Below are 68,174 nucleotides of genomic sequence, written 5' to 3'. Positions count from 1 at the left end.
GCCCATGGCTCACGTGATCCCAGGGGACGCATCGCACTAACTACGCCCCTGGGACACGCAAGCACAGCGCGCCGGCCTCTGGGCCAGGCCCCGGAGAGGAATTCCACGCAGGCCCAGAGCTCAACTGCCGGCGCGCTAGGTAAGTGTTGGTCGGGGGCTTGCACCCGCGGGAAGCCCCCGACCCGAACTTCTGGGCCATTAGGGCAGGCGAGGTAGGTTTTAAAGAGCATCTTAAAGGAGGAAAGAGAGGAAGAGATGGGGAGAGGTTTAGGGAGGGAATTCCAGAGCTTAGGGCAGCTGAAGGGATGCCGAGGCTGTAAACACTCAGCTAAATCAAGCGCTCCACTTCCTTCTTGGAGCGCAACAGGCAGCAGGCGGGGCGGTAGGTGAGCAGCGCTGTACACTGGGCCGTGCAGCGCTGCCGTCTTGGAAGGCTCCTTCCCTCCCTTAAAGGGAAGGGCCATTGCTGCAGGCTCTGCAAGGGGAAAACTTACCTGGTCCCCGACAGCAGCCGTGATCCAGCCCGATCGGCCCGATGCACTGCAGCAGAGCGCCGGGCTGATCGAGCGCTGGGGAAAAAAAAAAGCAAAAAAAAAACCAGAGAATGAGCATTTGAGTATTTTTTCCCCTACCTCGGCCACCTCGCCTTTAAGTTTCGCCCCCAAAGCGCCCGGCCTCCTGAACAACGCCTCCTGCAGCTGCTGGTGTTTTTGCCCGGCGATGCTGCTGGGGGCGAAACCGAAGTTCGGGTCCGGGGGCGCTACTGGAGCGATGCGCACGGCGATGACGTCACGATCTCCGGGCGGAGGAGATCGGGGCGCAACACCGTACCGCCGCCGCAAACCTCCTGCCGAATTTAGCGGGAGGCGATATTCTCGCTGCGCCCGGGCGGTAAATGGTTAGCGCCCCATTATCGCCCCCCGCCCCCCCCCCCCCCCCCCGGAGATGCTAACCAGACGAATTTCTAGCCCTGAAAGTCCAGGTACACCACATCCACTGCAAATCGCCCATCCACCTTTCACAAAAGCTTATATTTTCTTCATTAAAATATATTTGCTTATCTCCTTAGTAAAATGCTGTGCAGTGTCTACATGTAAAAGAGGTGAACTAGTGCAAAGCACAGAGCCCTGGTTTCCAAAGTCAAATATTTAACAGGAAAAGATGGTTTCTGTTCACAACTTTCAATGAGCGGGTTCATTTAAGTTAAACATTACACTCACTTAACCTTCAGCTCACACATCTGTATATGTTTCAGGGTTTTGGCTACTTGGCATACTCTTCCCTTCCATGCCATGCCCCAAGTGGAAACCTCCATGGAAACCGGCTCCTCTCGTTGCTTTGATCGATGGCAGATCATACTGCAGGGTCCTACTGGTCAACAGAAGCCCAGTCGTAACATCACTGAAGCAATTGCTGTTCCACAGAGTTTCCAGTGACAACAGGGTCGATAAACAAAGGGCACAGATGGAAAGAGAACCAGATGAAGAGATTCTTTTTTTACGCAGCGAGTTGTTACGATCTGGAACGTGCTACCTGAAAAGGTGGTGGAAGCAGATTCAATAATAACTTTCAAAAGGGAATTGGATAAATACTTGAAGGGGAAAAATTTACAAGGTTATGGGGAAAGGGCAGGTGAGTGGGACTAATTGGATAGCTGTTGCAAAGAACTGGCACGGGCTGAATGGCCTCCTTCTGTATCGTTCGATAATTCTATAACAATTTGTAAACGTTGGACCACTTTTACTTATTTTGTTTTGTTTCTATGTATTTTTAAGCAGCATAATAACCAGGGTACAACCAAAGACAACAGTGACAAGGACAGAGGTCTGATGAATTTGACCCTCGTGCTTAATGAGAGTGTAGAAAGGCTCTAAAAAAGATTTCTTGGGCTTCCCAATAGTCTAATTAATACATGCTCAACAGCCATAGTTCAGCGAAGTTAACTGTCTCTGGAACTGCTATGGAAAATTGATATAAAGTTCCAGGTCTGAGAGAGAATTTCACAGGCAGGAGAAGCCATGCCTCAAGCTGTGCCATTAGTATTTAGTGCAGACTGTTGCTATCAGTAGTTGTGGTAGTAATATTGCCGTTGAGTCAGAAGGTTATGGGTTCAAGCCCCACTCCAGGACCTGATGATACAATCTAGCTGACTGTCACCTTTCAGGATTTTTTTGGGACTATTTCCTACAGAAAAGATTGAAATAAAAAGAGTTACTTTTCATGTTTTTAAAGCAAAATGTATTATCACAACTTTTAAGAAATGCACCTAGATGAAAGGTGGTTAATATACTAAATGGAAGGTGTGTCCCCGAGAGACTCAATATTAAGGAATTTGTTGGCTTTCTAAGTAATGAAAATAAAAACACACCTCACACCCATTGTCTACTTTTGAAGAGATTGAAGGAGTACATGTGCAAAAGACACAAATATTCAGGTCATAAGGGAGCATTATTGTTACACCCCCAGGTTGTGCTATTGCACAAGTAGATATGGGGCTGAGTGAGTCAACTCCCATTAAAAGTATTACAGGAGTGACTGACATCATTAAACCTGAGAAGCTATGCATGGCAGACCTGAATTCCTGAGGGGGTGAATCAGCCCGGGTTCCTGATTCTGATCCCTGTCCAGTGATCCCTGCGTTAGTGAGGGGCTGACTCAGCCTGGGTTCCTGCTCCTGATCCCTGTCCAGTGACCCCTGGGTTAGGGATGGGGTGAATCAGCCCAGGTTCCTTATTTAAGGAAGGACATGCTTGCATTGGAGGCAGTTCAGAGAAGGTTCACTAGGTTGATTCCTGAGTTGAAAGGGTTGTCTTATGAGGAAAGGTTGAGCAGGTTGGGCCTATACTCATTGGAGTTTAGAAGAATGAGAGGTGATCTTATTGAAACATATAAGATTCTGAGGGGGGTTGGCAGGGTGGATGCTGAGAGGATGTTTTCCCTCGTGGGGGAATCTAGAACTAGGGGGCATAGTTTCAGAATTAGGAGTCGCCCATTTAAAACGGAAATGAGGAGGAATTTCTTCTCAGAGGGTCATGAATCTTTGGAATTCTCTACCCCAGAGATCTATGGAGGCTGAGTCATTGAATATATTCAAGGTGCAGATAGACAGATTTTTGAAAAACAGGGTAATCAAGGGTTATCGGGAGCGGGCAGGAAAGTGGAGTTGAGGCCAAGAACAGATCAGCCATGATCTTATTGAACGGCGGAGCAGGCTCGAGGGGCTGAATGGCCTACTCCTGCTCCTATTTCTTATGTTCTTATGTTCTAACGCTGGCACTCTGGTGCAGTATTGAGAGAGTTTTTACAGGTGCAAAAATGGCCAGCGTCTACCTGTACGTGTATGAACTTGCTGTGCACAACCTATCTGCTGTATTGTTCACACTAATATCAGTCGCTCTGTTTCAAAGTAATTAATTTTTCGTCAAGATGTTTCAGAGAGGCATGATTAGGTGCAAGTCCTTTTTTCCGTGATCAATGTGGCAATAGCTGTATGTTTTTAAGGACATTAACCACTCTAAAGTGTTATCTGCAAAAGAATCCTTTGATGCTTCAACTTTTTGTTTTGTAATCTCTGTGGAGGTGTGATATTCCTACATTTCCTCCCTGGTTGCTCTGGTCTCCCAACCCTACAAGCTATCCGTGGCCTGAGGGGGCAGGCAGGAGACCTTCTCACGGGCCTTCACCAATGCCAAGCACAGTGATCTGTGCAAATCTAATTTGTCTTCATCTTAGTGCAAAAACACTCAGCGCCAATTTGGCTTATGTATGTAAAGACATGGGGGGGCGCCTCCCGTAATAACGGGGCGCAAAGCAACTAACGCCTGGGCGCGGCGCCGCTAATGCCACTTGCGAAATTCAGCGGGAGGTTAGCGGTGGCGGTAACCGTTTGCGCACCGCTCAAACCCCGGCCACGATCTTTGGTAGCACCCCCTGACTTACCGCTGGCCGGGGCGACGCAAATTAAAGGGGAAGTGCCGGGGCGGCCATTTTTGTTGCTGGCCGCCTGCCAGCACCTGCCCCCATTGCTGTCCCCAGCCTTCTGTGTAGCCCTCCCACGAAGTACCTGGCACTCCAATCCCTGGTGGCTCAGCTGGGCCCCAGATCGCGCTGCGTTTGGCCCCTCCCTTTTAATAAGGGAAGACCTGATGTACTGCGGTGCAACGTGATAGCCACTCGCAGCGCTCCAAGCGGGAGGCGGGGCGCTTCCAGTAGCGGGGGTAAAAGTAGTGCCCTGGCGAAATTAGCGCCCCAAAGGGGGCTTGACCCAATTTTTCCCCCAAGCAGTCCTCTCCTGTCCTATGACTCAACTGCCACCAGGGTCAGTGGCTACAAGTGCCTCATCCAAACAATTTCTTGGGCTTCTTCTCCATTACGTAGAAGACTTCTATGTTGAATCCACGGACAATTTTTTGTTTTGTTTTGTTTACTTTCTGTCTCTGTTGATTTTTTCTGAATATTTTTATTTAAACGGTGACATAATTGAGCAACTGACCTCAACAAATTATTTACTCTGAGAGTGTGAGGGAGTTGAACTAATGTCAGCAAAGATATAATTATTGATCCAGGATGCGTCAGTGATGAAGTCATTTGAACTGTGTACATTAACACAGCTGCCTCATGCTATTGGGCAGGCATTACGTGTCAGCCGTGCCTCTGTGGGCAGCACTCTCGCCTCTGAGTCAGACAGTTGTGGATTCAAGTCCCACTCCAGAGACTTGAGCACAGCAATCTACGCTGACACTCCAGTGCAGTGCTGAGGGAGTGCTGCACTGTCGGAGGTGCCGTCGTTCGGATGAGACGTTAAAGTGAGGCCCCGTCTGCTCTCGCAAGTGGACATAAAAGTTCCTATGGCACTATTTCGAAGAAGAGCAGGGGATTCTCCCCGGTGTCCTGGTCAATATTTATCCCTCAATCAATACCAATAAAACAGATTATCTGTTCGTTATCACATTGCTGTTTGTGGGAACTTGCTGTGCACAAATTGGCTGCCACGTTTCCTACATTACAACAGTGACTACACTTCAAAAATACTTAATCGGCTGTAAAGCGCATTGGGATGTCCAGTGGTCTTGAAAGGCGCTATATAAATTCAGGTCTTTCTTTATTATTGGCACAATCATTGATTCTCACAGTCTCTGAATATGTAGCAAGCATTATAGGACTTCTATGCGTTTGTAAATTCTCATGATTACATATATTTTACTACTTTTGCTAAGAATAAACTATTTGGATTGATTGATGACCGTGTGGGGGACTACGGTCTCCCGCGTAAAGAAATAGGCAACACAGCGAGCTAAAAGAAATAGGTCTTTACTACAACTCTCACAATACAGTACTGAATTCGTAAAGCCCGCGAACCTGTGATGACTCACGGATTGGTCACCTGCTGAAACCTGATTGGTTTTCCTTCTCTCAGCAGCAGGCAAGTCTGAACGTGCCCTATTCCTCTCAGCCTGCAACTGTCTTGTGGGGGGAGGGGAATACAGCAGTTAAAAGGGGATTATACAGGTTTATCTACATACACACAGTGTTTCCCCAATGTGGCAACACGCCCCCCCCAGAATCCTCGTTAACTGTAAAAGTCAGTCTCTGCGGAGGTTTGACCAAGCGGCCGTAGCAGCTGTATTAGCCATCTGGCGTGTGAGGAGGGCTGTCTGGGAGGTCGGCCGGTTGGTTCGTCGGCTGGTCTGCCGGTGGGCTGGCTGGACGGGCTGCTGGCGAAGGTGGGGCGGCGGCCGGGAAGTAAGGTTCTGGCGTGTCTTGGTCCTCTTGTGGGGCCGCCGCCAACGCGGGAGGTCTGCCCCGCCGTGGGGGAAGAGCCGGCCGAAACGGGAAGCTGAGGTCCAGGTGCGCCGGTTTGAGGCGGTCTACTGAAATAAGGTTCGGCTTCCCGCCGACGTCGATAAGAAAAGCTTTGTCCCCCGTCTCCAATACTGGAAAGGGGCCGGTGTATGGTGCCTGCAGCGGGCCTCTGTGCGCGTCCCGGCGCACGAAGGCGAACTCCGCATGTCGTAAGTCTCGAGGCACGTAGGACGGCTGCGGGCCGTGTTGCGAAGTGGGCACTGGACGGAATTGCTGGGCCGCGTCCTGGTGCAGGGAAAGCTGTCTGGCGGCCGACCACGGCTCCGTTGTCAGGAGGAGGAAGTCGCCTGGTACTCTGAGCGGTTGGCCGTAGACCATCTCGGCCGCGGAGGCGCGGAGGTCCTCTTTGGGCGCGGTGCGCAATCCCAGGAGGACCCAGGGTAGTTTGTCAATCCAGCTGGTGTCGGCCAGGCTGGCATGGAGGGAGGCTTTCAAGGAACGATGAAAGCGCTCGCAGAGCCCGTTGGCCTGCGGGTGGTAGGCTGTTGTCCTGTGCAACTTGGTGCCGAGGCCGGCGGTGATGGCATTCCACAAGTGGGAGGTGAACTGGGGGCCTCTGTCCGAGGATATGTCGGTCGGCGCGGCGAACCGGGCCACCCATGTCGAGACGAATGCTCGCGCAACGTCGGTCGTGGTGGTGGAGGCGAGGGGAATCGCCTCGGGCCATCTGGTGGTGCGGTCGACGATCGTGAGCAGGTGTGTGAAACCGTGCGATGGCGGCAAGGGGCCTACCAGATCGACGTGGACGTGGTCGAAACGCCTCTCGGGCACCGGGAAACACTCCAATGGTGCCTTGGTGTGCTGCTGGACCTTAGCGCGCTGACACGCCACGCATGTGTTGGTCCAGTCTCTCACATCCTTGTGGAGTCCAGGCCAGACGAACTTGGCGGACATGAGTTTCTGAGACGCACTCATCCCTGGATGTGAGAGGCCGTGGAAGATGTCGAAAACTCGCTTGCGCCAGGCGGATGGGACGACCGGCCTAGGCGAGGGGACTGAGACGTCGCACAGGAGGGTTGTGCCTGCTACGTGGAAGTGGATGTCGGCCAGAGTGAGGCTGGTGGTTGACGTCCTGAGGGCCTGGATCTCCGCGTCGGCGGCCTGGTCTCTCGCCATGCTGGTGTAGTCGACGCCCAGGTGCACTGCGTGGAGCGAAGGTCTTGAGAGGCAGTCGGCCACCAAATTGTCCTTGCCGGCGACGTGGCGGATGTCCGTGGTGAACTTCGAGATGAAGTTGAGTTGGCGCTGTTGGCGCGCGGACCACGGTTCGGTTACTTTGGCCATGGCGAAAGTGAGCGGCTTGTGGTCCACAAATGCAGTGAACGGCCGGCCTTCCAGAAGGAAACGGAAGTGCCGGATTGCCAGGAACAGGGCCAGGAGCTCTTTGTCGAACGTGCTGTAGGCCTGCTCGTTCTTGCGCAGCTGTCGGCTGAAAAATGCCAGTGGCTGCCACGCGCCTTCGACCCACTGTTGCTGGACGGCGCCAACGGCGTAATCCGAGGCATCCGTGGTGAGGGCGGTCTTGCCGCCCGGGATGGGGTGGGCCAGTAGTGTGGCGTTGGCCAAGGCGCTTTTGGTCTGGTGGAAGGCTGTCGCCATCTCGCTGGACCAGGTGAGTTGATCTTTGCCCGTTTTGCCCCTGGTGGCTTCGTAGAGGGGGCGCATGAGTGAGGCGGCCTTGGGCACGAAACGGTGATAGAAATTGACCATCCCCAAAAATTCCTGCAGCGCCTTGACCGAGGTGGGCTGGGGAAAGTCCGCCACCGCCTGCACCTTGGAAGGTAGGGGAATGGCTCCCCTTGGCGAGATTTTGTGGCCGAGAAAGTCAATTTGGGCTGCTCTGAACTGGCATTTGGCCGGGTTGACGATTAGCCCGTGTTGGCTGAGGCGCTGGAAAAGAGAGCGCAAATGCGCGATGTGCTCAGCCTTGCTGGTACTAGCCACGAGGATATCGTCCAGATAGACGAACAGGAAGCTCAGGTCCCGTAGGACGGAGTCCATGAGCCGTTGGAAGGCCTGTGTGGCGTTCTTGAGCCCGAAGGGCATGCGCAGGAACTCGAACAGTCCGAAGGGGGTGATGACCGCCGTCTTCTGGACGTCTGCGTGGTGGACGGGGACCTGATGGTAGCCGCGAATTAGGTCGACCTTGGAAAAGACCGACTTTCCTGCTAGGTGTGCCGAGAAGTCTTGGATGTGCGGAATGGGGTATCTATCGGGCGTGGTGGCGTCGTTGAGCCATCTGTAGTCGCCGCAGGCGCGCCAGCCACCGCCCGGCTTGGGCACAATGTGGAGGGGGGACGACCAGGGGCTGTTCGAGCGGCGGATGATGCCCAGTTTCTCCATCGTGGCGAATTCTTCCTTGGCCACCGCCATCTTGGCTGGGTCCAGGCGTCTGGCTCGGGCGAACACTGGTGGTCCCGTAGTGGCGATGTGGTGCTCGACACCATGCTTGACTGCCGCGGCTGAGAAGGTCGGTTGTGTGAGCCTCGGGAAATCTGCGAGTAGGCGGGCGTAGTCGTCATGCGCCGGGGCGGAGCAGGACCCAACAAGGGCCGGGCTGCTGCTCTGCTGGCAGGCCAGTGAAGCGAAAGTTGCTGCATCGATCAGGCGCCTGTCGCGGACGTCGACCAGGAGTCCGTGGGCACAAAGAAAATCGGCGCCCTGCAAGGGATGTGCCACCGAGGCCGTCACGAAATCCCACGTAAATCGCTGGCCGTTGAAACAAACCTCGGCCCGTCACTTTCCGAAAGTAGCGATGGCTGCGCCATTTGTCGCCACGAGGGGTGGGCCGCTGCGGCCTGCCTGGATGTCGAGCTGGGAGGCAGGAATTATGCTGCATTGGGCTCCGGTGTCGCAAAGGAATCTGCGCCCTGAAAGGGAGTCGGTTATGTACAGCAGTTTACCTGCGGTGCCGATGGCCATCGTGGCGGCGGGGGTGCGGTCGAGCGGGCCTAGGCGGCGGCGCGGGGCTGATGCGTTGGGCCGGGTGGCCATCTTGGTTTGATCGAAAGAGCAGGGTGCTCTGCAGCGTTGGGCCTTGTGGCCGAAACGCGCGTGGTAGTAGCATAGTTCTGCGGCCTGGCGTGGCGGCGCGCGCTCGGTGGTGTTGGGGAGCCTCGCGGCTGCACAGCCGAGTTGGGCGACGGCGAAGACTTTGTCTGCGGCGGCTGCCAGTTGTACACAGTCCATGATCGGGGACCCCGCGAGGGCAGTCTGTACCTGCTGAGGGAGCAGGCTGAGGAAAAGGGCCCGAAACAAGAAGCACTGCGGTTCCGAGCCCAGGAGTGCAAGCATCCGGCTCATCAACTGGGTCGGGGTAGAGTCGCCGAGGCCTGGCAGTGAGAGAAGCCTGCGGGCCCTCTCCTCACTGGACAGGCCGTAAGCCTGCAGCAAGCAGCCCTTAATGGTTAAGTACTTGCCGGTCTGTGGTGGGTTCCCCAGCAGGTCGAGAATTTCGGCGGCGGTGGAACTTGCTAGTGCTGAGACTACGTGGAGGTACCTTTCTTCATCGTCTTGAACCCTGCGAAGGGTGAATTGGGCCTCCGTGTGCGCGAACCAAGCTGGTGCTTGGTGTTCCCAGAAGGTGGGGAGCTTCAAGGACACGGCGCCGGCCGACATCGGGCTGCTGCTGGTTGCCGTCGGGTCGTTGCTGGCCTCTGTAGGGCTGTGTGAGTCGGGGGCTTCGGCTGCCGACATTCGGGGTCACCAATGTGGGGGACTACGGTCTCCCGCGTAAAGAAATAGGCAACACAGCGAGCTAAAAGAAATAGGTCTTTACTACAACTCTCACAATACAGTACTGAATTCGTAAAGCCCGCGAACCTGTGATGACTCACGGATTGGTCACCTGCTGAAACCTGATTGGTTTTCCTTCTCTCAGCAGCAGGCAAGTCTGAACATGCCTTATTCCTCTCAGCCTGCAACTGTCTTGCGGGGGGAGGGGAATACAGCAGTTAAAAGGGGATTATACAGGTTTATCTACATACACACAGTGTTTCCCCAATGTGCCACATCCGAAACTTTTCCATATTGAGATATTACTCTCAACATTTTGCTAAAACCAATCGCAACTTATACATGACCATGAGCAGTTAGGTGTCTTTTTTTAAATTTGTTTTTATGCGATGTGGGCATCGCTGGCGAGGCCAGCATTTATTGCCCATCCCTAATTGCCTTTGAGAAGGTGGTAGTGAGCCGCCTTCTTGAACTGCTGCAGTCCGTGTGGTGAAGGTACTCCCACAGTGCTGTTAGGGAGCGAGTTTCAGGATTTTGACCCAGCGACGATGAAGGATCGGTGGTATATTTCTAAGTCAGGATGGTGTGTGACTTGGAGGGGAACTTGGAGGTGGTGGTGTTCCCATGCGCCTGCTGCCCTTGTCCTTCTAGGTGGAAGAGGTCACGGGTTTGGGAGGTGCTGCCAAAGAAGCCTTGGTGAGTTGCTGCAGTGCATCTTGTAGATGGTACACACTGCAGCAAGGGTACGCCAGTGGTGGAGGGAGTGAATGTTTAAGGTGGTGGATGGGGTGCCAATCAAGTGGTCTGCTTTGTCCTGGATAGTGTCACGCTTCTTGAATGTTGTTGGAGCAGCACTCATCCAGGCAAGTGGAGAGTATTCCATCACACTCCTTACTTTTGCCTTGTAGATGGTAGGAAGGCTTTGGGGAGTCCGGAGGTGAGACACTCGCCGCAGAATACCTAGCCTCTGACCTGCTCTTGTTGCCACAGTATTTATGTGGCTGGTCTAGTTAAGTTTCTGGTCAATGGTGACCCCATGGATGTTGGTGGTGGGGGATTCGGCGATGGTAATGCCATTGAATTGTGAGGGAATATACCATATTTCAAAAAGATACACCATAATATGAACAGAATACTGATATTATTAATACATGATATACTGGGTTTAAAAATCTAAAGCCTCGGAGACAGGCTATAAACAGAAAACAGGCTTCTGAGATAAAGATCAGTTGTTTAACAAAGTTGTAAAAACCAAACAAGCTTTGAAATGGGAATTAGTTAAATATACTAAAACAATTACCCCATTGAAATGGCAGTTTGGTGCTTCCGAAAGGTCTGGAGTTTGGGAATAACACAATGGGAAGACCCAGTTTAAGGTATTATAAGCTAACACATAAAACAGAAACACAAACATTAAAAGAGGCATGTGCCTTTGAAAAGATGACATCAAGTGAAAGAAACACCTGTTGGTCAAATAGTTTTTATGTTAAACTTGGAAGACAGGAAACATAAGATTAAATATGCAACCAATTGAGATAGCTAGAAATGCATGAACCACCCTAGTTGAAGTGTCTTTAATATATACATAGTAAATATGATACCAACAAGAACACTTTGAAGATATGACTTCAATAGATGCACCAAGCAATTACATTGTGTTTGTATTGAACTTGGAACACCACGGAGTCACAATGTCTGCTAAAAACCAGTAAAGCCAATATTAAGAATTGAATGAAAGCATTTTGTAAGAATGGCATCAAACAGAAACTATAGCTGTCATATTATTTTTATGATGGTTTTTGGAACACCTAAAGGTAGAAACATAATTATGCATGCAATAGTTGAATTGATAGTAAGATAGAAAGCATTCAAACAGAGAGAATGAATAAGACAATTAGCTGACATCAGCAGAGAACTTCAAAGAACAAACCACTGCAAAAAGGATTTAAAAATAAGAGCTTTTCAAACAGAAAGTCAGAACTCGCTGAACAGACCAAGCGTTTCTCAACTTCACAGGCATGCTCTAAGTTTTTAACTTTGAGTCTCGGGTAATCAAAGTAATTGATTTTGGTGGATAATCTGGATTTAGAAATAAGTAAGAAATGTAACAAAGTAAAGATTTGAGAATAAGGATCTCTGAGAAATAAGAACTGTAAAACATTTGTATTTTGAATTGTTAATGTTGCGACTGATTCAACAGCTGCTAACTGAATGTCGACTCTTAAATAAAACTATATTTTTAGAATTGTCTCAAAGAGTATTTCTGTATAAACTCGCGAACCCAATTTCTGTACACTCTTTTGTAAGGAGTTGCAGAATTCTGGGGGGTATTCCGGACCCTCATAATATCCGGAAGGTTACAGTCTAGTTAAACTTATTAAAAGTACTATCTGGAGGACAGTAACATCTTCAGTCGTTCCTTTCCTTTAGGGAGTGACAGCCTGCACCTTTAGACCCATTTAAGTGTCTTGTAGAATTCGGCTATCTCTAACTTAAGTTGAAGGTGAACGTCTGGTGAATACACCTGATCTGGGGTAGCCCAAAAGGGCTAGGACTTGTATTTATCCCTTCAGTATGTCAAGGGGCGGTGTTTAGACTCTCGCTTGTTGGAGATAGTTATTGTCTTGCACTTCTGCGGCGCAAATGTTCCCTGCCACTTATCAGCCCAAGCCTGAACGTCGTCCAGGTCTTGTTGCATGCGGGCATGGACTGTTTCATTATCTGAGGAGTTGTGAATGGCACTGAACACTGTGCAGTCATCAGCGAACATCCCCATTTCTGACCTTATGTTGGAAGGAAGGTCATTGATGAAGCAGCTGAAGATGGTGGGGACTAGGACACTGCCCTGAGGAACTCCTGCAGTGATGTCCTGGGGCTGTGATGATTGACCTTCAATCACCACCACCATCTTCCATTGTGCTAGGTATGACTCCAGCCAGTGGGGAGTTCCCCCGCCCCGCCGATTCCCATTGACTTCAGTTTTATTAGGGCTCCTTGATGCCACATTCGGTCAAATGCTGCCTTCGTGTCAAGGGCAGTCACTCTCACCACACCTCTGGAATTCAGCTCCTTTGTCCAAGTCTGCAACTATCAGGACATCCATATGGTTAAAAGTGTAGGTGGATACTCCAAGCCCTCTGTCAATACTGCACTGAGCTGAGCTACTAAAATGTACATGATGAGGATGCTCCCTCTGATTTTCCCTTCCACTTCCCCACACCAGGCTAACTGAAGTCTGGAATTCGCTCAGGCACAACAGATGGAAGCCCCCACTGCTTGTATTGTGGCCCCAGTGTTCTGCATACATCACAGCTCCTCCCTTCTACAGACAACCCAACAGCAGGATAAAACCACAAGAACTATTGATTACACCGCTGGCTAACTGTTCTTCCAGCAAGAGTAAGACTTGACGGTGCTGTCCAATGGGCGTGGAGGGGTGGGCTCCGCATGCTATTTAATTTCAGGATAGCTCTAAACTCGGGAGTACTGGGTCCTGTGTAGCGCTTGATTGTAGCTGCTCGGGAAGAACCGGTCTGCTGTGAGTATCTGGGGCTGTGACTCTTTATAAAGCAAAGCTGTAGCACTTAGAAACTGTTTGACTTCCGCACTTAAGTCCCGGTATTTTGTGGAGCAACTTTTAAACACAGTTGTGATTTTTTTTTTAAAGTTGCAATTTGTTTGAAAGTTATTAAGCAAGTTAATCAGCGTGCCCTAACTTCTATTAATGGAACGAGAGGTGGCTTTAACTAAATAACCCAGGTCTGGTTTTATTTTGCGGGACTGTACCGTTCTATCTCCAGCTCAACCCCACCCCACCAACACCTGTGGTGATTGATGGGCTCACCCGGGCTGCTGTTAAAGAACTCGAGTTCCCGAAGTATTGATCGATGGAGGTTTTCTTTCGGGTCAAACTTTTCAGTGGCTTAACTTTCTCTAACGCCTGCAAGCTTGCAAACAATTTTGGGTTTTTGTGTGTTTTTGTTTTGACTTTAATAATCCTTGTAGTTACATGGCGCCTTCTCGAAATCAGAAGGTCCCAACCAGACCTGGATTTGGAGTGCAGCGACTGTACTTTAGGCAAAGTTGCAATACCTCTTTAAAATAATATTTAGCCAGAGGGAAGTATTAGATGTGGAGATTTATGATCAAAAAGAGTGACACTCGCTGCAAATCCATATTTTCAAAAAAAAGAGATGGGTGGAATAAGTGACATTGAGTAAGACCACCTCACAACAGATGATTGCAGTGTGGCACCTTTTCTTCTGCCTCTTCCGTCAGCTCTGGTTCAGTGGATAGCACACTCACCTCTGAGTCAGAAGGTTGTGGGTTCAAGCCCCACTCCAGAGACTTGAGCACGAAAATCTGGCTGATACTCCCAGTGCAGTGCTGAGGGAGTGCTGCACTGTCGGAGGCACCTTTTTGGATGAGACATTAAACCGAGGTCCCGTCTGCGCTCTCGGGTGGACATAAAAGATCCCATGGCACTATTTGGAAGCCAATATTTATCCCTCAAGCAACATTACAAACAGATCATCTGGTCATTATCACATTGCTGTTTGTGGGAGCTTGCTGTGTGCAAATTAGCTGCTGCGTTTCCTACATTACAACAGTGACTACACTTCAAAAAAGTACTTAATTGGCTGTAAAGCGCTTTGGGGCATTCTGAAGTTGTGGCAAGCGCTATATAAATGCAAGTTATTTTTCCTTTGCGAACTATACTTTTGGTGAACAAGTCTGTACAAGTTGTTGCTGCCTAGTCTTGTATAGATTGTCTTTTTCTCTCTTTCTTTCCCTCCCTCCCCCTCATTAAGACTCCTGTTTCACTCTGTACTTCCCTCTGTGCAAATCAGTACATGATCTTAGACTTTTTTTTACTGGTTATTGCAACCCATTTGGTGGTAATCATATTACAAGTGGTAGTGAAAATGTGTTGCATTTAATGAAACAATGTACAAAATGCACTGGAACAGACAGCTGTGGCAGAAACATCTCTAACTACTTTTAAAAGGAAATAGAATAAATATTTAAACAAAGGCTAGGGCAGAGGAATGGGACTGAGTCAATAGCTTTTTCAGGGAGATGGCATGGGTGTAATGGGCTGCTTCTGTGGTATAAAATTCAATGAAGGCTTGCTGTGGAGATGGCTATAGTGGGTAGTGTGGAGGAAATACAAAGATATCGCCCCTCCACGGAGATTAGAAAAATCGATTCTTCAACGTTTTTTGGAAAGAATTCTTTTGCAGACAAGTTTTGGAGTGGTTGATGTCTTTTTTTAAAAACATACTGCTGTTGCCAAATTGATCACTGAAAGAAGGATTTGCACCTGATTACATCTCTCTGAAATATCGTGACGTACAGTTAATTACTTTGAAACAGAGTGACTGTTAACATGCAAAATACAGCAAGTTCATACAAATGAGTGTAGGCTGGCCCATCGTGCCTGTGCCGGCTCTTTGAAAGAGCTATCCAAATAGTCCCACTCCTCTTTCCCCATAGCCCTGCACTTTTTACCCTTCAAGTATTTACCCAATTCCTCTTTTGAAAGTTGCTGTTGAATCCTCTCTGGATATTCCTGTACAGATAACCTGGCCAGTCCTATATTTGCACATGATTTGTCTGTTGTCTAATAGTTTTGTCAATAAATAATTGGGTTGGTATGGAACCTACAAGGCAATGGCTGCAGTTAGTGTCTACATTGCACTTGTTGTATGTGATGATTTTGTTGTGCAATGAAAGGTCTTTGATTTGCAGCGGCATTTTTGGTTTTAATAACGGGAGGAAATAATTGCAGTTTAAAATAAATAAATAAATAAATAAAATTCTCCTATAATCAAGTTTATTTCTTTCCAGATTCAACCAGCCAGCCCCGCAGCACTGGGTCATAGTGACTTGTCCTAGACTTGCACAAGAGTTTATTAACTTTCCCTTGCTAAAGAGTGGCTCAGCTTGTAAGACTGGGATAGTTCAGTCCCTCTTCACTGTGTTGCGGAAGGGTAGATATTGCTGACTGAGTACATTTTGCTGATTTTTGACCTACAGCTTATTGCATTGCTTAACTTGCAAGAAGGCTTTTTTAATATCAAATTTAATGAAAAATTAGTTTTTTTTTTTTTGCAAATGTGTATTGATCTTTCTTGACTCAAACTTCTTAACAGATGTCTCCATTTGGCTAGTGTCTATTCCTTTTTTTTTATTGAATTCCTCATTAGCTAACACTCCATTTTCTGCCACCATTTGGGCACTGCTATTCTGGCTGGCACCGATGTTGCAGGGGAAGCTTCTTTGACAGTTCCGCAGTGACAGATTTCAAGTGGGCGTTCGAACATTCTCCCAGTTGGCAGAAAAAAACAAAGTATTTTTCTGGTATGCACCCCCTCAAAGTTACTTTTAGCTTAATAGGTTAGAGAGCAATAGTCCCTCCAGTGGCAACATCCAACAGCAACTAGCTGTAAAAGTGCAGATTTGCTGCACCTTTGGGCCTAAGTATAGAACTTGAGACCTTATGACACTGCTGCCAAGTGCGTAGTAGACTGATCTCAAATTTGGCAGCAATATTGAGTTCACCTGGAAGAGCTAGTCTCCTAGTGCTAATACTGTGTATCTCAGCAAATACAATAGTACAAAACCACCTCCACTGCATTCTCTCCACCTGCAGTTTACAATATTTATGGGTTCTGGAAATTAGGCTCAAGTTGGTCACTAATAAACCCAATCGGGAATTCCGGAGAAACGTCTTTACCCAGGGAGTGGTGAGAATGTGGAGCGCGCTACCGCGAAGAGTATTTGAGGCGACTATCATGGATGCATTTAAGGGGGGGAAAGCTAGATAAGCACGAGGGAGAAAAGAATAGAAGGATATGGTTAGATGGTGAGAGGCGGAAGGAGGCTCTTGTGGAGCATAGACCTGTTTGCCTGAATGGCCTGTTTCTGTGCTGTTAATTCTATGTAAATAAAAATCTATGAACAGTCTAATCATTTTGACTTACTGGACTATCATGGCTGGACTATCATGGTTAAGTATGCTGAAGCATTTCTGTTGAGTTCCATAGTACAGCTTACCCCCGCTGCACCAATAAAACCTTCGTTTAGCCTAATGCCATTTTAGTTTTAAATGTGTTTAGCTCCCTCTTGTCCATCTTCTGATTGAAGTTGTTTCCACGATATCAATGTCTGTATCGTTGCCTGCTGTGTATCTCGATTCCAATAGTTGATTAGTACTAATGCATTTAAACTTAATAATTAATACTGTAATTCAATTGGAATTTTCTTGCTTGACTGCTTCTACCTCTGGTGACCATTTGCTCATCTGCTTACTGAAGTATTTTAAATAAATCCCAATTTTGTTTTGTGCCAATAGTGCTCCATCTCGTGAAAGAAGTTGCATTCCTATAGTGCCTTATCACATCTCTCTGAATGCTCCAAAGTGCTGCATAATCGATTATTTCTCTTTTGAAGTGCAGTCAATATTATGTGGGTAAATAGAAACATAGAAGATAGGAGTAGGCCATTCGGCCCCTCGAGCCTGTTCCGCCATTTAATGCAATCATGGCTGATCATCCAGATTCAGTACCCTGTCCCTGCTTTCTCCCCATATCCCTTTAGCCTTAAGAAATATATCTAACTCTTGAATATATTTAATGAATTGGCCTCAACTACCCTGTGTGGCAGAGAATTCCACAGGTTCACCACTCTCTGGGTGAAGAAATATAGCAGCTAGTTTGCACATCCCATAAACATCAACTAATGAACCAGTTAATAATCTACTTTGGTGCGGAGGGAATAACTCCTTGTTCCTCAAATGGTGTCATGGGATCTTTTATGGCCATCTGAACCACCATAAAAGATAGACAAGGCTTCAGTTTAATGTCTCTTCCAAAGAATAGTGCCTCCAACAGTTAAGCACTCCCTTAGTGCTGCTCTGTAAGGGTTAACCTAGATTATGTGTTCAAGTCCTGGGGTGAGACTTCTGACTCGGATGAGAATGCTATCAACCTAGCCAAGCTGGCGCAATCCTGTGTAGACTACCCTTCCTGTAAAGGTTCTTCAAGGAAGAAGTTCATACTATGTCAATTCCCTTTTGTACCCTGTTTTTAGTAACAATTCATTGAAATTAGTTATCTTGCTCATTCTTTCTCTCGATGATGGAAGAAGCTGAGATAACATGCCCTCCTGCACTCTGCTTTAAGCTTGCTCACCTTTCCTCTGCTCTTGTTTGCTCCATTCCCACCTGTACTTCCACTACTGGCTGACCCCTCTTTCTGCTTCTTTTCCTCCCCATCCTGCCTCCTCTCCCTGCTTGAAAACCGATTGATGACCCTTAGTAATAGCAAAAAACAGAATTCCCTTACTGTTATCCCTGTCCAACTTGCTATCCACATATTTCTCTGCAGAGCCCCCCGTTACAAGGGCTTGCCTGGTTATATCTCACTTTTTCTTTACCTGTACCATTTCACCCATGGGTGCTATGCCTTTATTTGCTTTACCTGCTTCCTCATTTTGGGCATCAGTCTCTGGCAAGTCTTTACTTCCTCTACCTAACAATCCTGCACTATAATCTCACTGCTGCAGTATTGCCTTCTGAGGATGCAATAGTATTAATACAGTAACTTTTTTGCTTCTCAAGTTGGTGGCTGGGCATAGACTTACACAGGTGTGCACTTGCTGTTTGCAGGTTGTCATAATGGCAGGAGACGGGCAGAACAATTGCATCGAAAGTAAGGTAAGGATGAACACAAAACAAACTACAATGTCAAATGATGGAAGGGAAAGAATAGGCCATTGGATCAGCACTGGCTCTTAACAAGGGAGCTTGTTAATGCCACCTTAATAATGGCTTGCTGGGCAATGGGAGTCTTGTAACAGGCATCGGTGACATATACTTAGTAAACTGATAATCAAGAGCCAGTTCAAAATGACTACGTATAGCATTCTTGGATGTTGAAGTGCCAATGGCAATCTATTTACATATCCAAATATAACTTGTATCTCATGACTTTTACAGGAGAACTTCATAAAGAGGTTCAGCAGCCTGTTGGCAGTAAGTTCCACTTGTGACATCTTCTACAATGCTTATAACAACACCAAGGAAAAATACGCTATTGTCACATTGGTTTGCGAGGTTTCTGAGAGAGGAATAAAAAGAACTACAGCTCTAGTTCTGAACCGCGTGCAGCCAGTTCTTCAGAAACTTCAACCTCAAAGTAAGGAGATACTAGTTGTGGTGTTAACCTTGTGCTCAGTATGTGAATCTGCCTAAACTGTATTGTCTTGCTTTCTATCTCAAGTGTGTGCACCATCGTGGCAAAATGGCAAAAAAAATCCGTGTAGGGAGTTGTAGGTATGTGCTGCAAGTCATTAAAATGTTAACACACTGATGTCCTGTCAACAACTGTAATTGAATCAGTGCCATTTTTTGCTCTTGGTATTAAAAAAAAACTTACATTTATATCGTGTCTTTTACAACCTCCCAATATCCCAAAGTGCTTTATAACCAATGAAGTCTTGGTTAGACCACACTTTGGGTACTGCGTGCAGTTCTGGTCGCCATATTATAAAAAGGATATAGAGACACTGGAGAGGGTGCAGAGAAGATTTACAAGGATGATACCAGAAATGCGAGGGTATACATATCAGGAAAGGATGAACAGGCTGGGTCTCTTTTCTCTTGGAAAGAGAAGGCTGAGGGGTGACCTAATAGAGGTCTTTAAAATTATGACAGGTTTTGACAGAGTGGATACAGAGAGAGTGTTTCCACTTGTGGAGAAGAGCATAACTAGAGGCCATTAATATAAGATAGTCACCAAGAAATCCAATAGGGAATTCAGAAGAAACTTCTTTACCCAGAGAGTGGTGAGAATGTGGAACTCGCTACCACAGGGAGTGGTTGAAGCAAATAGTATTGATGCATTTAAGGGGAGGCTGGACAAGCATATGAGGGAGAAGGGAATAGAGGATTACGCTGATAGATTTAGATGAGGAAAGACGGGAGGAGGCTCGAGTGGAGCATAAACGCCGGCATGGACTGGTTGGGCCGAATGGCCTCTTTCTGTGCTGTTAATCCTATGTAAGTACTTTTTTTTGAAATGTAGTCACTGTTATCATATATTATGTGGGCATGGCTGGCATTTATTGCCCATCCCTAGTTTTTAAAAAAAAATTCATTCATGTGATCTGGGCGTCGCTGGCAAGGCCAGCATTTATTGCCCATCCCTAATTGCCCTTGAGAAGGTGGTGGTGAGCCACCTTCTAGAACTGCTACAGTCTGTATGGTGAAGCTACTCCCACAGTGCTGTTAGAGAGGGAGTGCCAGGATTTTGACCCAGTGACAATGAAGGATCAGCAATATACTTCCAAGTCAGGATGGGTTTGATTTAGAGGGGATCTTGGAGGTGGTGGTGTTCCCATGCGTCTGCTGCCTTTGTCCTTCTAGGTGGTGGAGGTTTGCGGGTTTGGGAGGTGCTGCTGAAGAACCTTGTATCCATGGTATGCCGGTGGTGGAGGGAGTGAATGTTTAAGGTGGTGGATGGGGAGCCAATCAAGCGGGCTGTTTTGTCCTGGATGGTGTCGAGCTTCGAGTATTGTTGGAGCTGCACTCATCCAGGCAAGTGGAGAGTGTTCTATCAAACATCAGTTGCTCTGAGACAATGGTGGTAGTCCTTTGAACTGCTGCAGTCCTTGTGATGGTGTTCCCACAATGGTGTTACATAGAGATTTCCAGGAATCTGACACAGCGGCAATGAAGTTGTTCCACTCATGTAATAACCAGGAATATTATGGCTTACAGTTGCAGTTGCCAATGATTATGCTTGTAAAGGACTTGACCATCTAGAGGAGAAGTTTCCTGTACTCCACGAGAACTCCACAAAAGTGAGTGTCTTGCCTTTCATTATGGTCACTGGTTGGAAAATAAAACTACTGCTGGGGAGTAAGAAAGGTTTCCACTGTTGTACGAGGGTTTTCCCAAAGCTGAAGGTCGCTCTTTTCTTTAGTGCTCCTTATTGGGGTCCCAGTGCACTTCAATATGCTGACATTGAGAAGGGCTTGACTTCATGCTCAATAGACAAACATACACTTGGGTCAAATGGGTGCATTTATAACCAATTCAGTCAGAAGGAAAATGCATCTTTTCTACACTTAAGAACATATTTGTTGCGAAAGGAAGATTGCAAAAATAGAGATATCAACAACATTGATTTTTTTTTTTTGGTGGGGGGGATGTTGCGGAAGATATTTGGCAATCTGTAATACAGGGGATCAAAAAAGAGGATTAGTGAGAAGGGGTCCACGATAGAATAATAAGCAAGAACAGACATACAGGAAACTGTTATCCGGAGGCTAAATGTCCGGCAAGCTCGAGCCACCGGCAAAAATCAGGAGCTGTTTTGTTAGTTTTTTTTCTTCTCGTGGCTTTTTTTCAACAGTCAGGCTCTGCAAAGTCTCTGTGAAGCTGTTGCTAAGCTACAGAGACGCTTCCAAGGTACGGCTGACTGTTAGAAGCTGTTGCTAAGCAACAGTGTTTGTTGCCAGATACGGAGCTGAAGTTCCGTATGTTTCAACATTAACGCTGGTTTGTCCGGCAGTTTTGAGGGAACGGCAACCGGTCGGTGCCGTCGGTGCCGGATAGCACACAGTTTCCTGTACCAGGAATACAGAATATGCTTTTCAGCTTCTGTAATGGGAAAAGACAGATTAATGTTTTGGGTGTAACCCTTTTTTTCTCGCTAGACACTGATGGATTTCTTCTGCATTTTCTGTTAGTGTAAATGCTGGAGATTGAAACTTTCTTTTTTCTAGAACTCTGGCTTCATTGAGCTTTTCCTTGCTCCAGTTTCCCTTGTGTTTTACGCAGCGATATTTGGATGCAGCTTGAGGGGCAGAGAGTAGAAGGGTTGTGTGACATAACTCTTTAGGGAATTTAGAAACTTGTATTTTAAGTAGGGTGAGTGCCAGGTTCATTGCAATAGTTCTTCATTCATCCAATCAAGGCATTAACTTGGATTTACACTGTGACAATATCTGTATTGATGTCTTTGCAGATTGCATCCGACGTGAAAGAAATGGCAGTTAAGAAAATGAAGAACCTAAGAGAGAAATTCACCAGTCCTATCCTTCATGTCTCTGACAAAGCAATAAATGTGGTGACCTGCAGACTTGAGAAAACTAAAGGCTTAGTTGATGAAAGTGTGACTTCTGTCCTAAGTAGTGGAATTGGAAAATTATTAACTAGTGGAGTCGATGGTGCTTTATTGAAATCTGAGCAGTTGGTTGACTCTTATCTGCCAAATGAAGATGGGAATGGTAAGAATCCTCTATATTCAGCTTTTTACAACAAAAAAAATTGCTCACCATTTCCTTATGTCTGATCTCAAGACTACATGGATAACTCGCCCTCAAACAGATTCAATAGTAACATTCAAAAGAGAATTGGATAAATACTTGACGGGGGGGAAAATAGATTACTGTGGGGAAGGAGCAGGGGAGTGGGATTAATTGGATAGCATTACCAAAGAGATGGCACAGGCGCGATGGGCCGAATGGTGGCCTCCTGTTCTGTGCTGCACTATTCGATGATTCTATGATTGTGTATAGCATTTCACATCAGCCCATTTGGGGGGGGGGAAATTTAGTCGCGCCCCCTTTGGGGTGCTAACTTTGCCGGGGCACTACTTTTAGCGTCCTGAAAAAATAGCGCCCCTGCGGCCGAAATTCATCGGTAGCGCCCCAAGAGGGAAGCGGGGTGCTACTGGAAGCGCCCCGCCTCCCTCTTGGGATGCTGTGGCATGTCGCGCCGCGGTACTGCAGGCCTTCCTCCCCTTCTTAAAGGGGAGGTGCCTTGCGCAGCGCGACCCGGGGCCCAGCTGGGCCACCAGGGATCAGAGTGCCGGGCTCACGGAGCACAGCCAGCACTCCGTGGGGGGGCTTCAGAGGCGGCGGGGGCAGGTGCTGGCAGGCGTCCGGCAACTTCCCTTTGATTAGCGTCGCCCTGGCCGCAGGTAGGCCCCCTGACCGCGTCGGACATGGCGTCCGGTGGTAAGTCAGATGGCGTAGCCGGGGCATGAGTGGCGCTGCACTAACGGTTATTGCCGCCACTGAATTTTGGGGGTGGCGGCGCCGTGCCCGGGTGCTAGTTGCTTTGCGCCCTCTTAGAGTGCCAACGGGAGGTGCAAAGCAACCGAATTTTTAGGCCCATGTCTCTTGTACCTTATCATAAAACACTGGGAGGAAAAACCAAATATCTCGACCTTCCACCAGAGGGTGCTGTCTTCCAGGAATCAAGTCCTATCCATACTGACTGATTCTTCATCTCTTAAACACAAATGTCACAATGGATCCTATAGCTACTGACTTTCATTACATTTGGGCAAAATGAGCATTAGGCATTTACCGCTTTCCCCTTACGGATTTTGTCCAGTAGCATTTAACGTACATTCTGCCCTAATGTGTGTAGTACATAAATTGAGCTTGTCCAGTCAAAGACCCCACTGGCGGTTGCATTGGGACAACCATGGCTCAAAAGTGCTGACCAACATTTTAACAGGTTTTTTTTTAAATCAGGAAAACGTACAAACACCAGAAATCTCTGTACTGTGCAGAAAGGTGTGTCACTTGCTGCAGTTCAGTTTTACTGTGTATGCTGCTGTGATGTGGCTCCTGCACTCAGAGACAGGATCAGAGTTCAAGCAGGGAGGTGGTGGCTCAAGAACTTAAATCACCATTGTTAAAATGCCGCCTTTAAGACATTGCTGAGACTGTCTGAGGTCGTAGGTTCAAGTCACATAGGATCAGCAGTAGGCATTTCAGCCCCTTGAGTCTGTTCTGCCATTCAATTAGATCATGGTCGATCTTTACCTTAACTCCATAGAGTCATAACCGCACAGAAGGAGGCCATTTGGTCCATCGAGTCCATGCCAGCTCTCTGGAGCAATCCAGTCAATCCCATTCCCCCGCTCTATCCCTGTCACCCTGCAGGTTTATTCCCCTCAAGTGTCTATCCAGTCTCCCCTTGAAAACATTGAGTGTCTCCACTTCCACCACTTCTGTCGGCAGCGAGTTCCAGGTCCTCACCACTCGCTGCGTTTTATATTTAAAAAAAAAAAAAAAAAAAAAAGTTTTTCCTCACATCTCCCCCCTGTATCTCTTGCCCAAAACCTTCAATCTGTGTCCCCTAGTCCTTGTATCATCAACTAGTGGGAACAGCCTTTCCCCGTCTAGCCTATCCAAACCCGTCATAATCTTGTACACCTCTATCAAATCACCCATCAACCTCCTTTGCTTTAACGAAAACAAATCCAGCTTCTCCAACCTACTTCTCCATCTACCCGCCTTGGTTCCGTAGCCCTGAATACCCTTGCCTAACCAAAATCTATCAAACTCCGTTTTGAAATGTTCAATTGACCCCCCAGCCTCAACAGCTTTTTGGAGGAGAGCTCCCAACTTCCACTAACCCTTTGTGAAGAAGTGCTTCCTGACATCACCCCTGACCGGCCTGGCTCTAATTTTAAGGTTATGCCCCCTTGTTCTGGACTCCCCCCACCAGAGGAAATAGTTTCTCTCGATCTACCCGATCAACTCCTTTAATCATCTTAAACACCTCAATTAGATCACCCCTTAATCTTCTAGACTCGAGGGAATACAAGCCTAGTCTGTGCAACCTCATAATTTAACCCTTTTGAACAAATGAGGATCTGCTGCATTGTTGGAGGTGTTGTCCTTTTGGATTTGACACTAAACCGAGGCCCTGTTTCTCTGTGCAGGGTGGACATGAGATCATGTTGTGGTAATCGAAGAAGAACAGGTGTTCTCCCAGTGTCCTGGCCAACATTCCTCCCTCAACCAACACCACCAAAATTAGAATATCCAGTCATTTGTTCATTTTGCTGTTTTGGGGATCTTGTTTTGTGCCAATTGGCTGCTGTGATTGCCTACACTTCAAAAGTAAGCCATGGAGGGAATTTTAACCTTAAAAAAAAAAAAAAAAAAAAAAAAAAAACCCGAGTGGGTCAGGGTCATGTGGGACGTTCGTGTTAAAAATCTGAATCCTGACCAGAACCTGCCTCCAACCCACCCACTTCCAGTTTTAACAGGGGGTGGGGGGGCCATTTAAATATTAAAATGCGGTTGGAAGCCTCTGCTTTAACCTCCATTTTGAATTTAACTCTTGCTGATCGGGTTTGGCAGGCCTCATGGAACCCGGCAGCTAAAGTAAGGTGAAGATGCTGGATCCAGGAGGGAAGTGCCTTTTACACTTGCCTCCTGGATCCAGCGCCCCTACATAAACACCCCGCACCACCCCCCCCCCCCCCCCCCCCCCCAAAACCCGTTCCTGGCCCCCATCTGTTGCTCCGGCCCCCGGTCATTGCCAACACCCACTCCCTCTGCCCCTGCTCCTCCTGACCCTGATCGTTGCTGTGATCCCTCCCTCCTCTCTGGGGCCTAGAGCCACAGGCCTACCCACCCATGGCCAGGCAGCCTTTCAATCTGGCTGACTGCGGGTGGGAAACAGGCTTTCCATGCAAATCGGGCCCTGCCGTTAAATTCGGCAGGGCCTGCGGGAAACCTGTTCTCCCGGGTTTCCTGACTGCTTCGGAGCCCCCGCCCCTGCTCCCAACCCAACTCCCCATTAAAATTCAGCCCCATGAGTTGTAAAGCATCCTGAGAATGTAGTAAGGAAGTGCTTCATAAATGGTCATTAGTTTGGCTTTATTTCAGAAAATAAAACCGAACCAGAGACGAGTTCTACTGCAATAGAAAATAATGTTCTGTCTTTCAACATCATTACACCGCTAGTGTACTGTAGAGGGATAGAAAATTTGTCCAAACGACAAGACACATTTATAAGGCATTTCTTTTGAATGTGATGGAAGAATAAGTGCCTTCTAAAAGTCGCTATAACCCTCAATATAGTTCTGTGTGTCAGTCACAATCCTCTTGAAACAGTTCCCTGTGGGCACCGTGAGTGAACCATTTAAATTTATGACCTGCAATGGAACCAACAAAACTGTACACTCTGTTCAGTACAATCCGGAATGGCTATCCATCCTACACTGCTGACAGTGAAAACAGCAGTAAAATACTGGCGTCGCTCTCTGCTAAAACCAAAACACAGAACACTAACTGCAGTGGGAGTAAGTGTAGGTCGTTGGCAAGCTCGCAAACCAATGAAGTTCAGGCTGGGACAACTTGTAGAAAGATCCTTGATATCCGAGACTGAAGAGGTGGGATTTAATGCTGCCTCGTACGTCCTCGTGCCGATGACGTCCTCCTTAAGGTCTTGTGACGGTAGCTGAGTGGAAGAAAAATGTTGACCGTGCTCTTGTTTTAAAGTGAGAAACCTGGCTGAAGAGGCAAAGCAAGTGGTGCAAGGAACCTCAATTGAAGAAGTAGTAAAGTAGAAATAAAAACAGAAAATGCTGGAAATACTCAGCAGGCCAGGCAGCATCTGTGGAGAGAGAAACAGAGTTAACGTTTCAGGTCGATGACCCTTCGTCCATATCTGGTCACTTGTCCAATGCAACTCTCCATTTCAGCAGCATCAAAGTTCCTCTCTGAGCAACACCTGGTTGAGCTGTCCTGAAGCTCCACTTCTATCTGATTGGAATCCAAATCAACTAAACTGCTCCAAAGCATACTTTTAAAAAGTAGACTTGTTATTTTAATAAATACTCTGGTTTTTGCCCAGATTGCATAGACATTCTGGCTGATTTAATGTTTTTTCAGATGAGAGGATATTCTGTGTTTGGCAAATAAGTAGAGCTATCTTTCCTTGTGTCTTCTTGATATGTTAACTTGGACACATTTCCAATTGTTGTACGGTATGCATGCAACACCACCTGAAGCTTCCAGGCTATTCATTTTCAGATGATTGAGAATTCAGATGTTCTGGTATGGAACTTGTAATTACATATAACCGTGTGCTTGAAGGAGCTATAATACATTTATAAAAATATGTCTAAGGTAATGGGATAAATGTTCGTTTCTCTTATAGCAAATTACTAATATGCCAAATTCCTTAATTAGTTCATCAGTCCTGGTTTTCCTCTTGTCAGTCAGTTAAATCCATTGTCCAATCATGTGCTTTTATCACAAAGGAGGAACTGTCACCACCTGCTGCAAAACACTAACATTGAACAATTTAAATCTTCTGACCAGAATATGTTACAAGACAGTAATGCATCTTGGTTGAGATCCTATTGATAATCTAAGAGCAAAGGTTCACCCTTTACCCCATCATTTCCTCCGCCAACCCTTCATTCAAGAAGCTCCTAGTCGGGTTGCTGGACCATTGGGAATGGCCAAGAGTATTTTTCGGCCCTAGTCCCACGAAACTCGGATAGCACGTGAGCACGCGGCGTTTCTGATGGCGGTGGAGGATACTGAATGAATGGGACTTATTTGAACAGGAACGCCTTTTTGACTTCTGGACTAAGCATATCTTACAATTGTTGGCAAAGGTTGGCAATGGACATCTCTCCGTATTCGCCATAACTACCAGCTTTTATATACACTAATCAGACTGTCTCAAAACCAGTGTTATAATAGCTTATAGATGCAGCAAGAAATGCTAAACCACCGATAGGTTGCTCGGTGCTCCTGAACATTTCACAACAGCACTAAGTAAGTATCAGATTTGAGTGACCTTGGTGGTAAAAGTTTAAATACAAGACAAGACCTATATTTTGTGAGCCCCTTGGCTTTGGGGAAGAGGGGAATTCAGACCAGGAACGCAACTATCCAAATTAAACTGTACATCGCTGAATTCCTTTCTTATTTCCCCCTGCCTCTTCCCAACTTGCACCGCAGACACTTTGTCTGTCTGGTCTTGGGAGCTGCAAAGTGGAAATTTAGAGGACTCGAAATGGGGGAAGGCTGCATCCTGGCCGTTGCCCACTATTTGTGTTCCCACAATATTAAAACGAAACCTGTAGCTTCATGCTTTTCAGAATATTCACTCACTTTCTTTTCCTTAGGATCTGTAAATGAGGATTTACCGAGTGAAGAAACTGTCAGCCCTTCCAAACCATCTCACGGGAGCTACAAGCGGATGTATTTTTTGGCCTCTAAACTGTACAGCCATGCCTACAAACATGTGATGTTCTTTCAGGATGCTAAAGAGCAAAAGCAAGAAATAGTTGCTTTGGTACCAGATATTTGCCTCACGGTAAGTGCACCCTGTGGTATTTTATTTGTTTATGGGATGTGGGCGTCGCTGGCAAGGTTGGCATTTATTGCCCATCCCTAATTGCCCTTGAGAAGGTGGTGGTGAGCCACCTTCTTGAACCGCTGCAGTCCATGTGGTGAAGATACTCCCACAGTGCTGTTAGGGAGGGAGTTCCAGGATTTTGACCCAGCGACTATGAAAGATCGGTGATATACTTCTACTCAGGATGGTGTGTGACTTGGAGGGGAATTTGGAGGTGGTGGTGTTCCCATGCGTCTGCTGCCCTTGTCCTTCTAGGTGGAAGAGGTCGCGGGTTTGGGAGGTGCTGCCGAAGAAGCCTTGGCGAGTTGCGGCAGTGCATCTTGTAGATGGTACACACTGCAGCCACGGTGCGCCGGTGGTGGAGGGTGTGAATGTAAAGGTGGTGGATGGGGTGCCAATCAAGTGGGCTGCTTTGTTTTGGATGGTGTTGAGCTTCTTGTGTTGGTGGAGCTGCACCCATCCAGGCAATATTCCATCACACTCCTGACTTGTGCCTTGCAGATGGTGGAAAGGCTTTGGGGAGTCAGGAGGTGAGACACTTGCTGCACAATACCCAGCCTCTGACCTGTTCTTGTTGCTACAGTATATATGTGGCTGGTCCAGTTAAGTTTCTGGTCAATGGTGACCCCCAGGATGTTGATGGTGGGGGATTCAGCGATGGTAATGTCGTTGAATGTCAAGGGGTGGTGGTTAGAAGCTCGCTTGTTGGAGATAGTCATTGCCTGGCACTTCTGTGGCATGAATGTTACCTGCCACTTGTCAGCCCAAGCTTGAATGTCGACCAGGCCTTGCTGCATGCGGGCATGGACTGCTTCATTATCGGAGGAGTTGTGAATGGTGCTGAACACTCTGCAGTCATCAGTGAACATCCCCATTTCTGACCTTATGATGGAGGGAAGGTCATTGATGAAGTAGCTGAAGATGATTGGGCCTAGGACATTGCCCTGAGGAACTCCTGCAGCGATGTCCTGGGGCTGTGATGATTGATCTCCAACCATCTTCCTTTGTGCTGGGTATGACTCTAGCCAGTGGAGAATTTTCCCCCCGATTCCCATTGACTTCGGTTTTGCTTGTTTTTGAAGTGTTGTCTGTTGATATTAAACAGATGATACTCGTGAACACTGAAATCCATAGAATGTCATGTATTCATGATAAAATCCCTAAACCTTGTGCACAAGTTTGCAGACAAATAAATTCCTTTTTTTCAATTTGGGGTATGCAACTCTTGATATGAGATGGGCAGTATCTTTGTCAGCTGAATTGCCTTCATGGAATATAGGCCCCAAATGACTATAGCTTGAAGTTGTGGACCTCAGGTGAGGTTTTGAAGACCATTGCGAAATATTGAATACTTTTGCAATTCATCTACTGCACGAAGCTCCATCGATTATTTAAATGCCTTTATCCAGTCAACGTTAAAGCGGCATGCTACCTATGACTCAATATCAGTAATACGTGCATCTTCGATCACTAACTGAACTTTGATCTCCACATGGATTTTGAAGATGGTAAAATTATTCATGGCTGTGGAATGAGCTTAACAAAAGTTGACCGCGTGACTCGGGGTTGAATTAGCTTGTTGTCTTTCAAGCTTCTATTTTGCACCTCTACCACCTTTTTCTGAGGATTTCAGAACTGGAACTGCTTGACTCTGCCTTTCCTTATTCAAGCCTGGAAAACTATAATTTGCTACTTTTTCTTTCACTCCTCAGCAATGCTGATGTCCTGTATCGTGGGCCTTGGCCATTCATTTCGGCTTCACAACATTCTGCCATAGTACCACAAACCATTCCTCTAGTGGCCCACACCCTCAGCACAAATATTGCTCTGTTTCCCTGCACTGAATGCTCCACATTGCAGTCAGTTAACTTGAGATCCATTTTCTAAAAGTTGGTGGAGTGGATAAGGGCTTCAGATGTTGCCTCAGAATTTTACCTTCGATCATTTAACCTCCTGAAGATGACTAAATACCTTTCTGGTACAAAATAAATCGATAAATTAAATGGTGGTGATCTCAACCAACACCAACTTGCATTTACATAGTGCCTTTAACGTAGTAAAATGCCCCTCGGTGCTTCACGGGAGCGTTATCAAACAAAATTTGACATCGAGCCACAAGGAGATATTAGGACCATTAGGTTTTAAGGAGTGTCTTAAAGGAGGAGAGAGAGGCGGAGAGGTTTAGGGTGGGAATTCCAGAGCTTGGGGCCTAGGTAGCTGAAGGCGCGGCCGCCAATAGTAGAGCGATTAAAACCTGTGTCCTAACTCGCACCGAGTCCTGTTCGCCCATCACCCCTGTGCTCGCTGACCTACATTGGTTCCCGGTTAAGCAGCGCCTCGATTTCAAAATTCTCATCCTTGTTTTCAAATCACTCCACAGCCTCGCCCCCCCCCCCCCCCCTCCCTATCTCTAATCTCCTCCAGCCCCACAACCCCCCGAGATATCTGCGCTCCTCTAATTCTGCCCTCTTGATCCCTGATTATAATCACTCAACTGCTGGTGGCCGTGCCTTCTGTTGCCTAGGCCCTAAGCTCTGGAATTCCCTGCCTAAACCTCTTTGCCTCTCTACCCCTCTTTCCTTTAAGACGCTCCTTTAAAACCTACCTCTTTGACCAAGCTTTTGGTCACCTGCCCTAATTTATCCTTATATGGATCGGTGTCTTTTTGTTTTCAAATACTCCTGTGTAGTGCCTTGGGACATTTTACTGCGTTAAAGGCGCTATATAAATACAAGTTGTTGTTGTAGTCATTCGAAGTTGTACTACATCACCATTGACCTTCAAAATGAAATGTCAATGAATCCATTGCATGTCATGGGGATCCATGAAATAATGGAATTGTACTAAATACCTGTTCTAATCCAGTTTTAAGTGCAGCCTTGTGGATCATCTGGGTTAACTACATCCTATCATATTAATAGCAGCTGTACACCTAAGTGGTATTTTTTGTTCATCTTTTTTCAGACGGGTTGCGGTCAATGATGGGGTATGAGAATACTCGAGGCCCTCTGGTTCACCTGTAGCGGAACCAGATTGCCTGTCATTGTAAAAATGTACAGTTGGTATAAAACTACTTTTGGGTCTCCCTATAGGGCCTTATTTTTATTGCAAATTCCTGCAATTTGAGGAAAAACATGAGGTTGCGGCATAAAGCTTCTGTGCTGTTGTGGGTTGGAATACTTGATTGGAACAAATAGCGTGACCGAAGTGTTTTTTCCTCTAACATCTGGGACATGGGGCTTGGCTATTTGTGCCCTGAGCTGTACACTAGTCCAAGTCAAATACTGTACAGGCCCACTAGATGAGATGATGTGTAAAAATATAAACTTTGAACCTCTGCCAGATATGTTGATTAAAAAGCCTCGTCTGGTATGTTGCTAGCTCAATGAAAGGCAATTTTCCTTTGACTCATTTTCTAGATTTAACTGTTGAATTTCTCTCAACCTTGTAACTGAAATTTCCCTTCATTTGAACTTATCTAATCTGTACTGGTGAACTTGCGTAAAAGGTAGGGCCGTTTTTTTTTTAACCCCGCCCGTTCGGCGGAAACCAGGTGGGCGGGCAATGAAAATGGCCAAAGCATCTTGCGCCTCCTCCACCTCCAATCCCGCTGCCTTCATGCGGTTGCAATTTTACCTGCTGTTTTGAGCAGGCAAGTGGGACACCTGGCAAAAGGCAGCGAGGTCCTTCTTTAAATATGCCGATCAGGCGCCCATGACATCATCGAGGCCTGACTGCAATTTTAACCCAAGGCCTGGACGAGGAAGCCGTGATGGCTTCCAGGCCAGCTTGGCAGCAAGCGGATCCGGGGCCAGAAAGTAAGTAATTTTATTATATATACCTCGTGGGTCAGGAGGATCAGGGGCCCCACAAGGAAACCCTGTACCTCCTCATACCCCTGACTGCACTGCCCTCCCGACCCCCTCCTGTGCACTTGGTTCCTTCAGGTCCCTGGCGGTGGCCTCCTGCCACCTGACGTCCTGCTCCCGCCCAGCAGCCAGCTGGCACTTCCTGCTGGGTTCAGGTGGGAGACTGATGGGGTCTGTGCTGAGGCTGCTCGGGAGTTAAAATCTGGGCTCGAGTATGAAATGTCTTCTGATGTATTGAAAAGTTTAACTTGTTCTTTCCTGAATGGACAAGATCTAATTTGTGACCAAAACTTTTTGAGCAAGGAAGAAAAGGCAGAGAAATTTGGGTTAAAATGTTGCATTGATTTTGTATAGGTATCTTTTGTATTTTTTCTTTTCTTTCTTTCCTCGTCCTCGTCCTTGTCCTCGTCACTCTCCTCCTCCTCACTCCCCAAAGGCAAGCAGTATGTGTTGAGTTAAGATTATCAAAACAAACCAGCAATCTGATCGAGATACCAAGATTGTGACAGTGGCGAGGGATGTGGGACTGGGTCACGCATTTGAATGTAGTACGTGCATCTTGCATGGTGTAGATTGCTTATTGAACAAAATGAGGGTTTCCTGTAAGCCCTTGTTGATTTTACTATTCCACAACAATGCTAACTGTAAACTTGTTTTGAAGGGAATGTTGCTGTCTGCAAGGACCCAGACATTAACCTTTTCAATTCTTCTTAGAGATGGAGATGTTTAGGGAGGAAATTCCAGAGTTTAGGGCCTAAATGGCTGAATACACTACCACCAATGGTGGGACAAAGGACGAGGGGATGCACAAGAGGCCAGAGTTGGAGGAATGCAGAGTTCTCGGAGGAGGTCAGAGATAGAGGGGCAAGGCCATGGAGGGATCTGAACACCAGGATGAGAATTTTAATATCGAGGTGTTGGTGAACCTGGAGCCAGTGTAGGTCAGCGAGCACAGGGGTGATGGGTGAACGGGACTTGGTGGGAAGCAGAGTTTTGGATCAGCTTCAGTTTATGAAGGGTGGAAGGCTGGCCAGGAGGACTTAACCAAAGCATCGATTAGGGTTTCAGCAGCGGATGGGCTGCGGCAGGGGCAGAGAATGGCAATGTTATGGAGGTGGAAGCAGGCGGTCTTTGCGATGGAAAAGTTATGGGGTTGGCAGGTAAGCTCCGGGTCAGATTGGGACGGCAAGCAACGTTCCCTCTAAGCTGAGCAATGCTCTGCAGGTGCCGCGCAGCTAGTGAGCCGGCTTTTAAATAGAAGAAAAACGTGCGAGCTCGGGATTTTGAATGGCCCGTTAAAGGGGCCGTACGGGCCAAAAAAAATGAAAGGGCGCATTGACGCCAAGGTTGCAAATGGTCTGATTCAGCCTGAGTTTGTGGTGGGGGCCAAAGACAATAGCTTCAGTCTTTCTAATGTTTAATTGGAGGAAAAGGATCTTACTTTTTGCTTAGTTTGCTTTTTAAAAAAAAATCAAGAGAATCCTTTCCGCTTTTTTCCCCCCCCCCCCCCGAGAACTTTGGTCAAGGAGAACCTGGATATTGCCAGCAGCAACTCTAATGTACAGAAAGGTTTTATCAGATGGGCATTTCGCTGGCATGCTAATAACACGGAAGGAGAGCAAAAGGAGGGTGGAATCCTGGAGGTAACTTTGACCATAGGCAGAGCTCAGCAGACTATAGAGGGCTGAATTTACAAATGCAAATCCCAGCACTGAGCCTTGCCCATCCATGCCTGGAAATTGCGGAATTGCTCCTCCCCGTGGTTCTGTCCATTTAAAATTAATGGATTGGAAATCGTGGGGAGTGTGCCTGTGATTTTTCTTCCCCAAATGTGGTCTGAGCAAGCTAGACTTCCTGACATGAGCATGATTTTTGCAAAATTGGCCCTTGGATCACAAAAGATGACTTCAAAACAGACCTTGCAAGCCACCAAATACAGCCTCCCAGAAAATCGTTTGTATTTTGAACACTTCATGGCTGCAACAACTTGTCGGTACAAAGAGGAATCTGTCTCGCTGACTGAAGTACGAGTGGAAACTCATCCTAAGTTGGCAAGCAGAAAGAAAGAAAAATATTTGGTGTAAATGCAGTGCAACCAGAGGCATACCCAAAGTGCAGTGTCTTATCCGATGTACTGACAGTACAGCTGGCTTAATTTCCTTTTGTCAGGGATCGAACATCCCTCTTGTGTATATGCAAACATTTGCATTTATTTACTATCACTTTAATTTTACAACTAGGGAACGAGCTGTAAGCCAACCCGAGACTAGGATCTGGAGTGACTGCATTGCATAAAAATGTGTTTACCTTTTTCATTTTTTTGACTTTTATAAATAGGCTTGATTTTTCTTTGCTAGGAGTTGTTCAAGTGCCTAATGTTCATTTGCCCCCCCCCCCCCCCCCATTCCTATTCTGAAGCCATGATGTTGCATTCATTGCACTTGAAGACAATTTCCTTCTTCCCTGCCCCCACAAGAATTGGTATATATTTGCATAATGTCATAGCAACAGGGAAAGATGTTTCAAGGCGGTTGTTACAGCGTTTGTAATCAAAGGAGCTTTGGGTACCCAGGAAAAATATTTTACCATGCAAGATTACACAAAACCAGAATTACTTGGTGTACCTTTCCCAGACAGATACCCTTTACTTTGAACGCAAGAGATTGCCTCCCAAAAGTAGTAAAATTAAAAATTATTTGGTGATATAAATGTGACATTCTGTCAATGGACTTCAAACTGCTGTCGTTCAAACAGTCCAATGAAACTACTTCCCGGGGACTGCAAAGTACTAGGAGGTGTTTTGGGATGGTAAAATGTTGTGCTCCATGGTACTGTATATTGATCAATGGTATATGGAGTATTTGACTTCGATATGCCAGTACCGCTTTTTAAGCTGAATCAAAACTTGTCTGTTTGCATTGATAGCCCAGTGAGGAAATGTACTGCTTAGTGTGGGATAAAGCCACAGGTTTCATTCCTGGTTCCAGGTGAGGTGGGTGGGAGAAAGGAAACTACAACCGCCCTCAATGGGCTGGACTTGGGCGGTGGGGAGATAATCTAGACGGGATTCCCATTCATGAGCCAGACCTTTGTTGGATGTTGTACGTGTATGAACATCAGATAAAGTCACAATGAGCTCCACTGAAATGTCTCCCAGAGTTACCTTGCCTGCAAACACTTGACTCGCATATCGCTTGAGCACGGAAACCAGAAGGTGCTCCTGAAACTACCTGAGAATGGTCGGGAAATGAGGAGAAGACTGGGGAAGAAAAACACAGCCTGGTTTTGGCCAAACCAATGGCAAATTGGGGAGAGATTTCAGATGATTAAGTAATTTTTTAGTCTATTTATAAAAACAAATGGCTCTGTGACTTTGTTTTTGTTGTGCAGCCTGCAGATCATGGTCTTCACCAGAACTTTCAAACTGTCTTCAGTGATATTGTTGCCAAGCTGAATGAAGTAGCAAATGTTGTGCAGAAGCAGCAAATGTTCAAGACCATGCAGAGGTTCTACAGCCAGATTTGGTCCATCAATCTTCCCATCTTCCCTAGCCATTTGGTATCCCAACTAAGAGAAAAGTTGTGGGATGCATGGGAAAGCCTACATGTGAGGAAAAATGATGTCCTATGTGGTCTTTTCAATATCTTACTGGTAAGTGCCTCTCCAAGCTCCAGCCCTGTCGCAGTAAACAGTGAGCAAACTACTAGAAAGCAGGTTCACTTTGCATCCACAGGAGGTGCTTGCCGGTGAATCATTTTGGGTATTAGTAAAAGGGTCTAACCCCCTTTCCATTGTTTTTTTTTTTTAATTGCGCAATTCATTTTTTTTAAAGCACACTAATAGGCAAGCCTGAACATTTTACCACATTTCTTACTTTCACATGCTAAATTTCTAATTTACGGTCGGGTCCTCCTCGGGTTAGGCATGTGATGTAAGTGGCACCAAACTGTTGGTAGGAGGAGGCTCTTGTGGAGCATAAACACCGGCATAGACCAGCTGGGCCGAATGTCCTGTTTCTGTTGTCGTGAATGCTATGTAAAAACGAAGTGATGACTAATCTATAATTAGTGCTGGTTACAGACATACTTCAATACATGATCATCAGGGTTCAATGAAGAAGAGCATTTTCTACAAGGTCCTAAGTATTGGTAGCAAACTGTGATTTTACCATAAGTGGTGAAAAGTGCATCGGAAGGAAGGATGCATGAGAAGCACATGGAAGATTGACATGACTTTTTCCAAGAATCTCCTATACTATTATGCATCAGAATTCAATGGAACATGTTCTGCCATGCTGTTTATCTGTTCAGTTCTGGGACTCTTTGTATCTAACCCTACTTTAAAAGTCATTCTTATTAAACGATGCATTCAAATTTAAAGTCACATCTGATACTGCGAAACCGCAAAGCAATTTATTCTAGCAAGGAATAATTGCGATTAAAACTTAACTTGAGTTCCTTCTAGCTTGTGCTTTTCAGATGGTCCCAAAGAATCAAAGCTTTTGGGGAAACTCCAACATTTCCTGGATGGCTCATTTAAGGGAGAGTGTGTCCGAGTGCGCCACGGAGCTGAATAGATCGAGAAGGTCCCAGAATTAAGCCTCGTGCTTCCTGAATTTCCTTTTTAGAAAGGGATGGATTTTTTTCTTTGGCCCAATAACTTCCTCTTGTTTGTAAAAAGTTCATGTTCTTATGACCTGCCTTGTCACGAGCAAATTATTTTAACTGAATTCTATAAAAATTTGTGGGAACCATTTAACCCTGAAGAATCAAGTTAGTCCATCCCTTCCAGATATTGTCTGTGAACGTCTGTTGCTAAGTATCACAAACTGACAATCGGTGCTGTGGGCAATGTCTGAACCTTCTGTACTTTGAATAAGCTTAGCCTCAGTACTTGAATAATACTGTTAGCCCAAAATGGCATTTAACTTTATTGTCCCATTTTAAAAGGATCTTGGTGATCGGGAAAGCAGAGAATCTAACAGAGCCAAATTTGTGTGTGGAGCTCTTGGAAAGTGTTTATTTTACTACTTTTGGGGAGGCAAGCTCTTGTGTTCAAAGTAAAGGATGTCCATCTGGGAAAGGAACTCTTCTTTTTGACACTAACTCCCCCTATGTTAAGTATAGGCCAGCCAGATGGAGAGTAGATTTCCTTTTAAACAAATAGTGTGCCTTAATTGCAATTCTTGAGAGTAGCAACTGCATCCAACCTGCTTCCATTTCCTATACAAGCTATTCTTCTGGCCACTGAATAAAAGTTGCTTAACGTGAGCATTATGGAATGGTTTATATTTTTGCTAGGCCAAGGGTATTCAGGGTTACAGACCGAACCAAAGTGTGTAGATGGAGTTGAGGTACAGATCACCATGATCTAATGAGGAGCTGAATGGCCTACTCCTGTTCTGACGGTTGAAGAAAAACTAAACTCGTGTGGGGATTTGGGGGGGAGAAACCAAGGTAAGTAGCCACAATAGAAAATTCAAAAAAAGGGGGTGGGGATTGCGGACAGTTAGGAGATAGGAGGCTAAACTAAATAGTGCGTGCAAAACTGGCCAGCCGACCTTCAACTCCATTGCTGGTGGATTTGGAGTGATTCTTGAGAAGTAGGATCCAGTATAGTGACCCCAAGGTACTGTATATGGGAATTTTTAATTGTATATTGAGAAACCCAAGAGAAGGGCAACGGCTCATGGTGCAGACCATCATCAAATTTGAAGGGGTGAGTTAAGCGATGACCAGCTTGGGTTTTCAAAGCCTTTCTGTTGTAGGAAGAAAAGAACGGAGGGAGGCGAGGAGCTCCATGGGAAAGAATTGGAGTTGGCCACAGGAAGGATTTAGAAAAGCATCTAAGACACCATATTTGGGAGGAACGAGAAAGGAGAGTTCAGAGGAGCAATGACCGCTGTTGAACTAGAAAAGTCGTGACTGAGTTATTTTGTTAATATGACCTTTTTCGTTGACACCTTTTAGAATAACAGGAACTCGCATTGCCTTTAAAACATCTTTGGATTAGCCAGCTTGGTACAGGACAATCTCATGTGTTTGCAGTATATAAAATGCACTCCAGATTCTTTCAATTTAAATTACATTGCAGCTGCATATCTAAATGGATTTGTGTAACTTTAACCTTCCTGGCTTCGATCAAAGCAGGTGCTACTTGTGAAATGTCAAATCAAGCCACACCATTGAATCACTTTGGGTTTTGATGTGTGTGTGTTTCTTGAAGAGTAGGGGCATTCTTCTGATGTCCTGGTCAACATACATCCCTGAATCAACACCACAAAAACAGATGAACTGGTCATTCACCTTATTCAAGGGATATGTGAACAAGGGGATCATTTTGACTTTGTGCGATAGTGTGGAACCGGTGATGGCGGGTTGGCAGCCCGTGTTGCATTCTATTGATTTCAATGGAAATAATAATCGGCAAAGATGTAAAACGGGCTGCCAACTCGCTATCGCCCATTTTACGCTATTGCCCATTTTACACTATCGCACAAAGTCACGGTGTTTTAAATGTGATAACTATCTTGAGGAGGGTGACTAACATGAACAGGTTGGGCCGAATGGCATGTTTCCGTCTTGTAACTTCTATATATTTTTATGTATTACTGTTTGTGGGAACATTTCTGTGAGCCAAGTTCTCTGCTTCGTTTGTATACATAAGTGACAACAATTCAAGAGCAATTCATTGGCTGTACATTTCTTTGGGGTGTCTTGAGGATGTGAAAGGGCCCCTGACACCCACCCTCCCCTCACCAAAATGAACATTGTCATGGGATGGAGGGAGACCAAGTACTTGCTCCATAAATACTGGCTCTTGCTCTTCTATATAGTCAAGAAGGAGTTAGATATATTTCTTAAGGCTAAAGAAATCAAGGGATATGGGGAGAAGGCAGGGACAGGGTACTGAGTTTGGATGATCAGCCATGATCTCATTGAATGGCGGAGCAGGCTCAAGGGGCTGAATGGCCTACTCCTGCTCCTATCTTCTATGTTTCTCCACCCCCTCTCCCCTCAATCCCATCTCCATAGTATTCCTACTTGGGTCAACTTTCAGACCTGAGTGGCACTAGTAACCTTTCTGCTCCCAGAGACCAGCCTTGTACCTTGAAAATGTTGTGACTTGAGTTCTGGCTGGTACGGAAATATTCATCTAGTCTCAAACTGACACTTTGGCAACCTTCCTGGGACCCATTTGTTGCCTGCCTGGCAGCTGACTGCATGCTGGAAGAAAAATACTAGACTAATTCTTTCAGTCCGGAGATTTGGCACCACTGGACATACTTGTGTATAGCTTTGGGCACCATGTTCTAGCACGGATATAAAAGCAATGAAAAACTATGCAGCATAGATTTGCCTGGGCTATAATGGAGGGGGTTTCAGTAATAGAGACTTGAGAGGTTGGGGCTTCTTTGGTAGAGCCGAGAGGTTAAGGTCTCCAAGGTTATGATAAAGTAAATAGTGTTATGGGGAGGGGGCTGACATAGAAGATAGGAGTAGGCCATTCGGCCCCTCGAGCCTGTTCTGCCATTCAATGAGATCATGGCTGATCATCCAAATTCCGTACCCTGTCCCTGCTTTCTCCCCATATCCCTTTAGCCTTAAGAAATATATCTAACTCCTTCTTGAATATATTTAATGAATTGGCCTCAACTGCCTTCTGTGGTAGAGAATTCCACAGGTTCACCACTCTCTGGGTGAAGAAATTCCTCCTCATCTCAGTCTTAAATGGCTTACCCCTTATCCTGAGACTGTGATGTTCGATTCGTGGGTAAATTAAGCTGCTGTGGTATCCGCTAGGCCCACCCGATCGCACCGGTGTAGGCCTGAGCCATTTTCATAATTGGGCCTCATTTAGAATAATATTTGTGAGCTGCCAGCACTGAACAAGCACTGACGGGCAGCTCGCCGATCAGGGGCGGGAAACCCGCCAGCTCCCCAGCTGAGCTGGAAGCGGAGTGATTTTGGGGGTGGTGGGGGCGGTTTAGTCTAGGAAGCTCGTGTGAAGAAAAACATCACCCAGACTTGATGGGCTGAGTGACATGTTTTTTATTTTGTGCAGTTGCATTCTATGAATTAAAAGGGAGCAGAGACTTGAGACTACGTAGAAACTAAAGTGTGAAGCTTTCCACAGGAATGTAGCCGAACGTTGCTTTGATTGGTCCCAACTATAGTCTGATTTATTGATGGAAAGACTTGCTGTAGTAAAACATCAGTATTTTCTGTATGGATGTTGTAATTAAACTAATAGAGGGTTATAAACAATTTCTTTAAAAGACTGCGGCCCATGACAGTGGCTCAGTGGGTAGCACTCGCGCCTCGGATGAGTTATAAGGTTGTGGGTTCAAGTCTCACTCCAGAGATTTGAGCACAAAATCTAGGCTGACACTCCAATGCAGTACTGAGGGAGTGCTGCGCTGTCGGAGGTGCTGACTTTCGGATGAGACATTAAACCAAGGCCCCATCTGCTCTCTCAGGTGGACGTAAAAGATCCCGTGGCACTATTTCGGAGAAGAGCAGGGGAGTTCTCCCTGGTGTCCTGGGCCAATACTTTAACCCTCAATCAACATAATCTGGTCATTATCACATTGCTGTTTGTGGGAGCTTGCTGTGTGCAAATTGGCTGCCGCGTTTCCTACATTACAACATTGACTACACTTTAAAAGTACTTCATTGGCTGTAAAGCGCTTTGGGACGTCTGGTGGGCGTGAAAGGCGCTGTAGAAATGCAAGTCTTTCTTTTGCTAAGGGGGACATGAATGAAGACATTTTTCGAAGTCCATAGCAGCTCATTTTGATGGCGTCGAGGCCCATGGGGAAAGGCAGTGGATTGGCAAATATGTAGGATTCTTCCCCTCCTGAGCTGCCATCTATTTAACAAGGGAATGTCTTTGTAGAGGAATGGGAAGGTGTTTTGTTCTGGGCGAGATTCTTTTTAATAAAGACTCTCATTCTTTGCCGTTCTTGCTGTGTAAGAAACGGGTTAACTCAGGGGGGGCAGCAAATCTAAGACCCATACTTTACAAGTTTGACATTCCACACCAACAGTCTTTTAGTCTGTTCCACCTAAGAGACTAAAGTTAATCCAAACTAGTTTGGTGGACTATCCTTGCCTTGAGCACAACTTCGAGCAAAGATTATACACTTGTTAGTTCAGTATTTTTAAATAGTCTAGTTCAAAATGAAATGGTTTAAAGGTGCTGTGGTACATTTCCTTTTTTTAAATAAGAAATGGCATGTAACAGTGTAACATAGACCATGTGCCCTCCCCCACCCCCCTTTCTTACCTTGTATGGTGAAACAAGCAAATTGTCTTGCTTATTTTAATCCACTTAATCCTATTGAGACACACAATCCTACTTCAGTGTTTTGACAAGTGCAAATTTTGAAGTAATGTCCAAGATTAGCCTGGAATGAATCAATCTCTAGGGGCCAGTCACCAGTTTTAACTTGTACTCTCTCCCTCTTTCTCTAAATATTGATGCAAGATGTTTTTGATTTACTTTTCCTGCTTTGTTTGCCTGGCACGCCTCACTTCCCTATTGCGTCTTTTTTTCCCCTGAGCAGATTCTGCCCCATAAATCTCAACCTCACAGCCAGGGCACCAACCGATACAGGAGATTTTGCAATGTTCCTGTCTGCAATTTAAAAAAAAAAATAACACTTTATGACACCTGTTAATTTTATTTTTTATCTTGCATTATCAATAAAAGGCTGTTTTTTAAAGCCAATTCTTTACTTGATCGAGTTCATGTGAGGGTTTTGCCTCCCCTCTGCTCCTCGGTGTACTGAGTCATGCTGGAGTGCCAGCAGTGTCCAGGACCTCACCAAGGTGGTTGTCCATCGGGTGTGATCTCTTCTGCTCTTGGTGATCGCCATCTCTGCTACGGTCTTTATGGATGTCATTGCTGGGTCTGTATGTGATCGCTGGATTGTAAAGCACTCTGCTGGTGAGCTTCGAACACTAAATTATGATTTAGTGTAGATCATAAGTGTGTAGTAGTCACCTTTTTAGCCCTCCACTACAGTGGACTTTTACATTCATTACACACAATTGTTTAATTCCACCCCGGCACAATGGGCTGGTGGAGAATACATTTGATGGTTTCTGGAGTCTTTGTTTTTGTGTGGCTAAACCTGTTAAAGAAGTAACAGACTGTATATTGGGAGGGGGCTTTTAGTCTTTACTCTAGAGGGTGTGTTCCAAGTGTTTTTTTTTTAATTGTTTAGAATATGGGCATCCCTAGTTCCCTGAAGGTGGCAGGGGCCACTTCAGAGGGCATTAAGAGTTAACGACCTATTGTGGGACTGGAGTCACATGTAGGCCCGAGTAGGTAGGCAGGATTAGCAAGCCAGTTAGGTTTTTATGACAAGGTAGTTTATTTTGGACACTTGTCTGAGGCTTGCCACAAATGACCAATTTGGTTTTGCAACTTGCTATGGTGGGATTTGGCTTCACAAGCTCAAGGTTGCTAGTCTACTGCCATAACTATTAGGCTAAAGTAGCCTACCTTTTTTAAGCAGAGCATGTATATTACAGATGTAACCGCTAGTCAGTAGATAATGATGTCCAGACTCAAAGCAATTTTGACAATATATTGGCCATTAGCGCAAGGTACCAGAGATACTTGGTACCCATGGAACTATATATTGGCAAGAGTTGATGTCCACAAGAGAGAAGAAAAATTGGGAAGTGTGGGAGGACTTCTAAAGCTTGAAGGTGAAGTAATCCTAACTCTGTTAATGGTAATACATCTTGGACCCTGTTGCCTCAAAGGTGAACCCTTAATGGATGGTAAACAAGGTATGATCAACTTTGATTCACAGTGGTCTGTACCCTCTCTTGCCTCACTCAGTAAATGTTGTCTTGTCCTAATGGTTATGAAAAAACAGCTTGTTTGGCTTCGCTCTCTGCTTGTGGTGAAATTGGTAAGAGAAAAATAACACCGCATGAGGAAAAACTGCACTGGGCATTTTGCATAGTGACATCAGGCACGAGATTTCCTTGATTGGTATTTACACCAAAATTATGAATGGGTGTTAATGCTAGAAATCCTAATCCTGAAATCCTCAGGTACAATGGCCACGATTTCCCCTACCTTGGCAGGTCCGGTGTGGCCAAGGTTGGTGGCGGGTTGCGACCCTGCTGCTGGTTCCAGCCAGCTGTCCAACGTGATATTACGCTGATTGGACTTGCTAAGTCCACTCAGCGCATTTCCCAGCCAATTGAAGGAAGCGGGTCTGTTGACATCACTTGATGACGTGTCATCAGCCGGTTTCCTTAAAGGGGCCATGTCCAAATTGATTTTGACAGCTGTGCTGTCGGTGTTCTACAGCATTGAGGTGCTGCAAACACTGCACAGAGGTGCAGGGCTGTATCCAGGCTCTCCTCTGACTTCCTCCATATGCTTCTGGAGGGAGTCACAGCACACAGGGAGGCCCTCTTCCCTTCTCGCAGGTGGAAGAGACCTCTCCAGGAGACCAGCGCAGCCTGGTTGCACATTGCACAGGAGGGCACAAGCAGGGATGTCGTTAGGAGGACCAGGCTGCAGTGGTGCAAACCTTTCAATGATCTCGGTAGATTGCAAAATGTTACTGCAAAGCCACACTCCACCTCATCCTGCTGTGCCACTCATCACATCCCCATCAACCTGCCTTCCCTACCCTACTCCTGCACACCCTTACTCACACCAACATACCTTGCACCTCCACCCATCCATCCCTCTCTGTCTACATTATCACTTCCCCATCTCACTAGCCACCCCTCACACTCTCCCTCATCCTAGTCCAATCGTACCAACTAACAACACAAGGGTAGGCACTTGGGTGTTTTAGCCAATGTTCATGTGAAGTTTCTATTAATGTGCTGTCAAAAATTGATATCTTTATTTTCAACATTTTGCATTCTTGGATAGATTTGAGTGGCTTAGTGAGTTGCAGTGAATGGTGAGACATAACCGTACCCTCCCCCCCCCCCCCCCCACAATGGTGATGAGTGTGAAAGGAATGGCTTGGGCATTGTAGGGATGCTTTATGGTGTTGGTGTGGGGTGGAGCCAACTTGGTGCATCATGTGGCAGCCAGGGTGTACAGGGTCAAGTGAAGTAAATCTGGCCATGGTGAGGCCATCCCTGGCCTCCCGGGCAGCAATGTGGTCGGATGTTGATGCCCTTTGTCTTGTGCAGCATCAGGTGATTGCAGAGAAGGTTGCTGGTGGTGTTGGTGTTGGGGCTGATCGTGGTGGGATTCTGAGGACCAAAGTGTGAGAGTTTCAAGGGCACCGATGCTGATGGAATAGGTGGCAGGGGACGTTCAGATGACCGAAGCAATCTGTCAATGGTGAGAGAGGTTGTTCCAATGAGGTGGCACGGGATAGAGAGTTTGCTCCAAACACTTGCAAGCTGCATAAAGCTTAGTCTGTCTTCCAAATGCAGTAAGCAACAGATTCTGACCTTGGAAAGTTAACAGCTATGAAATGGAAGCTTTTATAGCACATTTGCAGCTGTCAACTTAAATGACCCCATGGTGAGACAACTCCAGCCCTGCTTACCTGATGTGATCCCCGAGCAACCGGGAATCCATGGGTGAACTCTTATAAAAATTTAAAGGTGAGCTTAAAATAGTTTTGTGCCTGTTAACAAGCTCTTAATCATCTAAATTGCCTCCCCCACCACTTGGTGTCGGGTATATTCAGCGATGCCAGACCCGACATCGGGGAAACTAGCATGGTGGCGGGTTCGCTACCCGCTGTCAAAAAATAAACACCCGACCCGCCACCAAGCGTGCCTGCTGATCCCCCCCCCCCCCCCCCCCAAACCCGACAAATTCCCCCCCAATGTCACCACGCATAGTGACAGAGCTGTTTCCTCGTTCTCTCCATTGTCTGTACAATGGAAGATTTAATTACGTAATATTTTTAATCTGTAAACATCTAGAATTGGAATCTTTTGATCCATAAATTCTGCACTAGTGGCTTGTCTTCACTAGAGCCACATAGTCTAATCCCAGCTCTGCTGGTCAATGCCGGAAAATGGCTCTAGCTCTGTTGTTTTGTCCATTTTAAAAAAGAAATAGGATATTAGCATTTTTCTACTAAGCAAATGGCATTCTGTTTAATTTTTTTTAAAGGTATTTAGAGATCTTCCCCTTTTTTTTGAATGCAGACATTTACAAAACATTACAGTAATTGAAGCAATGGCATGCGAAGTATGTACACCAACATTGTGCAGTCCTGTGTATTATGGTCGTTGTATAATCAAAAAATGCTGTGGATCAAGTTTCAGTTTGAAGGGTAAATATGTGGATCTAGATCTAATGCAAGACCCTGGTGTAGCACATTCCAGCACTAACACATACCATGCAATGATGGGATATAGTTGTTGCCTTCCTCTTTCTACCCATCGGCTGTCTGAATACATGACCTTGGTTATGATGCTGTAAATATTTTACACAAGGGCCGGGCACTTGAAGGAAATGGAGTAAGTTGCTGCGGGGGTACTTTTTGTATGTCTCATGCCCGCTGGCTCTCGGGCAGCATTGGTGCCCATTCTGGGCTGTAAACGAGCAACTTCTCACTGCTCCAGCAGAAGCTCAATTTGCTTGGTCCCAGTATCTGCTCTTTCCTGCTTCTTGCCCTTGTTACTCCTAGCAATAAATGCAACATAGGGCAACTAGGTTACGGAGCTGATAAGTTTTCTAGTCAACCATCCTGGTGGGTAATTACTTGGTGACAGCAGCCTAAATTTTGACGAATCTTCACTCCAAATTTCAGCAAACCTGGAAGCGGGAACACAACAGTATCATTTCTAGAAGTGCGCATCAGTCCCTTCTCACTTGTTTTCCTTATAATGACTAGGTTGATGGTAACTGAAGCCATTGCAACCCAGAGCTGCCAGTACCTGGCAGTGTTGCCTATTTCTTTTGAAACTTACCCTTGGACTCTAGCTGCGCTGTACACTTTTTTTTCCAAATGAACAATTGGATCATGTTGCATTAATCATTTTGGCATGGCACAGTTCTGGTTCTTTATTATAATAATAAATGGTGGTCTCTACATTGGGGAGACCAAGCGCAGATTTGGTGACCGCTTTGCGGAACACCTCCGTTCAGTCCGTAAGGGTGACCCCGAGCTTCCGGTCGCCTGTCACTTTAATTCTCCGCTCCACTCCCACTCTGACCTTTCTGTCCTCTGCCTCTTGCACTGTTCCAATGAAGCTCAATGCAAGCTTGAGGAACAGCACCTCTTTCGATTAGGCACTTTACAGCCTTCTGGGTTCAACAATTTCAGACCATAATCTCTTTTCACATGGCAGCTGTTGATGATGATTCTGCCATTCCCATTTACGCCTCATCTAGGCTCATCTATTTTGTTTCTTAACTTGTCCCATTACCATCTCCTTTTGCTTTGTACTATCATCCCTTTTGTCATTTAATCACTCCTGCCTTCCACCCTATCTCAAACCTTCCCTTTCTGTTCTTTCCTCCCCTCCTCCCCCCCCCCCCCCCCCTTTCCCTGCCCCTGCACTTACTTAAAACCTGTTACATCTCTAACTTTTTCCAGTTCTGACGAAAGGTCATCAACCTGAAACGTTAACTCTGTTTCTCTCTCCATAGATGCTGCCTGACCTGCCGAGTGTCTCCAGCATTTTCTGTTTTTATTTCAGATTTCCAGCATCCGCAGTATTTTGCTATTCTATTATTATTAATGTCTGTTGCGGGGAAAGTATTAGCATCTGTCATTAGGGACAGAGTGACTAAACATTTGGACAGATATGAACTGATCAGCAAGAACCAGCATGGTTTTGTAAAGGGCAAGTCACATCTAACTAACCTAGTTGAATTTTTTGAGGAGGTCACCAACTTGGTAGATAAGGGAATGTCTACAGATGTTATTTAAATAGACTTCCAGAAGGCATGCAATAAGGTTCCACGCAAGAGATTGTTGGCAGAAATGAAAATGTATGGAATTGGAGGCAACCTATGGACATGGCAAGGGATTGGCTAGGAGATAGAAGACAGAGAGTAGGGATAATGGGGATGTACTCCAATTGGCGGGATGTGACGAGTGGTGTTCTAAACATGTAGAATGGAACCTAACTCATGAGGTCCCTCTTCTAGCCTGATGTCATCTGTCATGTGGGACTTCATAAATGTATTGCTATCATGTGACCAGCCCCAATGCTGTAACCAAGGGGAGTGGTAGGGTTTGGGAGTAGATGTGATAGTTGTCCATTGCCATGGAAACTCAGATTCTCATCTGGTAATCACAATAGATGGGAAACCAAAATGGTTGACTAGTTGAAAGAATATTAGACAATTATTGCAGGTTCAATATGGAAGGCCTATAAAATTCTGATGGGAACTCTGCTTTTGCACTTTAAAAAAAAAAAAAAAAAAAAAAATTACAATTTCTGATCTGATGTCCTTCATTTTCTGCCTCTGGAGGAAAGAAGTTGTGAATGAGCCAACATATTTCCTGTTAAATCTGTGTTCTAGTTGTATTTAAGATTAATTACTGACACAGACTACAAGAATAACGTTTCAACAGGTCTTTACTAGTTGGAGGTCAGGGCTATAGTAACAGCGATATCACTACACAGTACTTATATACCGGTGGTCACCACCGGTATTACGTATACAGCAGCCAGAGAAAGTAGTACATCTCAAGGTGGAACAGGCTTAAGTTCTCTAGGTGGAACAGGTTACATACACCACAATCCTCCCTTTTTAGCTTGAGTCATATCCCCATTTAACATAACATAATAACATATATACATATATAACTTCAGGTATAAACAGTTCAAAGGTTCAGTCTCTCAGGAGGCCTTCTGATTCGGGTTGGATAACGCCTTTCAGTGGTCTCTGATTCTTGTTGCTGAGGTGACTCCTCTAGTTGGTTTCCTATGTATTGGACGTCATCATCAGGTACATTCCCTGCCGAGGTAGATGCTTCAGGTTCATTAACGTCTTCCACAGTTGTCTCTGTCGCAACCATGGGTTCGACCCTTGCTCTCGATTCTACCAGTTGATCCGCATAATGCCTTATCACATTGTTACCAATATCTACTGTGTACATCAGAGGTCCTTGTCTGGCTCGAATTGTTCCGGACTGCCATTTTTCGTTTCCATAGTCCCTTGCCAATACTGGTTGTCCTACGTCGAAACTTCGAGTGGTCTTGTTATTAATATGCCGGAACTGTTTGTTTTCCACTTCCCTCCGCACATTTGGTTTTAACAAGTCCAACCTGGACCGCAACCTCCTGTTATAAAACATCATGGCAGGACTTTGGTTAGTTACTGCATGAGCGGCGTTTCGATATGCCATTAGGAAATTGTCCACCTTGTGTTGTAGCGGAATCTGATCATCGTTCATGGCCTTTATTGCCTTTTTGAATGTTTGGACAAATCTCTCGGCCAACCCGTTTGTCGCCGGATGATATGGGGCAGAGGTATAATGTTTCACCCCATTCTTCTTTAAGAATTTTTGGAATTCTTCCGACACGAACTGTGGTCCGTTGTCCGAACATATCTGTTCTGGCAATCTGTTCCTTGCGAATATTGTTCTTAACACCGCAATTGTCTTTTCTGAAGTAGTGGTATTCATCTTGATCACTTCTGGCCATTTGGAATGTGCGTCCACCGCAATTAGGAACATGGAGTCCATGAATGGACCAGCAAAGTCAATATGTACGCGTTGCCATGGGGCTGAAGGCCATTCCCATGGGTGTAGCGGTGCGATCGGAGGTGCATTTTGCACTTTTTGGCACCCAGCGCAGCTTTTCGTCAACTCCTCTATCTGTTGGTCAATACCCGGCCACCATACATAAGCCCTAGCAAGACTTTTCATCTTAACTCTTCCCCCCCACCCCCCCCCCCCCCCCCCCCCCCCCCAGATGACCTTCATGCAGTTCCTTTAGAACTCTTTCCCTTAACTTGGGAGGAATAATCACTCTTGTCCCGTACATCAAAGTAAAGTACCATGGCAGACGGACAGCTGGTCTTGCCTTGCCGAGAATGCCGGTAACAGAGGATCACCATGTGTTGGCCATCCCTTCACTGTCACCTCGAAGACTCTGGACAGTGTCGGGTCGTTCCTGGTTTCTCTTTCAATACTTGCATTGGTGACTGGTAAACACTCGATGGTCGAATGAAATAACTCAACAGGGTCAACTTTCGTCGTCTCTTCTTCTTCAGGTAGTGGCAGGCGCGACAGCCCATCAGCATTGCCATGCTGCTTTGTACCTTTTGAATTCTATTTGATATTGATGTGCCCCTAGGAAAAGGGACCATCTCTGGAGTCTCTGTGCTGTCATCACCGAAACACCCTTCTTAGGGTTAAAAATGGATACCAACGGCTGATGGTCTGTCAGAAGTGTGAATTTTTGGCCCTGCAGGTAATGATTAAACTTCTTCACTCCCCATACAAGGCTGAGAGCCTCCCTATCGATCTGCGCATAGTTGCGCTCAGCGGAGGTCAATGATCTGGATGCAAACGCGACTGGCCTTTCCGTGCCATTTGGCAACTTGTGTGAGAGTACTGCCCCAATCCCATATGGAGAAGCATCACAAGCCAACCGAATAGGCAGTGTTGGGTTGAAGTGAGCCAACACTTCCTCCTGAGGTGATCAATTCTTTGCTTTTGCGAAATGCCTTCTTACAGTTTTCGCTCCATTCCCATGGTACCCCCTTCTGTAAAAGAGCGTTCAGCGGGTGCAGTACCGTGGATAGATTCGGTAGAAACTTATGGTAATAGTTAAACGACCTCAACTGAGAGACATTATCCGGAGCGGGAGCCTTTACAACTGCCTCTATCTTGTCGGGAGATTTATGAAGCCCCTCCCGGTCAATGACATGACCACAGTACGAGATCCGCTTCTGAAAGAACTCACATTTCTGCCGATTAACTCGAAGTCCATACTCTTTCAGTCTGTTGAGCACCAGTTCCAAGTTTGCGAGGTGTTCTTCATCACCATCACCTGTAATCAGAATATCGTCCAGGTAACATTGTGTGCCTGGAATTCCCTGTAATACCTGCTCCATGGCCCTCTGCCAAATTGCTGGAGCCGATGCCACTCCAAAAACCAGCCTATTATACCGGTACAAACCTCTATGCGTGTTGATCGTGAGGTACTGGCGTGACTCTTCAACCTCCATCTGCAAGTACGCCTGCGCCAGGTCTATCTTGAAGTGTTTCCTGCCAGACAATGAAGCAAAAATATCCTCAATCCGCGGAAGCGGATACTGCACCGTGTGAAGCACCGGATTAACGGTGATCTTGAAGTCTCCACAGATGCGAACATTCCCTGGTTCTCCTGGCTTGTTGCTCGAAGGACGTTTCATAACGGGAACAATGGGCGTAGCCCACTCACTCCAATCTACCTTGGTACACCTGAACGTTCTAGCGCTTCCAGTTCCGCTTCTACAGCAGGTCGTATTGCATAGGGTACCGGTCTGGCTTTGAAAAATTTTGGGTGTGCATGTTCATCAATCTTGATGTTTGCCGTAATTCCTCTGTGTTCCCAGTCCCTGCTGGAACACCTCTTTAGCATCATCCAATATTCTGGAGAATCGTTTAGGTTTGACATCTGTTTCCCCGGAATCTACCGTTAGTGCCTTTTAAGGAGTGCCAGTCCATATTCATTTTCCTAATCCACTCCCGTCCCAGTAGTGGTGGACCTCCTTCAGGTAGCACATAAGTCCATTACTTGGCTTTCTTTGCCCTTGTGGACCACTTTTACCTCTATCTTTCCGATGGGGTACACTCTTTGCCCCGTGTATGTTTTCAATATAATCTCCGTATCCCGTAGGGGAATATGTTGGAATAACCTTTTATAATCTTTCTTATTCATGACCGTCAATGCCGAGCCAGTGTCCAATTCCATCTTTACTTGGACTCCTGCTATCTGAAGAGTGACCCAAATTGTCTGGCGATCTGCATCCTTACCAACGTTGTGTACTCTTAAGCTACCCAGTTCATTATTGCTGGCGTCTGAATCTGACTTCTGTTCGTTCGAACTGTTCTTTGTCACCTTGTGTACCTTTATGTATTTTCCTTGCGGTGACTTTTTGTTGCTGGTCTTCTTTCCTGACCGGCATACTTTAGCTATGTGGCCAAGCCTGCCACACGTTCTGCATTCTTGGTTTTTAAACCAACACTGGTTCTGATCGTGCGTTGTCTTTCCACAACGATAACATTTTACAGTACTCAAAACCAATTGATTTGTACTGAGTTCCGGTGACCGTAGCTTCATTACTGCCGTGCCTCTCGCTGCGGCTTCGTGTGATGCTGCCATAGTGACCGCTTTCTCAAGCGTCAGCTCATTCTCCTCGAGCAGTCGCTTTTGTGTATCTTCTTTTAATAATCCACACACAAATTTATCTCTTAGCGCATCTGTTAGTCCCATTCCAAACTGACAGTACTTTGCTAGCTTATGCAATTCCATTAAATATTCAGCATTGCTTTCATCTTTCAGCTGCTTTCTGCTGTAAAATTTAAATCGTTCCGCTAGCATCAGCGGCGTGGGGTTTAGATGATTTCTCAGGACAGTAACAATCTCCTCGAACGTCTTCTCCGCCGGTTCATCTGGTGATAAAAGGTGTTTCAATTGCCCGTATGTCTTCGCACCCATTAAGTTTAATAAAGTTAGTGCTTTCTCATCTGGGATTTTATTTGCTTTACAATAATTTTGTATGCGTTCTACATACGTGACCCAATCTTCGATGTCGCTATCAAAGGTATTAATGTTCCCATGTTTAGGCATCATTACAATTTTTTTAGTGATTTCCCTTTTTCCAAGATGGCGGCTTCCCGCTCTTGTCTTCGTCCTCCGCCTACAAAATGGCGGTTTCCCGCGCTTGGCGGTCTTTCCTGCGCTCGCCTTCACCCGCTGGCTGCAATGGCGTTTGGCGTGCCGCTGCTGCTCCCCTTTCCCAGCGGTTAGTAACTCCCCCAACGCTGTCTCCGCTTCACCGCGGCTCCCTCGGGCATTTGCGCTTCCCCGATGTCGCGCCTTGCAGCCCGGTTATTAGCACCGGCTGCGTTCGCCTTCACCGCGGCTCTCGCGCCTTCAGTCGCCCCAGACGCTGCGCCTTTTTGGCCTGAATGCGGCCCGGCCCTTATCACCAGCTGCGATCGATGTCCCCGCGCTGCGCCTTTTGGCCCGAATGCGGCCCGGCCCTTATCTCCGGTCGCGATCGATCTCACCGCCCTTATTCCTCCGTCTTCCCTCCCCGTCTGTACAGCCAACGCGGCCGACTTTCTGCTCGCGTCGCTGACCGGCTTACCCACCACCGAGGTAAAAGGAAGATAGCTGACTGCCGCTGATGGAGGCTTCGAGTTCAGGATATCTTCTGCACTCCGGGTTCTCGATGCCTGCCACGCGACGTGTCTTCCAGCAGGGTGATGAGGGTGGATGCCTCTCTTCAACGCCCGTTCTGTGGACGAAGCCACCGTGGATATAAACTGCCGCAGGGTAAGAATCGGACTCGTCGCCACTGTTAAGTCTGTGTGTTCTAGTTGTATTTAAGATTAATTACTGACACAGACTACAAGAATAACGTTTCAACAGGTCTTTACTAGTTGGAGGTCAGGGCTATACTAACAGCAATATCACTACACAGTACTTATATACCGGTGGTCACCACCGGTATTATGTATACAGCAGCCAGAGAAAGTAGTACATCTCTTAAGGTGGAACAGGTTACATACACCACATTTCCCATTTGGCTTTGAGCATTAGATTCACTTTCCTGTATTAAATGCAAGTTTTCCTACTTTTCATCTTCTTTACTTCAATCTCCACTTCACTTTGAACAAGTGTTACCATTTGTCCAACCCTGAGCTTAATTAGCACTATATTGAGTGTTTCCATGCTTTGACACTAGCCTTTGAGAAACCTTTTTAAAGGAGTTTTCTTTTAGTGTACTCATGCCACTAATGGTGCCCTATGCTTATAGAACATATTAAAGGAGAATACAATGACTTGAACAGAGAGTACAAAAGTGGATTAATTTGTTCATTTCAATCTCTAGCTCCACCTTATAATAAAAACTGAATTTCCCTTCAGTAACCATTTTAGGAAAATATGTGCAGTCATGATGAAAGAATATCTGATTTTGAATTTGATTGCGTCTGGAGTTTACAATTTTTTGTGTGTGTGCCTTTGGCAATACATAATATTTGCAGTTTCTGTACTTGTCTTCTATCTTTTGGGCTCACCGTGACCTCTGAGCTTCAAAGAGCTCCAGCACTACAAACATTGTCTGGAACGGCCTCTTCCTTGCATTGAATGAGGTACCAAGTGGGCAGCACCTGGGGATAATTGGGGAGAGTAAAAGGGGTCCTGATGGCAAGTCCGTTCCCTTAAGTTTCAATTTAAAGTCTGCTCCATTTATATAAAAAAAAATGTATTCACTGATCCTGATGGAAGAGGGAGAGAATATTTAGAGGTGGAAATAATGAGCAACTCAAACGGGAGGGAAAAAAAATAGAAAAGGGATGAATAATCACCTAAGAAGTAATAATTGATTAATTTGAACAGAACAGAATCTTTTTTTAACTTGGTGACTCATTCTGTCTCGTTTGGATAAATTACCTTCTTTAGAATTTAGATTTTCAGATTAAGTGCACAAACTGTCCAGCAGGCATAGCATTTTTAACATTCCCGTTCCTGAATATCTGATTTGGCCATGCTGTTTATCCCTAACTTTTTAGAATGGGGCTCGAATCACATTAATCCGAGAACAAGAGACCGTAACAATGGACCACAGAATCTCTCCTCCGCAGTGTACCTTATCTGACAGAATTTTCACAGGGCGACGCATCGTGTGAGAACCGCGCCTCGTTGTGCAGGTTCATTTTTTATTTGTATTTCAGCCCCTTTTTTTTGGTGAATACAACTATAAAGAGCTCCCTTTGTTGTTTATACTCTACTATCCTTCGCTCTTGTGCCTTGGGCTGAGAAATTAATCTCTGGCGGTGGTGCAAAAATTGGCGGTATGGGATTGGCCGCCCGTTAGACGCAGCACCTGATATTCGGTTCCATTGCCGTATAACGGGCAGCCGATCCATTTTGCACCACCTCCTGAGATGAATTTCTAGCCCTTGGTGCTTCTGTACTGTGTACGCAAGACTAAGGTTTTGCGCAGCTCGGGTTCGAATCCAGCCATAAACCTAAGATCAGATCAGACGACCATTCCCTATTAAAAGGCCAGTAATACCCCCGATGGCCTAATGCATCATCCAGTGCATTACTGAGCCATGCAGATTAGTAAGGCCCTAGCTTTGGTTCCCTGGTCAGTGCTGAGTGGGCAGATCTGGGCCAAGGTGGCAGTAGGGTGCTGCAATTGGTCTTGGCACCCGTGGAGTAGGGTGGAGAGAAAAAACAATCATTCCAGGTTTCAGGCTCCTGATTGCTATCCAGTGTATTGTGCTTGAAAGTGAATATCAAGTGAGGACTTGACTCTGATGCCTCTACAGTCAAAGAGCCTGCTAACAATCACTGTCTAGTCTCAACAACTACTTGTATTTATATAGTGCATTATTGAACAAAATTTGACGCCGCACCACATAAGGGGATATTGGGACAGGTGACCAAAAGCTTGGTCAAAGAGTTAGGTTTTAAGGAGGAGAGAGAGGGAGCGAGGCAGAGAGGTTTAGGGAGAGAATTCCAGAGCTTGGGGCCAAGGCAACTGAAAGCACAGCAGCCAATGGTGGAGCGATTTAAAATCGGGGATGGGCAATAGGTCAGAATTGGAGGAGCGCAGAGATCTGAGAGTTGTATGGCTGGAGGATGTTAGAGATGGGGCGGAGTGAGGACATGGACGGATTTGAAAACCAGGATGAGGATTTAAAAATTGAGGCATTGTTGTACCAGGAGCCAGTGTAGGTCAGCAAGCACAGGGGTAATGGGTGAATGAGACTTCGAGCGAGTTAAGATGAGGGCAGCAGAGTTTTGGATGAGCACAAGTTTATGTAGGGTGGAAGGCGGGCCAGGAGAGAATTGGAATCGTCTAAGACAATTGTGACTATCGCACGAGGAAGTTTTCGAGGGAGATACTGACTGCAGGAGAGGAAAGAAGGAAATTAATTAATTTTTTTATTCATTGGATGTGGGAATCACTGGCAAGGCCAGCATTTATTGCCCTTCCCTAATTGCCCTTGAGATGAGCCACCTTCTTGACAACTGAATGGCTGGCTTGTTTTGGCTACTTCAGAGGGCAGTTAAGAGTTAACCCACATTGCTGTGGCTCTGGAGTCACATATAGACCAGATTTCCTTCCCTAAAGGACATTAGTGAACCAGATGGGTTTTTACAACAATCTGATAGATGGCCACCATTGATACTAGCTTTTTATTCCAGATTTGATTGAATTAACTGAATTTAAATTCCCCAGCTGCTGTAGTGGGATTTGAATCTCTGGGTCATTAGTCCAGGCCTCTGGATTACTAGTCCAGTAACATAACCACTGTGCCCCCGGTCCCTCTATAAAATAAAACACCAAGCATTTAAAACAAGAGACATTATCTACTTTTACATTGGCAATTATGTCTTTTATCAATAAATGATGCAAAAAGACATAAACTATTCATCCGGATGATAATACTTCCACTGGAGGTACTTTATGTACAGAGGAAAGTCTTATCAGTGAATTATCTGTCCTGGAAGTAATTATGCTCTGGCCGCCACAGTATGGGAAATAAGTTTCCAACAAATCAGTTCTCTTTGCCTCTAATCATTCCACGTTGTCTGACCCAACAGCCTCATTGTAACTGGAGATTGTGAGTTATTCTTGCCGAACTTGTCTTTGAACTGTTTACCACTGCCTGGCTGCTCCTAGATGTTGCAATACAATGTTAAAACGGGCAAATGTGCCTTGTGCATGGTCTAATAATGGAAGGAAAGTAAACCCTAGTCTGAACATCAGCTACAAAGTTAATGCAATGCGTGTGTGCGCGTGCGTGTTTATATAACAACCACTTTTTTTTTTGTTTAAGCTTGGGAGTTGTGCCAAATTAGGCAGCTAGGGCCAGGATCTCCTCCGAGCTACTTCTGCTCCACCGCCACAACTAAGCTGGAAGTGCAGCGGTATCCCTGTTTATGTGGAACGAGGTTTCCGTTGTACTTGCGACAAGTCGACGAAGCGGGTGTAGCTCTGAGGAAATTTCCAGTCTATCTGGCTGTAATTTTCTGCGAGGGGAGGGGGGAGCCCGGGTTTCCTGCAGGCCATGCCGACTTTATGGCAGGGTCTGATTTGCATGCGAGGCCTCGGTTTCCCACCCGCAGCCAGCCAGATTGAGAGGCTGGCTGGTCGCGGGTGGGTAGGCCTGCAGATGCAGAGAGGGACTCTCGATCCAGGAGGTAGGTATAAAGCCACTTCCCTCCTGGATGCAGCCTTGGTTTAACTGCCGGCTTTCATGAAGTGTGTAAAAACCCGTCCACATGCAGTTAAATTCAAAATGGAGGTGGAAAAAACGAGGCTTCCAGCCCCATTATATTTAAATTGATGTACCGCCTCCTGGGAGCGGGTTGGTTGCCCGCCTACGTTAAAACCAGAAGTGGGTAGGTTGGAGGTGGGATCAGTTGGGAATCCCATTTTTAACCATTTAACTGCCCCCACGCTCCAAACCCACCTGTTTTTTTTCAGGGGGAAATTCCGGCCTCTGTTTGTGGGCAGAGTTGGAATTAAGAGATATAGTGAGAAGGTTGAAGGGAGCCAGTTCAATGGAAGATGACAAGCTCTGGTCTGAATGGCCTTTTGCTGTTCTTAAAACTGACACATGCTGACAATTCTGTTCTTAAGGTTCTGTAGTTAGAGGCTTGGAGAGTTAATAATGATGTGAATTTTAAACTTTTGCTAATTTTCTATCTTCTCCTGAAGGTGCTGATATACTGGGGGTGGGACCTTGAAGAACATGCTAGTTGATTCTGTGTTTATTGCTTTTTATAGCTCCCTGGAATATCTATGACAGAGGATGAGACAAACTTTGAGACCGAAGCGAATCAAAATCGAGGATGGTGTTTTCCCAAGCCAGGGCCACGCAAAGAGGAAATGGCACAAATCTGTGAAGGAACCCCTGAATCACAAGTGGCACAAGGAAGAGAAGCCGAGTCTATGCCCAGTGAGAATTCCATTTCTATGACTGCAATGGAAACAGAAGGTGGATTGCCTTCAGGGTCAAGCTCGGGACAGCGTGAAAAGGAAGATAAATGCCCAGAGCCGAAGATCCCTGATCAACAGTTATCGAAAGACCTCGAGCAACTTCCAATTCAAGTGCCAATCTTCCAAGAGCAACAAGTCATCCGGGAGGATTTTAGGGAGTCTGAGCTGCGGTGTCCCAATTCATTCTAATTTTGAGGAGATCTTGGAACAGCCAGAGCAGCAGGACCATAGCAGAGTGAATTATATACACAATTAGGGGAAACTTGTCACTGCATAGCCATGTGCATTCAAATATTAAAAAGGACCAATTGCCGGTGAAAACTTTGCTCACAAATCTCACATTTTTCTGATATGAAAATGTGCCTAGAAAGTTAGTTCGACCCTACAGCTTTTGCCTCCTAAAACTATTACTAACAATCCGCTTAAAAAGCAGCTGTCTATGTATATGAGCTTTGGGCCGTGCTGATTAAAATTGAAGATGTTTGGCTGCACTTTAGCTGCCAGATGCATAGGTGACGTATTCTACAGAAATAAATCCTAGCTGGTGAGAGGGTGGGTGTGCAGATCAGGATGGGACCATGGCAACACCATGCCAAGAAAGGGAACTGATCCAAAAAATGTACAATGTGGGTGGTAGGGTTAAATAGGGTGGAGTTTTGCTTGCTTAATCTTTTGAAGGACCGAGAGTAACTTTCCAGTACTTTGCCTCAGGCAATGAAACGTGTTGGGTCAAATCCATGCTTGGACGTGGTCCAGCGATGGATTGGGCCTGGTGACTCGTCTGTCACGCTTCACCCGCAATCTTTTGTGTCACGTTTATCAAAAAAAAAGAAAAAGCCAGTCATTTCCTGCTGGTTTCTTCTGACTTTCAGGGATTTACAAGCAGCGACTAATCTAGAAACTTCCCCAGCAGCAAAACAACCCCCTTTTTAATTGGTTTAAGGAGCTGCCTGCTAACGCTCACCACCCAGACACACACTTGAGGGACAGGCGTGTTGTGCCAGTTACCACCGCGCACCTGTGGAAATGAACCTGTCTGTGCCTGGCTAAGACAGGCCCATCGGTTCATCAAGTGTCAGGTTGGCTCAAGAGGACTCTTCTCTTAGTCAGAAGGCCATGGATTCAAGCCCCAGTGCAGGATTTGAGCACCTAATCTAGGCTGCCACATCAGTGCAGTGCTGAGGGGAATATTTTAGATGAGCCATTAAACCAAGTCTCCATCTGCCTGTTCCGATAGATTAAAATACTCAGTGGCAATATTTGCAGTAAAGCTGGGGAGTTCTCTCTGTGCCCTGGCCAACATTTACCCCTCCACCAATATCTCCAACATCTTAACTGGTCATCTATCTCATTTGCTGCTTGTGGGATCTTGCTGTGCACAAGTTGGCTGTTGCATTTGCTTATGTAACAGTGGTAGCACTTCAAAAGTAATTCATTGGCTGCGAAGCACCTTGCGGTGTTTTTTTTTTTTTTTTCTTTCTTTATATGAATCACTGTAGTCCAAAAAAGCTTAGATCTTGGTCCCCATCTTTTAGAAGTCCCCCCTTTTTAGAATAAAAGTTGCAATGGCCTAAGCTGGGAGGCCTATCAACTACATGTGTGCAGTGCACATCCCATCCTCTCAATCATGGCAATCAAATAGTGTACAATGTAAGTTTTCATACTTGCGTACGAGCAGCAAGTAAAGCGCAACAGTGATATGAATCTAAAGGAACGCTCCTCTCAATGACTCATATCCTGTGGTTAGCTTCTTTAGTGTATGACCTTCAGTGTGGTCTGTTTTCCTTCTGATCCCCAGGAGCCCATGAGGCACAGCCAGCAGGCTCATCACGTCTGCCTTTGAACAAAATGGATTGATTGCCAGGGGTTTCTAGGCCAAATTTCCTGAGGTTTAAAAGGTTCAGAAGGTTAGGGAGCGGGACTCTTTTATAAGTGAAGGGCATTGATTGGTGCTGTCGGGTCAGTAAAATTGTAACACGCACAAGGAAACGTGCATTGCCATGAGAGCTGTTAACGGTCCAGCGTTAGTGAGCTGCCTGGAAATTTGTCATGTGTAAACTAGACGCAACATTTTCTTTAGTTCCCTGATTTCCCCCTTCGGCGGGAAGAAAGACTTGCATTTCTATAGCGCCTTTCCCGACCTCCGGGCACTCCAAAGTGCTTTACAGCCAATTAAGTACTTTTGGCGTGTAGTCACTGTTGAAATATAGCAGCCAATTTGCGCACAGCAAGCTCCCTCAAACAGCAACGTGATAATGACCAAGTAATCCCTTTTAGTGATGGTGATTGAGGGATAAATATTGGCCAGGGCACCAGGAATAATTCCCCTGCTCTTCTTTGAAATAGCGCCATGGGATCTTTTACATCCACCTGAGCGAGCAGATGGGGCTTCAGTTTAACATCTCATCCAAAATATGGTACCTCCGACCATGCAGCACTCCCTCAGTACTACACTGGAGTGTCAGCCTGGACTTTTGTGCTCAAGTCTTTGGAGTGGGACTTGAACCCACAACCTTCTGACTCAAGAGGCGAGAGTGCTACCCACTGAGCCACGACTGACACTTTGAAGATCAGCGGAAACCCCGGAGTAATGGGATTGATCGTTTCAGCACTATCCACCGATCTTCCGCCAAAATTTCAGTGGACGAACCCTTTGGAAATTACTGGGGTGTGCTTTTTATGTTAAAGACCATTATCGGTGTAGCAAAGGCAGATGTACATCAGCTTGGTTCTGATGGTAGTTACTATCGCCACATGCAGAAGATTACTAGGAGTTTGAGGTCACTTTCTAAGTTAATACACAATACAGTACAAAGGGAGTGCTACATTGTCAGAGGTGCCATCCTATGGATAAGATGTTAAAACAATCTGCATGTTCCAACGGCACTATGAAGAAGAGTGGGATAATTCTCCCCGTGTCCTGACCAACATACATCCCTTAACTAACACGACTAAAAAGAGAGATTCATTGGCCACTTACTTCATTTTAATGTTTCTGGGGTATTTATTTGGTGCTGTACTTGCCTATGTAAGGCACTGCACTTTGAAGTAATTCATTATATGTGAAACACTTTGGGACATTACTGAGAAATGTGATAGGTTGCTATATAAATGCAAGTCTTTCTTTCTTAGCTGATTTATGAATTTGACGCTGGGTGCACAGAAAGATTTAAATCTTCACTGGGGGACTAAGAGACAAGTGTGAAACTTCCCACAGTCCCGGAGCCACCTCCTATAAACCTTACTTACCTCAAATCTGTGACTCCTGCAGCCTCCCCTTCCTGATACAGTCTAAGAGCTTCTGAAACCTAAGCTTGGTGTGATCTAACCCCTACCCAACTTTACACCTCCACCACCTCTCTCAGCCCATTCACTGCCTCTGTGGCATTAGCCTGCTTGCCCGACATCTAGTACTGGATGAGCCACAATTTCCTCCCGCAAAACATTGCAAAACTGTCATCTTCAGCCCCTGCCACAAACTCGCCACCACTCCAGCCTCTCCCCGGCCACTGTCTCGGGTTGAACCAGACTTTTCACAACCTTGGTGTCCTCTTTGACCCTGAGCTGAGTTTCTGGCCCATGTCCTCTCCATCAGAAAGACCACCTCTCTAACATCATCTGCCTCCGCTCCTGTCTCAGCCCATCTGCTGCTGAAAACCTCATCCATGCCTTGTCGCCTCCAGGCTCGATTTATTCCAATGTTCTCCTGGCCGCCCTACCATCCTCCACCCTCCATAAGCTTCAGTTCCTCCAAATCTCTGCTGCCCATATCCTAACCTGCACCAAGTGCAGCTCACCCATTACCCCTACATTGGCTCCCTAGACTGTAATGCCTCTAATTTAAAATTCTCATCCTGGTGTTTAAGTCCCTTCATGGCCTTGCCCTTGCCCCTCCCTATCACTGTAACCTCCACCGTCCTACAACCCTCCAAGAACTCTACGTTCCTCTGACTCTGACCTCTTGTGCACCCCTACTCTCTTCACCCCACCATTGGCAGCTGTGCCTTCAACCACCTAAACCCTAAGCTCTGCAATTCCCTAAACCTCTCCGGCTCTCCACCTTCCTCTCCTCCTTTGACCCTTCTTAAAAACCCACCTCTTTAACCAAGATTTTAGACACCGCTCCCAATATCTTTGGCTCAGCAACCATGTTTGTCTGATTATGCCTCTAACAAGTGCCTTGGGATGATTTTTGTACCTTAAAGATGCTACATCAGTGCAAGTTGTTGTTGATTTAACGCGTCCTCTCTGCTACTGTTTTCAACCTTGCGAGTGTCCTGCACTGTCTTTTATGTATTAGTTTATCATTTACTCATCTGTGGACAGGACAGGAGGAGAGAAGGAGGGAATAGCTTTCTGTGCTACGTGCTATATTGAAGTCACTCTTGTTTGGTTGATGCTACCTGGCTTAGCTGCTTTGGTGCAATAAAGATTGCGATCAGTATTATTTCAATTTATCAGCATTGAGATTTTATTTGAAACAAAGGAGTTGCTGGATTGTACCACTGTCCACTGTGTGTTATTCTCTTTACCTCAATACTGCCCAGCTCAGCAAAATTGGAAAGCCCACCATGGTTTCATTTAAAGGTGGTGTCGCTGGTGGCTCGGTGGATAAGTGCACTGCCAAAAGTGGTTTGGAGCCATAAAGAGCAGGAAGAAGCATAGAAGATAGGAGCAGGAGTTGGCCATTCGGCCCTTCGAGCCTGCTCCACCATTCAATGAGATCATGGCTGATCATCCAAATTCAGTACCCTGTCCCTGCCTTCTCCCCATATCCCTTGATCCCTTTAGCCTCAAGAAATATATCCAACTCTTTCTTGAATATATTTAATGAACTGGCCTCCACCACCCTCTGTGGCAGAGAATTCCACAGGTTCACCACTCTCTAGGTGAAGAAATTCCTCCTCATTTCAGTCCTAAATGGCTTACCCCTTATCCTTAGACTATGACCCCTGGTTCTGGACTCCCGGGCCATCAGAAACATCCTTTCTGCATCTAGTCTGTCCAGACCTGACAGAATTTTATAGGTTTCGATGAGATCCCCTCTCAATCTTCTAAACTCCAGTCAGTATAAGCCCAATCGACACAATCTCTCCTCGTATGTCATTCCTGTCATCCCAGGTATCAGCCTGGTGAATCTTCGCTGCACTCCCTCCATGGCAAGAACATCCTTCCTCAGGTAAGGTGACCAAAACTGCACACAATACTCAAGGTGCGGTCTCACCAAGGCCCTGTACAACTGCAGCAAGACATCCTTGTTCTTGTACTCGAACCCTCTTGCTACGAAGGCCAACATACCATTTGCCTTCTTAACCGCCTGCTGCACCTGCATGCTTACCTTCAGTGACTGGTGCACAAGAACACCCAGGTCTCTTTGCACTTCCCCTTCTCCCAATCTATTGCCATTCAAATAATAATCTGCCTTCCTGTTTTTGCCACCAAAGTGGATAACCTCACATTTATCCACATTATAGTGCATTTGCCATGTTTCTGCCCAATCACCCAACCTGTCCAAATCATACTGGAGTTTCACGACATCCTCCTCACAGCTTACCCTCCCACCCAGCTTTGTGTCATCTGCAAATTTGGAGATATTACATCCAATTCCCTCATCCAGATCATTAATATATATTGTGAACAGCTGGGGTCCTAGGACCGATCCTTGCGGTACCCCACTAGTCACTGCCTGCCACTCGGAAAACGACCCGTTTATTCCAACTCTGCTTTCTGTCCGCCAACCAGTTCTCTATTCAAGTCAATACCTTGCCCCCAATCCCATGTGCCTTAATTTTGCACGCTAATCTCTTATGTGGGACCTTATCGAAAGCCTTCTGAAAGTCCAAATACACCACATCCACTGGTTCTCCCTTATCTATTTTACCAGTTACATCCTCAAAAAATTCCAGTAGATTAGTCAAGCATGATTTACCTTTTGTAAATCCATGTTGACTTTGTCCGATCCTGTCACTGCTTTCCAAGTGCTCTGCTAGTACATCTTTTATAATAGACTCTAGCATTTCCCCCACTACCGATGTCAGGCTTACCGGTCTATAATTCCCTGCTTTTTCTCTACCACCTTTTTTGAATAGTGGGGTAACATTAGCTACCCTCCAATCCATGGGTACTGTTCCAGAGTCTATCGAGTTCTGGAAGATGACCAGCAATGCATCTACTATCTCTAGGGCCACTTCCTTAAGTACCCTGGGATGTAGACCATCAGGCCCTGGGGATTTATCGGCCTTCAGTCCCATCAATTTTCCTAACACCATTTCCCTACAAATACTGATTTCTTTCAGTTCCTCCCTCTCATTAGACCCTATGTTCCCCGGCATCTCTGGGAGGTTATTTGTGTCCTCCTTTGTGAAGACAGAACCAAAGTATGTATTTAGTTGGTCTGCCATTTCCTTGTTTCCCATTATAAATTCCCCTGATTCTGACTGTAAGGGACCTACGCTTGACTTCACCAATCTTTTTCTCTTCACATATCTATAAAAGCTTTTACAGTCAGTTTTTATGTTCCCTGCAAGCTTACTCTCATATTCTATTTTCCCTTTCTTAATTAATCCCTTTGTCCTCCTTTGTTGACTCCTAAACTGCTCCCAATCCTCAGGATTATTGCTTTTTCTAGCCAATTTTATATGTCCTCTCCTTGGATCTTATGCTATCCCTAATTTCCCTTGTTAGCCACGGTTGAGTCACCTTTTTTGTTTTATTTTTATGCCAAACTGGGATGAACAAATTCTGTAGCTCATCCATTCGGTCTTTGAATGTTTGCCATTGCCTATCCACCGTCAACCCTTTGAGTGCCATTCCCCAATCAATCCTACCCAACTCGCTCCTCAGACCATCGTAGTTTCCTTTATTTAAATTGAGGACCCTTGTCTCTGAGTCAACTACTTCATTCTCCATCTTAATGAAGAATTCGATCATATTATGATCGCTCCGACCCAAGGGGCCTCGTAAGCTAAGCTAAGCTCAATGCCCAGCCTGTGCTCTCTAGCCCCCTAGGCCCTATGGTTGTAGCTAGAAAATGGCTACTACAGTCGGTCGCAAGACCCCTTGGAAAGTCACCCAGGGTTCCCAATCCTGATCCAGTGTCCTGTTTTTGGAAAATGCGTGCGTGTGGAGGTCAGGCAAAGACAGGATTGGGGTCAGCCTCAATGCCTTCCAAGATCAGTGTTGATCATCGAGGATCTCATAAAATTGGCCATTTGGCTTAAATACCCGATGCCTGTCAGACCCCATGAAGTACTGACTCATCACGAGTCACTGATTTAAGGTTCAAGTCCCACTCCAGGGACTTGAGCACAAAAATTTAGACTTGACACTCCAGTGCAGTGCTGAGGGAGCGCTGCACTGTGTGAGGTGACGTCTTTTGGATGAGACGTTAAACTGAGGCTCCGTCTGCGCTCTCAGGTGGACGTAAAAGATGCCCTGGCACTATTTCGAAGAAGAGCAGGGGAGTTATCCCCGGTGTCCTGGCCAATATTTATCCCTCAATCGACATCACGAAAACAGATTATCTGGTCATTATCACATTGTTGTTTGTGGGAGCTTGCTGTGCGCAAATTGTCTGCCACGTTTCCTACATTACAACAGTGATTACACTCCAAAAGTACTTCATTGGCTGTAAAACGCTTTGAGACGTCCGGTGGTCATGAAAGGCGCTATATAAATGTAAGTCTTCCTTCTAAGGAATGGAATCTGGAGGACAGAGAACAAATCAAAAGTGTAACCACTTCATACCCTTGAAGACAACTGCGAGCAGCTACTTCAGCAAAGACCAAGGGATCAAACCTGGGGCCTGCTGGTCTGTGAGGTTCAGTACAACACCAGGCAGTGGATGTACATATGGGGCCATTTGGAGCGCTGCGATATAACATCTACCCAACAAGCAGATCCCAACTAACACACAAGCAGCTCTCCGACACATAAGGGCAGATCGGTGAACCTACTTGAAGGAGCTATTCCGAGTCCTCGCCTACTGTCAGCATATATCAGAAGATCGCAGCCGTGTTGCCCATGAGTTTCTGATACACACTGGTGTTGGGAGAAGACCCGGGCTCGAATGGTTTTGGGTCGGAGAATCAACGCTACAGTGCTGTTTCCCTATCTCTGAATTATGGTCCCTTTGAGCACACGTCTACTCTGGCAACGTGAGATACAGGAAACTTTCGTTTAAACAGAGGTTAAATATCCGGAATGCTCTATCCACCGGCAAAATTCAGGAGTCGGTTCAGATAACTTTTTTTACTTTTTGTTGCTTTTTTTCTCCATTTGTGGCTCTGCAAGGTCTAGCTGAAGCTGTTGCTTAGCTACAGAGACGCTTGCAAGCTGCGCCGACTTTTGAAGGGGTTTGTTGCTTCAGATGGATCTCTGAGCTCCGTATGTTTTAACATTAGCGCTCGTTTCTCCGGCAGTGTTGATCGACCGGCACCAGCTCGGTCCCGTCAGTGCCGGATACCAGAAAGTTTCCTGTATTTGAGTTTACCCCATGGTATTTAGGGGTCATAAATATAAGATAGCCACTAATAAATCCAGTAAGGGATTCAGGAGAAACCCCTTTACCCAGAGTGTGGTATGAATGTGGAACTTGCTACCACATGGAGCTGTTGAGGCAACTAGCAGATGCATTTAAGGCGAAGCTGGATAAACACATGAGGGAGAAAGGAATAGAAGGATATACTAATATTAGATGAAGTAGAGCGAGAGGAGGCTCGCGTGGAGCATAAACACCAGCACAGACCAGTTGGGCCGAATGGCCTGTTTTTGTGCTGTAAATTCTATGTAATTCCATATCCCCACATCTATCCCAACATAAATTGACCAATACTTTGAATGTTACTAACCTTGCATTTTTGCAATTGCACACGGTAGCATTAGACTCAGCCCATTGCCCAGCTCTGTGATTCATTCTAATGAGGTAATGGGCTTGTTTAACAGTGAGAGACAGAACCCATTAAAGTGAATGGATTTCACAGCCCAGCCTTAAACATCCTGTACACGTTGAACTATCAGAAGGGAGCGAACACTGATAGAGGTTCTGTTTAGAATTCCAGATCAGTATCTTCACAAACTTAACTGGCAGAGAAAGGAAATAGTTTGCTTCCAATTTACAGCTGAGTTCACTTGACTGGCATTATCTATGTTGCTGATACTACATAGAATTACATAGAATCTACAGCACAGAAACAACAACAACAACTTGTATTTATATAGCGCCTTTAATGTAGTAAAACAGCCCAAGGCGCTGCACAGGAGTATTTTAAGACAAAAAAATTTGACACCGATCCACATAAGGATAGGTGACCAAAAGCTTGGTCAAAGAGGTAGGTTTTAAGGAGCGTCATAAAGGAGGAAAGGGAGGTAGTGAGGCGGAGAGGTTTAGGCAGGGAATTTCAAAGCTTAGGGCCTAAGCAACAGAAGGCACGACCACCAATGGTTGAGCGATTATAATCAGGGATCCTCAAGAGGGCAGAATTAGAGGAGCGCAGATATCTCGGGGGGGTTTATGGGGCTGAAGGAGATTACAGAGATAGGGAGGGGCGAGGCCATGGAGGGATTTGAAAACAAGGATGAGAATTTTGAAATTGAGGCACTGCTTAACCAGGTGCCAATGTAGGTCAGCGAGCACAGGGGTAATGGGTGAAAGGGACTTGGTGTGAGTTAGGACACAGGCAGTCGAGTTTTGGATGATCTTAAGTTTACGTAAGATGGAATGTGGGAGGCCAGCCAGGAGTGTGTTGGAATAGTCAAGTCTAGAGGTAAAAAAGGCATGGATGAGGGTTTCAGCAGCAGATGAGCTAAGGCAAGGGGGGAGACGGGCGATGTTACAGAGGTGGAAGTAGGCGGTCTTTGTTATGCTGCGGATATGTGGTTGGAAGCTCATTTTAGGGTCAAATATGACACCAAGGTTGCGAACAGTGTGGTTCAGCCTCAGACAGATGTTAGGGAGAGGGATGGAGTCAGTGGCGAGGGAACGGAGTTTGTGGCGGGGACCGAAAACAATGGCTTCGGTCTTCCCAATATTTAATTGGAGAAAATCTTTGCTCATCCAGAACTGTATGTCGAACAAGCAGTCTGACAATTTAGACACCGTGGAGGGGTTGAGAGGAGGTAGTGAGGTAGAGCTGGGTGTCGTCAGCGTACATGTGGAAACTGGTGCTGTGTTTTCGGATGATGTCACCAAGGGGCAACATGTAGATGAGATATAGGAGGGGGCCAAGGATAGATCCTTGGGGGACACCAGAGGTAACGATGTGGGAGCAGGAAGAGAAGCCATTGCAGGTGATTCTCTGGCTACGATTAGATAGATAAGAATGGAACCAGGCGAGTGCAGTCCCACCCAGCTGGGCGACGGTGGAGAGGCGTTGGAGAAGGATGGAGTGGTCAACCGTGTCAAAGGCTGCAGACAAGTCGAGAAGGACGAAGAGGGATAATTTACCTTTGTCACAGTCACAAAGGAATGTCATTTGTGACTTTGATGTAATTTGTGACATTCGGCCCAACTGGTTCATGCCGGGTTTATGCTCCACATGAGCCTCTTCCTGACCCTCTTCATCTAACCCTGATAGCATAACCTTTATTCTTTTTTCTCTCAGATTTGCACGAATTTCTGACCTATCAGATTGAGCTTCATGTAGGGACAGGAGGAGGCCATTCAGCCCCTCAAACCTGTTCCACCATTCAATTAGATCATGGCTAACTGTATCTCAACTCAATTTACTTGGTTCCATAACCCTTAATACAACAAAAATCTATCAATCTCAGTTTTGAAATTTTCAATTGGCCCCCAGCCTCTCTCCTGGGGGAGAGAGCTCCAGATTTCCACAACCCTTTGTGTGAAGAAGTGCTTCCTGACATCACCCTTGAACAGCCTGACTCTAATTTGAAGGTTACGCCCCTTTGTTCTGGACTCCCCCACCAGAGGAAATAGTTTCTCTCTGTCTACCCGATCAATTCCTTTAATCATCTTAAACACCTCAATTAGATCACCCCTTAATCTTCTATCCTCAAGGGAATACAAGCCTAGTCTGTGCAACCTGTCCTCATAATTTAACACTTTTAGCCCCGGTATCGTTCTGGTGCAATGCACCCCCTCCAAGGTCAATATATCCTTCCTGAGGTGTGGTGCCCAGAACTGAACACAGTGCTCCAGATACGGCCTAACCAGAGCTTTATATAACTGTAACATAACTTCCACCCCGTTGTATTCCAGCTCCCTTGAGATAAAGGGCAACATTCAGTTAGCCTTTAATTATTTTTTGTACCTGTCCACTAGCTTTTAGTGATTTCTATACTTGGACCCTTAAATCTCTCTGCTCCTCCACAATTCCCAGCTTCTCACC

At 46.0% G+C, this 68,174-nt stretch overlaps 1 protein-coding gene across 3 annotated transcripts; it reads left to right on the top strand.

Moving 5' to 3' along the window:
• Nucleotides 1-13,066: 13,066 nt before the first annotated feature.
• LOC147099976 (perilipin-2-like) lies at nucleotides 13,067-61,279 on the top strand. Of its 3 annotated transcripts, XM_085968528.1 has the most exons (10): nucleotides 14,265-15,960; nucleotides 18,269-18,316; nucleotides 18,599-18,797; nucleotides 20,381-20,463; nucleotides 21,633-21,894; nucleotides 27,564-27,754; nucleotides 28,478-28,479; nucleotides 33,179-33,308; nucleotides 35,056-35,316; nucleotides 56,614-61,279. In XM_085968528.1, the coding sequence occupies exons 2-10, from the start codon at nucleotides 18,278-18,280 to the stop codon at nucleotides 57,013-57,015; spliced, it is 1,569 nt and encodes a 522-aa protein (XP_085824654.1). In that variant the 5' UTR covers nucleotides 14,265-15,960; nucleotides 18,269-18,277; the 3' UTR covers nucleotides 57,016-61,279. The 3 variants fall into 3 exon arrangements, with proteins under 3 accessions (XP_085824653.1, XP_085824652.1, XP_085824654.1); XM_085968527.1 differs by lacking the exons at nucleotides 28,478-28,479; nucleotides 33,179-33,308 and adding an exon at nucleotides 13,067-13,135 and having other exon boundaries at nucleotides 15,807-15,960; XM_085968526.1 differs by lacking the exons at nucleotides 14,265-15,960; nucleotides 28,478-28,479; nucleotides 33,179-33,308 and adding an exon at nucleotides 13,067-13,135.
• The last annotated feature ends 6,895 nt before the right edge of the window (nucleotides 61,280-68,174 follow it).

The sequence above is a fragment of the Somniosus microcephalus genome, chromosome 27 (assembly GCF_052327205.1).
Source record: "Somniosus microcephalus isolate GS21.2 chromosome 27, FLI_Smic_1.0, whole genome shotgun sequence".
Taxonomy (NCBI): Eukaryota; Metazoa; Chordata; class Chondrichthyes; order Squaliformes; family Somniosidae; genus Somniosus; species Somniosus microcephalus.
Note: the sequence above shows the minus strand (reverse complement) of the source record. Positions and strands in the feature narration are given on the sequence as shown.

Bases quoted from the DNA above. Each gene is read 5' to 3' on its own strand.
- LOC147099976 (XM_085968528.1), top strand. From the start codon at position 18,278: ATGGCAGGAGACGGGCAGAACAATTGCATCGAAAGTAAG. The intron at 18,798-20,380 runs GTAAGGAGATAC...TATGGCTTACAG, and splicing joins TCAGAAACTTCAACCTCAAA to TTGCAGTTGCCAATGATTAT. The intron at 33,309-35,055 runs GTAACTTTGACC...TTTGTTGTGCAG, and splicing joins AGGAGGGTGGAATCCTGGAG to CCTGCAGATCATGGTCTTCA.